At 43.1% G+C, this 72,089-nt stretch overlaps 3 protein-coding genes across 5 annotated transcripts in view; all 3 read left to right on the top strand.

The window, feature by feature from the left end:
• The first annotated feature begins 1,646 nt into the window (after positions 1 to 1,646).
• On the top strand, positions 1,647 to 12,256 carry LOC124012454 (zinc finger protein 813-like). Its single transcript, XM_046326088.1, has 3 exons — positions 1,647 to 2,127; positions 2,523 to 2,653; positions 10,648 to 12,256. The coding sequence occupies exons 1-3, from the start codon at positions 1,851 to 1,853 to the stop codon at positions 11,929 to 11,931; spliced, it is 1,692 nt and encodes a 563-aa protein (XP_046182044.1). The 5' UTR covers positions 1,647 to 1,850; the 3' UTR covers positions 11,932 to 12,256.
• Positions 12,257 to 29,801: 17,545 nt separating this feature from the next.
• On the top strand, positions 29,802 to 63,536 carry LOC124012486. Of its 3 annotated transcripts, none has more exons than XM_046326144.1 (6): positions 29,978 to 30,593; positions 31,045 to 31,175; positions 31,377 to 31,538; positions 34,742 to 34,906; positions 62,323 to 62,434; positions 62,592 to 63,536. In XM_046326144.1, exons 1-6 carry the CDS (start codon positions 30,338 to 30,340, stop codon positions 63,095 to 63,097), a joined length of 1,332 nt encoding a protein of 443 aa, XP_046182100.1. In that variant the 5' UTR covers positions 29,978 to 30,337; the 3' UTR covers positions 63,098 to 63,536. The 3 variants fall into 3 exon arrangements, with proteins under 3 accessions (XP_046182099.1, XP_046182100.1, XP_046182101.1); XM_046326145.1 differs by lacking the exons at positions 62,323 to 62,434; positions 62,592 to 63,536 and adding exons at positions 41,859 to 41,970; positions 42,113 to 43,438 and having other exon boundaries at positions 30,085 to 30,593; XM_046326143.1 differs by lacking the exons at positions 34,742 to 34,906; positions 62,323 to 62,434; positions 62,592 to 63,536 and having other exon boundaries at positions 29,802 to 30,593; positions 31,377 to 34,360.
• Positions 63,537 to 72,086: 8,550 nt separating this feature from the next.
• LOC124012431 overlaps positions 72,087 to 72,089 on the top strand; it is a 16,201-nt gene continuing 16,198 nt past the window's right edge. Inside the window, exon 1 of the mRNA XM_046326040.1 lies at positions 72,087 to 72,089. This exon is cut by the window's right edge and continues 466 nt beyond it. The gene's annotated coding sequence lies outside the window, so the exon portion shown is untranslated.

Here is a 72,089-nt window from a genome sequence, read left to right as displayed (position 1 = left end):
TTCTTGCTCTCTTGAGGATCTCAAAATGGAATCGGTGGGCAGTGGCGATGTAGATCAGGATGAAGTGGGCCTACCTGCGGTGACAGGTGTGGTAGAGGCTTCCAATATTTGCCCTGTGAATCCTACCGGAAACGATTTTGGACCAGTGGGAGTGAGATTTTTGGAAAGAGTGGATTCCTGCTTTTTGTCCGACCCATACATTGTGTCAAGCTGGGTAAAGGACAAACTGGAACGGTTACATCTGTGAAAGTTTCAAGAAGTGGAATTGTTTAGATTTGTTTATGCATCCTCCGCCCAGAGAAAGCGTGTGCTTCGCTGCTCGGGGCTCAACCTGTGCCATGCTTTGCTCTCCGGAACAGGGCACGGCTCAAAGGGGTGATCAGTGGGGTAGTGTTGAGTGTAGAGGTGGATCAAATGAAAAATAATATTCCTGGTGTTTGTGACACCTGCCGTTTGGTGAGACGTACTGTAGACCCGGTGGCAATGGTGAGACTGAGAATACCCTGTCTGTCTTGTTGAGCTTTGACACAGACTTCCTACCTGATAAGGTCAGGTTAGATTTGCTATTCTGTGAGGGCTTATGTTCTGAGCCCGCTACGGTGCTTTAGGTGCTAAAGATTCAGACATGTTGCAGCTAGGTGTAGAAGGGAGATCCCACAATGTGAGAAATGTGTAGGAGGGAATAGTCAAAGGGAGTGTACAGTTGTGATAGAGAAAGCATTGTTTGTCAACTGTGCCCATGCAGCTGGGGATCCGAAGTGCCCTCAGAGACAAATTGAGATTGCCAGAGTTCGATTAGGGAGGAACATTTTCTATGCTGAGGCAGGGAAGAGAGTAGAGGGTGAGTGATTTGACTGGGAGCCCCCTAGTGAGTAGGCCTGAAGAGAGATCCAGAGAAAATTAGATTTTGTCAGGTTGGATGTAATTGCTTTTATAGCCATGGTGATCAACCGCACTGCACTGAAGGAGCAGAAATCACAGAAGATTGATGTGGTAGTTGCAGCAGCAGAAATATTTGGATGTGAGAGATTTTTAGTGCAGAAAATGTCCAGGGGATTTTGAGAGAAGGGGTACCATCCTCCAATGCTGATGGCGTGATGTAGGATCTCTTAGGGCCAAAGTAGTGGGATGGGGTGGTGGGGTTTTGGGGATAGTGTATAGGTGCAGGGTTAAATGGTGGTGTAATTTAGAGGTCCAGAACAGTCATTCTGAAACATACTTTTTTTCTCATGACTAACTACCAGGAAGTTAGAAAAGACAGGTTGGGTGTGTGGGCAGCTTATATTCATTAGCTTGCCTTGACTGGCAATAAGAATGTGTTCTTAACTGACTTGCCTGGTAAAATAAAAATAAAAAGAGAATATCATGAGAAGGTGATTTCACCGTACCCCCTTAATAATGAATCCAACTGTTTGACATGGAGAGGGGACCAATAACGTTATGATACAACTTATCAATGTAGAACCAACGGTGTCTTGTGATTTTCCCATTCCTTTTTCTTTTACCAAAAAGGTTCTATCCGCACTCCGACCTGCAAAAGGCAGCAATAAGCAACACAGCGTCTCGTCTGCTGGAAAGCTGCACGAAGAAGACACCCTAGCTTTGACGCCAACTAATAACGCCCTTTCTCTTCAGTGTATACGGAAGTAAACAATGACCAAGAACAATTGACAAATTAGCGTTTTTTCATTCTTGTTATTTAGACATTTATAAACACCATGGAACTCAAAATATGGCTAATTTAACTGCAAATCATCACATACCCCATGTATTATTTCATTCGTGTTAGAGACAGGACTTGGTTGGTAGATATTATATAGGTTATATAGCAGTTACGCTAGCTGCTAACAATGGCTAACTGTATGGTTTTTCACACTCAAATAGCCTCCATCATGGAGGTTCTAGCGAATGCAGCCGTGGCAGAGATCTGTAAAGTCGTAGACGACGACTATGCAGTGTTTCGTTTGGAAATAACTCAAAGCCGGAAAGAAAACAGAGTATTACGGAGGAAACTACTGGAAATGAAGGTGTCACGGGAGCGCGCAGAGAGGACAATGCGAGAGCGCGTCCTCGCCAGTCGTCCCAGAAGTGTCAAGATCCTCGACCGATACAGAGGAATGGCAAGAGGTACATTTTGCAGAAGGCTGCGGAGAACGTCGCCGTTCATATATATAGCTCAGTGCCTGTCGCCCGGTTCCCTTCTGCACGTGTGTTCAAATATGTTACCCATAATTGGATCTTGGTCAGTGTTTGGATAGAATGCAATAATGTCCTTGATTAATTGGCTATCTTGCACAAAGACACAATATCATATTGTAACCAGATAATTGATTTACTGCTTTTCCTATTATTTACTCATTGAAAACAATGTGATGCATGGAACATAATACATCAAACATTAAATAGTATATCAATAAGTTATAATTAGTGTTACCTTACATCCTTGCCAATTGTAGACAGCTTCAATAGTGTACAATATACTGCTAACCAAACCACCTCTTTTCCTCCAATCACTTTCTCAGGTGAAGGACATCTCACTGGAGGCCACAGGAGCTTTGTTAAACCAGCAGGACACAACACATGGAGAGATGACCAACCTATAGCTATAGATGAGGGGAGTGGAACCTCAACCCAGCATGTTATTGTGATAGAGGTTAGTGTTATAGAGTTACACCAAAAATTACAGTTGCTTTGTAACTCAAATGTGGCCAGTTTATTTCAGAAAGGCTCCCCCTCAGCTTTTCATTAGCTTACATGTACATCCTCATTTATCTGCCATAGGGGAGCTTGTGAGACTTGCCTACGGTTAATATGTGTGTGAATAACTCACGCCGGCGAGTGAGATAAGATGCAAGAATAATCCTTTACTCAGGTATTACATGTTACAGGTCACGACATTCTATCTTGCATTACTCATCTCATATGTGTGTACTGTGTTCTATACTATCCATCTGAGCCTATGCCGCTGTGACATTGCTCATTCATATTTATATATTCTTATTCCATTCCTTACTTAGATTTGTGTGTATTTGGTATTTGTTGTGGAATTGTTAGATATCACTTGTTAGATATTGCTGCACTGTCGGAACTAGAAACACAAGCATTTCGCCACAATCCGCAATAACATATGCTAACCATGTGCATGTGACCAATAAAATGTGATTGATCTATCCTTGATAGGTGCCCCACTAGCACCATCTCTGGGTTGGTATTAATGCCCATTATCTTAACATCTTCCTTTTCATATAGAATTAGCTCGAGCACTTCATACCATTTTAATACCACAGTGAAAATACCTATTTACATTATCAACACCTTTTTAATTTTCTTGTCCTAGTGTGGCGCACTGGTAGCATATTGGCCACTTCTGGGAGCCTCAGGGCCTCTTCTTCATCTTCCACATCCTCCTGAAATTGTGGAGGAATGGTCGGCAGAGATAACGGCCCTGGTGGGTTATTCCCCATCTCCTCATTATGTGTCCTGCCCACACCATCCAGGGGATATTCACAGTCTTCCCATGTGGCCCTCCTGTGCCCTATGCTCTCCTGAACTGGGCGTATGCCCCTCCAGTTCCTTCGATTCTTTCGGCCCTTTACTTCCACTTCATATGACCTTGCGCTGATGTGCCCTATGCATGTGCCAAGACTCCACATGGCATCTCTGGCTTGAGGTGACAGGAGCACTCTGACAGTTTGGCCTTGTTTTATTACAGGCAGATTTTTTTGCATGCTGGTCATAGTGATGTTTTGACTTGTCCTGACGTGCACGCTTGTGTGCCTGAACATTCCTAATGACCTTAGGTGCGAGGAGCTTGGGAGCTGTTGGCAACAGAGAGCGAGTGCGTCTAGACATTAAGCGACGTACAGGACTGCTGCCGAAGACCTCTGTGGGAGTATTTCTCCACGCCTAAATGGCTTGCCACACATCTCTGCCTTTCTGTATAGCCTCTGTGATGAGTCTTTGCTATTTTCACTGCTGACTCAGCCTTACAATTACTCTGACTGTGGTAGGATGAGGAGGACACATGATGGATCTCCCAGGCTTTTGCAAACAAAGCAAAGTTGTGACTCGTGAACTGGGGCTTATTATCCGTAACTACACCTTATCTGATAAACTCCTGCTTACAACAATCGATGATGCAAGCGGCTGTTGTGTCAATCACTTTCTCCACCCCCCAGAAATGGTAATAGTAGTCCACTATAATCAGGAAAGGAACACTCTTACTGTGAACAGATCCATTCCCACTTTAGACCAGGGACATGCTGGTATATCATGTGGCTGCAGGGTTTCCTTTTGCTGCTTAGGTCAATTATCATTCCATATGCTGCACACAGCCACAACATGTTTCAATTTAGAATAGTGAGTCTCTGGCTTTCCTGAGACTGGCTTCGATTCCTGAGTGCCCTGCTTGGATACGAGAGAGAATCATCGGGCGAAGAGTTTCTGGCACTACCACCCTGTCGCCTTTTGTCTACGACCTCTTCCTGCATTGTTTGTCTCTGTATGTCCAGCAGTCCCTTACTAGGATGGGCGTACTCTTTCTTGTGTCCGGCCAGCCTCTTAGGATAGAAGACTGAAGCGTTCGAGAAGTCTTGTCCTCTGCTGAATGAGCTTTGGATAGCATCCCATGTCTATGGGGAGATGTTGTGATCAGTAGCATGGTTCACATCTTCAACCTCAGCCTGTAGAGCATGTACAGTCTCATTTGTCCGTTATTGCCTGTGACTAGCTGTCGGTAGTGCTGCTCAAGACAAGAAAGCTGCAATGTGAAGCTCTACTCCTTTCTTGTATACTACCTGAAGTTGATAACACTGAAGCTTTAGCGTCATCCTTTGTAGTTGCTACGGGGCAGACAGAAGAGGTATTTTGAAGATGACCTCAAAAGGCTTGGGATCAGTGTGCAACGTGATAAAGTCCCCATCATGAAGGTACTGGTCACAGGCGAACAATATGGCCAGGGACTCCTTTTCAATTTGAGCATATCCTATCTCCGTGGGTGCCAATGTCCTCGAAGCAAATGTAATGGGCTGCCCCTTCTGCAGGAGCGCTGCCCCTAGGCCTTTGTCACTTGCCACACATTGTAGGGTCACTTCCTCAGAGAGGTCATGGTACCTCAGTATTGGTTGGTTGCTTACCAATTTCTTGATATGCGCTAATGCAGCATCATGTTGAGGACGCCATGCCCACAGCACATCTTTATTGGTCAGCCGACGCAATGGATCACAAGTGTCAGACAGATGAGGTAAGAATTTTCAAAACCAATCAATCTCTGCATTGCTTTTGCGTCGGTAGGTGGCGGCATTTGCTGTACTGCCTCCGCCTTCTTAGTCTGGCTTCAGGCCTTCAGCTGTCAAAAGATGTCCTATGAATGTAATACTTGTGAGCCTGAGCTTAACGTTGGTCTTTATTCAGCTCTAGATTCATCTCCCTTTCTCTTTGTAAGAGCTGAGTCAGGTTGTGGTCATGGTCCTGCACTGCTTCTTCCATTGTGACACCACAGCCGTGTGCCAGGATGTCATCAGCTGTGACACTTCTTCCTGTCAGTCTCTGAAGTGCATCCCTTTGCCTTCGCTGATATTCCTCTGCAGCTGGTTTCACTCTCCTAAAGGTAACCTTGTCCACCGGTATCTACCATTGAGGGTCCAAAAATGTGGTGAGGTGACTACTCTCTTCATCCAAATGTACCTGCCAGTACCCATTTTTTTGCATCCATAACCGAAAAGATTTTTTTGCTTTTGCCAGGCTTGGCTGTACCTCTTCAATGGTAGGTATTTGGTCATGCTCAGGGTACATGGATCGAGGCAGACTCTTATTTTGCCAGGCTTTTCCGTCACAACCATGTTAATTATCCCCTTAGGGTTTGGTGACCTTTGTAATGACACCCTGTTCCTCCTTTGAATCAACAGCCTTTTAGTATCTTTTCTTTCAGTGGGATGGGGATTCGGCTAGGAAGCTGTTGAACTGGTCTAACACCAGGTGGAGCTCACTTAGCAGAGCCCCCATGGGCCCTTTCAAAAACATCCTCAAACTGTTTCAGTTTTGCCCGCGGAGGTGTTCAAGTCTGATGGGACCTTTTAGTTTTGCTTTAGTGCTGACATGATTAACGACATGTTGGTGGTTGAGCTGTAGCACCTTTTCACACGTTTCTGCTGAAAGGAGAGGCTGCTGCTGCAAGGTTTTCACCACTTGGAACTTTAGCACATTTGTTTCCCCATCATGATTGTCTTGTAGTTCACACTCCACTGCTGGTGTTATAACCGAGCCATCGTACAGCCTTCGCCTTGCTTGGTTGTGGCTTTTCATGTCCATCCTGCTTTACTTGCATAAAGTCTCTTTAGCCGAGTATATTAACAGTGGAGCCACTGTCTAGCTGGCATTTGATCACGCTGCTTGGATCATATTCACAGTTGTTAGTGGGGAAAGCTTTACATAATTGACATCTGTCATGTGTCGCATGTCAGCTTCTTCATCATCATTATGATCACTGCATATATCCTGTTTGAGCAGATTGACATGCTTACTTTGTCTGCACAATTTAGCAAAATTGTAAAAACAATTCCACCGAATTTGCACAGAACCCCCATAAGCTGGACATTTGGCTCTTGCCCGTGTTGATCCACAGCACATGCAGCCATCTTTAGTATTTTTCCGCCTTGCGTCACTTGTCCGACAAATTTTGTTTCCACTTGTCATCGACATGGTTTCTGTATTTGTTCCGAGTGGCATAATTGACAGATTCTGCCTGTTCAGGGACAGTGTTCCTCTTTTTGAATTGGACCGGCGTCTGTTCGCTCGCTTCGCATAGATCTATGGCTTTTTAGTCGGTGTACGTTTGCGCAGCATACTTTCTCTTCCCCTGTTATCTTTACAGCCAGTCACAAGTCTGTCTCTGATCATTTCGTCTCTCATTGCACTGAAATCGCATGAATCAGACAGTCGATGCAGCCTCTCAGCATATTGACCCGACAACTCTGCTTGAGTGTGTTCACATGAATCTTTCGTAAATCCCATCACGAGCAGGTTCATAACGTCTTTGTAATGCGTCAAGGGTTGTCTTTGAATTGTTCCAATCCTCTTCCCACAGACCTAAGGTGACGCTGAAGTATATGACACTGTCTTCCATTAATACTGGGCAGTGTTGCCACTCGCACATGCAGGTCTTCTTATTTATTTATCTAAGCCCGTAGCGATTTCATAATTCTCCCACTGATCACGGGAAAAACAGACGGTTTCGATACAAATTGCCGTTCGTGTCCATGGCGCCAGGCACCCGGGAATTTGACTGAGAGATATTGCAGGCTCTTCTTCCTCGCTCATCTGTTCCACTTGTTTGCGTTCATCCGACAGTGATTACATCGTCCACATACCTTATGTTTTCCGTAGGGCTTGGCTTTGGATTCAACTCTCTGACACTGTGTTAGATAAGGTCCAAGCATAATCCTTTTGGTATTTGTGGTTTTATTAGGATCTCCATTCGCTGTTGCAAAAACAGCAGCTACTCTTCCTGGGGTCCAAAAAAACATGAAACATAATACAGAATGACATAACATCATTAGACAAGAACATCTCAAGGACAGAACTACATACATTTTTCAAAAGGCACTATCTAGGTCAAATAGAGGAGAGGATTTGTGCCGCCAGGTGTTGCTTTATCTGTTTTTTGAAACCAGGTTTGCTGTTTGTTTGAGCAATATGAGATGGAAGGAAGTTCCATGCAATAAGGGCTCTATATAATACTGTACGTTTGATTGAATTTGTTTTGGATTTGGGGACTATGAAAAGACCCCTTGTGACATGTCTGGTGGGATAAGTGTGTGTGTCAGAGCGGTGTGTAATTTGACTATGCTATATTTGGATAGAAAACACTCTAAAGTTTCAAAAACTGTTAAAATAATGTCTGAATATAACAGAACTCATATGGCAGGCAAAAACCTGAGAAAAATCTCACCAGGAAGTGGGAAATCTGAGGTTTGTGGTTTTTCAAGTGATTGCCTATCCAATATCCAGTGTAAATGGGGTCAGATTGCACTTCCTAAGGCTTCCAGTAGATGTCAATAGTCTTTAGAAAGTTGTTTCAGGCTTCTATTGTGAAAGGGGAGAGAATAAGACCACTCAAAGTAGGTGACTCAGCTGAAAGCCATGAGTTGTTTATCGTGCGTGGCCGTGAGCTCCGTTACCTTCCCTTTCCTTTCAAATGACGTTGGAATTGTCCAGTTGGAATATTATTGAAGATTTATGATAAAAACATCCTAAAGATTGATTATATACATCGTTTGACATGTTTGTACGAACTGTATTGGAACTTTTTTTACTTTTCATCTGGACTTAGTGCACGCGCTTTGTGCATTTGGATTAGTGAACTAAACGCACGAACAAAAAGGAGGTATTTGGACATAAAGATTAACTTTATCGAGCAAAACAAACATTTTTTGTGGAACTGGGATTCCTGGGCGTGCATTCCGATGAAGATCATCAAAGGTAAGTGAATATTTAACGCTATTTCTGACTTTTGTTGACTCCACAACTTGACGGGTATCTGTATGGTTGATTTTGGTGGCCGAGCGCTGTACTCAGATTATTGTAGATTATCGCAGATTATCGCATTATTCGCCGTAAAGCTTTTTTGAAATCTGACACAGCGGTTGCATTAAGGAGAAGTTTATCTTTAATCCTATGTAAAACACATGTATCTTTCATCAAAGTTTATGATGAGTATTTCTGTAAATGATGTGGTTCTCTGCAAATTCACCGGATGTTTTGGAGGCAAAACATTACTGAACATAACACACCAATGTAAACAGATTTTTGGATATAAATATGGACTTTATTGAACAGAACATACATGTATTGTGTAACATGAAGTCCTATGAGTGCCATCAGATAAAGATCATCAAAGGTTAGTGATTCATTGAGGTATATTTCTGCTTTTTGTGACTCCTCTCTTTGGCTGGAAAATGACTGTATGTTTTTTGTGACTAGGCGCAGACCTAACATAATCGCATGGTATGCTTTCGTCGTAAAGCCTTTTTGAAATTGGACACTGTGGTTGGATTAACAAGAAGTTTATCTTTAAAATGGTGTATAATACTTGTATTTTTGAGGAATTTTAATTATGAGATTTCTGTTTGAATTTGGTGCCCTGCAATTCACTGGCTGTTGTCAAATCGATCCCGTTAACGGGATTTGAGCCATATGAAGTTAACAGGTGCATGTTTATCAATAATTGGAAGAAGCAGTTTCATGAATTCATCAAGTGCCGCATCTGGAAGCTCCTCATTAACCACATCAGACCAGCAAATATTTTTAACATCATCCACATGAGAGTCACAGCAAAATCTATTGTATGACCAGCTGTTGGAACTTTGTCTTTCCTGGATATAGGCACTATATTGGGATCACTGCAACCAATGGGATCACTGCATCCAATTAGAACAAAGTTCTACAGCATTAATAAAAATGTTATTGATACATGTGGATTTTTTTATTTGACATTTTATTTAACTAGGCAAGTCAGTTAAGAACACATTCTTATTTTCAATGAGGGCCTAGGAACAGTGGGTTAACTGCCTTGTTCAGGTGCAGAACGACAGATTTTTACCTTGTCAGCTCGGGAATTTGATCTTTCAACCTTTCGGTTACTATTCTAACGCTCTAACCACTGGGCTACCTGCCCCGCATCTTGTTCCTGTAGTGGTTGTAAACACCCGGGTAGGTTGATTAATATCCTGAACCAGATTACAGGCACTGGTTACAGTAAGAAGCTTCCTCTTGAGTGGACAGCTTGATGAAAACCAGTCGATATTCAGGTCCCCTAGAAAGTAGACCTCTCTGTTTACATCACATACACTATCAAGCATTTCACATGTATTATTTAGATACTGGCTGTTAGCACTTGGTGGCCTATAGCAACACCCCAAAAAGAAAAGGCTTTAGATGTGCCAAGTGAACCTGCAACCACAACACTTCAATAACACTTGACATAATATCTTCTCTAAGCATTACAGGGATATGGCTCTGAATATATACAGCAACACCTCCCCCAGAAGCATTTCTCGAAATAGTCTGAAGTATCTGTCATTGTTATTATGGATTTACACACAGAACTGATGTCCTCTCTCAATGACCTACAGATTCCTGTCATCTTGCTGTTCTCATGTTTCAACTCGTCGAGCTGATCCTGGGAGAACTGCAAACTGTTCTTCAGGTCCTGGACCTCTGGTCAGGTCATCCATTCTTTTATAAGTAGAATCCACCAGTAGTTGGACAAAACACTTGAAGCTATTTTCTTGTTGTTGTAACAACTGCTTGTTGGTCTCTTTTTGTAGAGACACCACTGGCACTGTCCTTAATGGTACTCCCGCCGGCTTTGGTCTTTGTCAGGGTAGCTAGCAACGTATGTTAGGCTGTTACTCCTCGCAGTTTCAGGCAGAGCAGGTGACAGGGAAAATTGAAAACAACTAACACGTTACACGTTACAGCTCACCACATCCTAATCAGACCCTCCATAATGCACCCGTTTATCTATCCTAAATAGGTGCCCCACTAGCACCATCTCTGGGTTGGTATTATGCCCATTATCTCATCACCTGAGATAATTATCCAATTCAACTCGTGCACCGGTAATAACCTCCTCTCTTCTTGTGTCAGTCTGCAGATGGAGAGGCTGCAGGTCCTGGAGGATCATCTCTGGTCAAGCAGGAGAGGACTGAAGGAGAAGAGGACCCACGGCAAAGCAGAGACATCCAGACTGGAGCCACAGGGGACCAATCCAACACCCCCATGCCCCAGCCCAGGACCAGATGCAGCATCACGGAATTCAGTGGAACGCCAAACGCCGTCCTCAAGTCAGAGACAGACAAAGAGACTTTAACTGTAACAAAAAGGCTTTTACACACAGGATCTGACCACAGGTCAGACCCAGAAAGGCTGGGGCCACTGGGCTGTCCTCCGGCTCCTGGCTCAGAGTACTTACCAGTATTTCATCAGAGCCAGAGGAAGGATCATTCGTGTGGAGATGGTGATCGTGACACGTTAGACAATGGCAGTGATGATCCGTCTTGTTCTTACTCCACAAAGATGGACCCTGACAACATGCTCTTGGGTTTAGAGACACAGGCTGATTTGTCTAGAGGACACTGGAATCAGTACAGTAGTAGTGTATACTCTGAAGGGGGCCTAGATAAGAAAGGGGAGGGTCTGGTCGTAGATGAATTGACTGTGAAAGTGGAGGGCGACGTTCCTCCCACATGGATTGGAGATGGTCACCTTGGAGACGGACACTCACAGGGCAGAGATTTCTTAGATTACAGGGAAAGCTTAGAGACAAATTCACTTGTCGCGACCCACTCCACTTTACACGCATTCAGGGATCGCGACCTAGTGTCCACGTCAATGGGGCCTTCCGATTCACACAGCCGTGTTCTTTTTGATCAGAAATTGAACTTAAACGACAGGGCTAGAGTCCAGGCTCAGGGAGAGGAAGCCACATCAGAAAATAGTAAAGAGAAACGGTTCCTCTGCATGTTCTGTAACAAAGGCTTCAGCTGCCTCCAGAAGGTGGAGATCCACCAGAGGGTCCACACAGGGGAAAAACCTTTCAGCTGTACCCAGTGTCATATGCGCTTTGCCCAGACTGGTGACCTGAAGAGGCACCAGAGGGTCCACACAGGGGAGAAACCATTCGGCTGCCACCTGTGCCGGGCTAGTTTCTCTCACTCCTCCAGCCTGAAAAGGCACCAGAGGGTCCACACAGGGGAGAAACCCTACAGCTGCCCCCAGTGTGAGAAAAGGTTCTCCCACCAGCACCATTTGAAGATGCACCTGAAGGTCCACACGGGAGAGAGGTCGTTTGCCTGTACGCATTGCGGGAAAAGTTTCTCCGAGAGGAGTTACCTCAAAATACACCAGCAGAAAAAACATTCCACTCTATAACGTAGAAAGTAACCATTCTACTCGATAGCTTCTGAAGTTTATGTCAAACTCTGCATTAAAGACAAAGATGCATTTATTGTTGTCAACCGAAAAGACCCACGGGTGCATTTGGTATATGAGAGTTACAGATTTCAGTGTTGAATATTCCTGAGTAGAATATTGCATCCAGACATTGTGTGATATATAAGGCATATACCCTGCTTTTGGAAAGTATTCAGACCCCTTGACTTTTTCCACATTTTGTTTTATTACAGCCTTATTCTATAATCGATTAAATAAATAAAAAATCCTCAGCAAACTACACACAATACCCCATAATGCGAAAACAGAAATACCTTATTTACATAAGTATTCAGACCCTTTGCTATGGGAAATCGAGCTCAGGTGCATCCTGTTTCAATTAATCATCAAATTCTACAACTTGATTGAAGTCCACCTATGGTAAAGTAAATTGATTGGACATGATTTGGCAAGGCCCACACCTGTCTGTATAAGGTCACACAGTTGACAGAGCATGTCAGAGCAAAAACCAAGCCATGAGGTCGAAGGATTTGTCTGTAGAGCTCCAAGACAGGATTATGTTGAGGAGCATATCTGGGGAAGGGTACCAAAACATTTCTGCAGCATTGAAGGTCTCCAAGAATATAGTGGCCTCCATCCTTATTAAATGAAGAAGTTTAGAACCACCAAGACTCTTCCTGTGCTGGCTGCCTGGCCAACCTGAGGAGAAGGGCCTTGGTCTGGGATATGACCAAAAACGTGATGGTCACTGACAGAGCTATAGAGTTCCTTTGTGGAGATGGGAGAACCTTCCAGAAGGACAACCATCTCTGCAGCACTCCACCAATCAGGCCTTTATGGTAGAATGGCCATCAGAAGCCACTCTTCAGCGGAAGGAACTGGGAGACTAGTCAGGATCGAGGCAAAGATGACTGGAGCAAAGTACAGAGAGATCCTTGATGAAAACCTACTCCAAAGTGCTCAGGACCTCAGACTGGGGCAAAGGTTCACCTTCCAACAGGTCAACGACCCTAAGCACACAGCCAAGACAACGTAGGAGTGGCATAGGGACAAGTCTCAATGTCCTTGAGTGGCCCAGCCAGAGCCCGGACTTGAACCCGATGATCGATCATCATAGAGACCTGAAAATAGCTGTGCAGCAACACTCCCCATCCAATCTGACAGAGCTTGAGAGGATCTGCAGAGAAGAATGGGAGAAAATCCCCAAATACGGTGTGCCATGCTTGTAGTGGCATACCCAAGAAGACTCTAGGCTGTAATTGCTGCCAAAAAATGCTTCAACAAAGTACTGAGTAAAGGGTCTGAAGACTTATGTGAATGTGATATTTCAGTTTTTATTTTTAATAAATTAGCAAAAATGTTTTAAAAAAATGTTTTCGCTTTGTCATCATGGGGTCAAGGGGTCTGAATACTTTCCGAAGGCACTGTAAGCCTAAAAGGTATGTTGCATATTGTGTTTGTACTATAAGCTATATGATGTTCACAAATGCCTGTTTCATTACTTCCATTCAACTATTGTTTTGACACTTTTAATAAGAAAAGTAATGCAATTCATGAAGTTCATGCAGATTTTTTGTTCAAAGCATGTTGGTGTGGTGTATTTAAGACTTGTTGATGTGTAATGTTTGGTCATTCGGACTTACACCCAACAGCGCTTTGTAACCATTATAGACTTACTAAATATACCTACACATACACACACATACACAGTAACAAACACCTACGCTTCACTTCAAAATAGTTCAGTCAGGTTTGTCTGATGATGACTTTTGACTTATCATAGTTGACTTATTTTTATCCACAACATCTTTACTGTTCGCTGCTCTGGCCCCCCAATGGTGGAACAAACTCCCTCACGACGCCAGGACAGCGGAGTCAATCACCACCTTCCGGAGACACCTGAAACCCCACCTCTTTAAGGAATACCTAGGATAGGATAAGTAATCCCTCTCACCCCCCCCTTTAAGATTTAGATGCACTATTGTAAAGTGACTGTTCCACTGGATGTCATAAGGTGAATGCACCAATTTGTAAGTCGCTCTGGATAAGAGCGTCTGCTAAATGACTTAAATGTAAATGTTTACAGCGCCTTCAGTAAGTATTCAGACCCCTTTTACTTTTTCCATATTTTGTTGTGTTAAAGGCTGAATTTAAAATGGATTAAATGGAGTTTTCTTGTCACTGGCCTACACACAATACCCCATGATGTCAAAGTGGAATTTTGTTTTTAGAAATTTTTACAAAATGAAAAGTCTTGAGTCAATTAGTATTCAACCCCTTTGTTATGGCAAGCCAAAATAAGTTCAGGAGTAAACATTTGCTTAACAAGTCACATAAGTTGCATGGACTCACTCTATGCAATAATAGCGTTTAACATGATTTTTGAATTAGTACCTCTCTATACCCAACACATACAGTTATCTGTAATGTCCCTCAGTCGGGCAGTGAATTTCAAACACAGATTAAACCACAAAGATTATGGAGGTTTTCCAATGCCTCTGAAAGCAGGGAACCTATTGGTAGATGGGTAAAACATTTAAAAAGCAGACATTGAATATCGCTTTCAGCATGGGGAAGTTATTAATTACACGTTTGATGGTGTATTAATACACCCAGTCTCTACAAAGAAACGGGAAGGAAAATTCTTAATAAATATTTGAATTGGCAACATATACATAACATTTGTATTTTATATGTATACCTTTGCCTATTCTCTCTGGCTTCAAACATACAGTAGGCCACCAAATTATTGTCAAAGAAATCAAATTTTAAAAAATGTATTTTTATAAAGCCCTTCTTACATCTGCTGATATATAAAAGTGCTGTACAGAAACCCAGCCTAAAACCCCAAACAGCAAGCAATGCAGGTGAAGAGGCATGGTGGCTAGGAAAAACTCCCTAGAAAGGCCAGAACCTAGGAAGAAACCTAGAGAGGAACCAGGCTATGGGGGTGGCCGTTCCTCTTCTGGCTGTGTCGGGTGGAGATTATAACAGAACATGGCCAAGATGTTCAAATGTTCATAGATGACCAGCAGGGTCAAATAATAATAATCACAGTGGTTGTCGAGAGTGCAACAGGTCAGCACCTCAGGAGTAAATGTCAGTTGGCTTTTCATAGCATCTCTACCACTCCTGCTGTCTCTAGAGAGTTGAAAACAGCAGGTATGGGACATGTAGCACGTCTGGTAAACAGGTCAGGGTTCCATAGCTGGAGGCAGATCAGTTGAAACTGGAGCAGCAGCACAGCCAGGTGGACTGGGGACAGCAAGGAGTCATTAGGCCAGGTAGTCCTGAGGCATGGTCCTAGGGCTCAGGTCCCCTGAGTGAGTGAGTGAGAAAGAAAGAAAGAAAGAAAGAAAAAGAAAGAGAGAGAATTAGAGAGAGCATACTTAAATGCACACAGGACACTGGATAAGACAGGAGAAATACTCCAGATATAACAGACTGACCCTAGCCCCCCGACACAAACTACTGCAGCATAAATAATGGAGGCTTGGTTGGGAGACACTGTGGCCCCATCCGACGACACCCTTGGACAGGCCCCCACACCACTTGAGGGAAAGCTTCAACCACCAACTTACCATCCTGAGACAAGGCCGAGTATAGCCCACAAAGATCTTCGCCAGGGCACAACCCAAGTGGGGGCGCCAACCCAGACAGGAAGATCACGCCAGTGACTCAACCCACTCAAGTGATGCACCCCTCCTAGGGATGGCATGGAAGAGCACCAGTAAGCCAGTGACTCAGCCCCTGTAATAGGGTTACAGACAGAGAATCCCAGTGAAGAGAGGGGAACCGGCCAGGCAGAGACAGCAAGGGTGGATCGTTGCTCCAGTGCCTTTCCGTTTACCTTCACACTCCTGGGCCAGACTACACTCAATCATAGGACTTACTGAAGAGATGAGTCTTCAATAAAGACTAAGGTTGAGCCCGAGTCTGCGTCTCTCACATGGGTAGGCAGACCATTCAATAAAAAATGGAGCTCTATAGGAGAAAGCCCTGCCTCTAGCTGTTTGCTTAGAAATTATAGGGACAGTTAGGAGGCCTGCGTCTTGTGACCATAGTGTACGTGTAGGTATGTACGGCAGGACCAAATCAGAGAGATAGGTAGGAGCAAGCCCATGTAATGCTTTGTAGGTTAGCAGTAAAACCTTGAAATCAGCCCTTGCCTTAACAGGAAGCCAGTGTAGAGAGGCTAGCACTGGAGTAATATGATCAAATTTTTTGGTTCTTGTCAAGATTCTAGCAGCCATGTTTAGCACTACCTGAAGTTTATTTTGTGCTTTATACGGGTAACCGGAAAGTAGAGCATTGCAGTAGTCTAACCTATAAGTGACAAAAGCATGGATTAGTTATTCTGCATCATTTTTGGACAGAAAGTTTCAGATTTTTGCAATGTTACGTAGATGGAAAAAAGCTGTCCTTGAAACAGTCTTGATATGTTCGCCAAAAGAGAGATCAGGGTTCAGTGTAACGCCGAGGTCCTTCACAGTTTTATTTGAGACGACTGTACAACCTCCAAGATTAATTGTCAGATTCAACAGAAGATCTCTTTGTTTCTTGGGACCTAGAACAATCATCTAAGTTTTGTCCGAGTTTAAAAGTCGGAAATTTGCAGCCATCCACTTCCTTATGTCTGAAACACAGGCTTCCAGCGAGGGCAATTTTGGGGCTTCACCATGTTTCATTGAAATGTACAGCTGTGTGTCATCCGCATAGCAGTGAATGTTAACATTATGTTTCAGAATGACACCACCAAGAGGTAAAATATATAGTGAAAACAATAGTGGTCCTAAAACGGAACCTTGGGGAACACCGAAATTTACAGTTGATTTGTCAGAGGACAAACCATCCACAGAGACAAACATATCTTTCCGACAGATAAGATCTAAACCAGGCCAGAACTTGTCCGTGTAGATCCAATTTGGGTTTTCAAAAGAATGTGGTGATCGATGGTATCAAAAGCAGCACTAAGGTCTACGAGTACGAGGACAGATGCAGAGCCTCAATGCTAATCAATGCTTCAGAACCAAAATGTTGCATGGCTTGATTGTTGTCCAATGACCAGTCATCAGCATTAGTGCTCAAAGGCGGGCAGCATATCCAGATTAGTCTCAAGAGAGCACTTTAGAGAGCACTATTTTCTCAGGTTTTGCATGGTAAAAACAGAGTAGGCCAGACCTATGTTTAAATTATCCATATAAAAGTTATGCATATATACAGTTTAGCAATCTATTAACATACTACGGACGTATCTTTGTCAGAACAATAGGGTAAAGCCGCATGGTGTTCAGATAGTCCTAGTTTGGTTGGCCACTGGATATATGTCTGAAGATAGCTGTAACTTCGCACTGACTTAAATATTGTGTGATGAAAATGTAACATATTCTCGTGAATTTATTAAGATATTTGTGAGGAAGAAAGGGGCTACCCAGTGGTCAACATGCACTCCTGCAGGAAGCCCGCCAAAGTGATAGCTCGCGGTGCAGACAGACCATGCTTTCCATCAGTCTCCTGCAACCTCTGCTGCATACAGGTAGGGTAAGCAGGGACGTTGCCAGAATTTTGGGGCACCATGGAGAAAAAAAACTACTGACCCCTAACATAGTGATCAGAATGTTTCAGATTAAAATAACATACTGAACAATATGTGTTATTAGATGTACTAATTATGAGCTTCTGCTGCTCCATACTACAATTATGCAGATTCTTGTTTCCGCCTTCATCCTTTGCCAATATTAACACTATTGCAAACATTTCTGGTTCTTAAAGTTAACAAAAGCTGTCTGTGTCATGAGATTTTTATGATACATTATTATAAATAACTACACAATTGGTGACTTTTTGTATATGGTATTGTCCGTTTCAATGAAAAAAATACCAATGATCCATGTTTCAGATTAAAGAATTTATTACCAATTCTTATAAACAAGGCTAACCCTCTTCTGCCCTATGCATAATTCCTAAATATATGTCTAAATAACATACCCAAAATAAAAATAAATCCTGAACTACCTGGACTGCAGGCATAAATGTGGTGCCTACAGAGAACATGCATCTGTGAAACGGCAACTATATTGTCAAGACATTATGTGGGCATTCCTGAGTAAGTTCAACAGGAGATAAACCATAGCAGAACATACTCTGAAACAGTATTTTGCCCATCCCCGGGCAGGCTTGGGTCGAACAGGTTAAGGTATTTGCCCTTGTGTTTGTTCCCTGTAAACAGGGAGGTTACACTGCACCAAGAGCCCAGCATCAAGACTTCTTGTGAGCAAACTCATTCATAATGTCTTTAAAGATTTTTTTTTCTAGCCAACTGGTTTTCAATTGAAAGGATGGCAAGGCTGTTCAACCTGTCTTGGCACATTGTAGATCTTAGATAGTTCTTTATAAGTTTCAGCTTACTGAAGGCACGTTCACCTCCAGCAACTGTTACTGGCATTGTCAGTTAGGATCACCACTTTATTTTAATGTGAAATTCCAGAATAACAGTAGAGAGAATGATTTATTTTTAAGCTTTCATTTCTTTCATCACATTCCCAGTCGGTCAGAAGTTTACATACAGTCAATTAGTATTTGGTAGCATTGCCTTTAAATTGTTTAACTTGGGTCAAACGTTTTGGGTAGCCTTCCACAAGCTTCCCACAATAAGTTGGGTGAATTTTGGCCCATTCCTCCTGACAGAGCTGGTGTAACTGAGTCAGGTTTGTAGGCCTCCTTGCTCGCACATGCTTTTTCAGTTCTGTCCACAAATTTTCTATGGGATTGAGGTCAAGGCTTTGTGATGGCCACTCCAATACCTTGACTTTGTTGTCCTTAAGCCATTTTGCCACAACTTTGGAAGTATGCTTGGGGTCATTGTCCAGTTGGAATACCCATTTGTGACCAAGCTTTAACTTCCTGACTGATGTCTTGAGATGTTGCTTCAATATATCCACATCCACAATATATCCATTTTCTTCCTCATGATGCCATCTATTTTGTGAAGTGCACCAGTCCCTCCTGCAGCAAAGCATCACCACAACATGATGCTGCCACCCCTGTGCTTCACGGTTGGGATGGTGTTCTTCGGCTTGCAATCCTCCCCCTTTTCTCTCCAAACATAACAATGGTCATTATGGCCAAACAGTTTTATTTTTGTTTCATCAGACCAGAGGTAATTTCCCCAAAAAGTACAATCTTTGTCCCCATGTGTAGTTGAAAACCGTAGTCTGGCTTTTTTTTATGGTGGTTTTGGAGCAGTGGCTTCTTCATAGCTGAACGGCCTTTCAGGTTATGTCGATATAGGACTTGTTTTATTGTGGATATAGATACTTTGTACCTGTTTCCTCCAGCATCGTCACAAGGTCCTTTGCTGTTGTTCTGGGATTGATTTGCACTTTTCGCACCAAAGTACGTTCATCTCTCGGAGACAGAACGCGTCTCCTTTCTGAGCGGTATGACGGACGCAATTTATACTCGCATACTATTGTTTGTACAGATGAATGTGGTACCTTCAGGCATTTGGAAATTGCTCCCAAGGATAAACCAGACTTGTGGGAGTTTCCAAATTTTTTCTGAGGTCTTGGCTGATTTCTTTTGATTTTCCCATGATGTCAAGCAAAGAGGCACTGAGTTTGAAGGTAGGCCTTGAAATACATTCACAGGTACACCTCCAATTGACTCAAACGATGTCAATTAGTCTATCAGAAGCTTCTAAAGCCATGAAATCATTTTCTGGAATTTTGCAAGCTGTTTAAAGGCATAGTCAACTGAGTATATATAAACTACTAACCCACTGGAATTGTGATATAGTGAAATATAAATTAAATAATCTGTCTGTAAACAGTTGTTGGAAAAATTACTTGTCATGTCCAAAGTAAATGTCCTAACTGACTAGCCAAAACTATAGTTTGTTAACAAGAAATTTGTGGAGTAGTTGAAAAACTAGTTTTAATGACTCTAACCTAAGTGTATGTAAACTTCCGACTTCAACTGTATCTCACCAATAATACATTTTGCTCAGTATGGGAAATGTCTGGAGTTACATCACATATAACCAAGTAATAGATTGCATCTTCTCTTTCATAGAGTATTGTTTTCAAAACCCTTTGACCACATATTCCTATGAACTGGTTTTGGCTCTCAGGGCTGAGGTAATGAGTCAGTCGTTCTCTTTTCTTTTTGCTCATGTAATAGCGGGTCATAATTTGACAACAGTTCCAGTAAGCCTAGGTAATGTCCATTATGCACATCATCAAGACTGAGTGATTTCCCCCAGAAGGGCAGATTCCTAGATGCTAAGTACAGTGTCACATCCAAAATCCTTTCTACAAGTGCTCTGTTTTTATACATTTCTGTCTGGATTTGTTTCTGCAGCTGGCTGTCTATACCTGTAGCTGTTGTTACGGTATGCTGAAGATTTTTCCATGCATGATTTTATACAGTTCAGTTTTTTTTTCTGGGGGGGGGTGTACAAAAGGGATGGTTGTGTAGAGATGCCTGATCTGATTATGTTCATACGTTTTTAATTTTCATCATAGATTATTTTTTGTCTAACATTTTTACCAGGCTAGGGCCCCATGAATCATTCATGCTGGAAGCCACTATAGAATTGAAAGGATCACCACACACTTTCCTTCTTTCTCACTTTTTCAATACAGTGGATAAAAAGGGGTATGCCAGGTGTACTCTGCCTGAAAGAGATCAATTATTATATTTCTACTTTAAGATGTTTTTTTTCTCACAAATGCAATATTTAGATGTGTGTGGTCACACGCGTTCTATTATGAAGGCTGTCATGGCTAACTGCAATATTAGTGTATGTTTTTTTCCCTCAAGACGTGAGTGTCATTTGCAGTAAAGTCTAGGCAACACATAACATTGGATTGCTTTCTTTACATTTTTTAGCTGTGAGTTAGGTTCACATTAACCACTTTTTATTTTACACACAGACTGATCATGATAATTCATTGTTGTTAAATGAGTTAAAACCTGCATTTCCCCCTTGCAGGGATTTTTTTTTTTGCATGTTTCAGTGCAAAAAAAAACTGTCACCTTTTTTTTGGCCCTCACCAGTTTGCATCCCTGAGCGAGTGAGGATTTCCATAAATATATATGCAGCTCCAAATAAATGAGGAGAGAGAGAGAGGGATGTTTATTTCATTTAAGGTACAGTTGAAGTCGGAAGTTTAACATACACTTAGGTTGGAGTCGTTAAAACTCATTTTTTCAACCACACTACACAAATTCCTTGTTAACATACAAATGTGATCATTCATCCTGATGATAATGTTGTCTATTGACCTCTGGTACCTTAGCATTAGGTTCCCAAAGTGGGGTTTGCATGCAAAAGTTAGATCATTGAGTTGTTGAAAATAAATTATGCAGCTATTGATGTATAGCCTACCTGCCACTTATGAAACATGGTAAAATTAGTTATGTTTATTTTGAAAAGAAACACTGTCAAGACTTCAACTGACAGAGCCATTGCAATTTTGAATTTTCTTCAGATGATATCCATATGGCTGACTCCAATAATCTTCCTCATGGATATTTGATTTTATATTCATAACATTGATTTAAAATATTTTTCACCTGGCGAGCCAGCTCCTACTTTACCTTGCTACCACAATGTGCACTGTGACTGACAAAGGTAAGCATTGTTGTGGATATTAAAGTTCTGAGTTTATATGTCATGTGTTAGATATGATTTAATTACCACAGGTTCTAGGAAAAGTGGTATATTTCTGAGTCAATATTCCACAACACTACCTCTCTCAAAGAGTGCAGTGTATAAAGTCATAACATCTGCTGTCTCAGCCACTGCCTGTCACCAAGGGAGTACCCTAAGGCTCGATCCTAGGCGCCACGCCCTTCTCAATTTACATTAACAACATTGCTCAAGCAGTAGGAAGCGCTCTCATCTGTTTATATGCAGATGATACAGTCTTATACTCTCTACCCTTAACCTTGTTCTGAACACCTCCAAAACAAAGGTCATGTGGTTTGGTAAGAACAATGCACCTCTCCCCACCAGTGTGATTACTACCTCTGAGGGTTTAGAGCTTGAGGTTTAGACCTCATAGAGCTGAGGGTTTAGACCTCATACAAGTACTTGGAAGTATGGCTAGATGGTACACTGTCCTTCTCTCAGAATATATCAAAGTTGCAGGCTAAGGTTAAATCTAGACTTAGTTTCCTCTATCGTAATTGCTCCTCTTTCACCCCAGCTGCCAAATGATTAACCCTGATTCAGATGACCATCCTATCCATGCTAGACTTCGGAGACGTAATTTATAGATTGGCAGGTACAGTAAGGGTGCTTGAACGGCTAGATGTTCTTTACCATTTTGCCATCAGATTTGCCACCAATGCTCCTTATTGGACACATCACTGTACTCTATACTACTCTGTAAACTGTTCATCTCTGTATAGCCATTGCAAGACCTACTGGTTGGTGCTTTTTTATAAAACCCTCTTAGGCCTCACTCCCCCCTTTCTGAGATACCTACAGCAGCCCTCATCCTCCACATACAACACCCGTTCTGCCTGTCACATTCTATTAAAGGTCCCCAAAGCACACACATCCCTGGGTCGCTTCTCTTTTCAGTTCGCTGCAGCCAGCAACTGGAATGAGCTGCAACAAACACTCAAACTGGACCGTTTTATCTCCATCTCTTCATTCAAAGACTCAATCATGGACACTCTTACTGACATTTGTGGCTGCTTTGTGTGTATTGTTGTCTCTAACTTATTGCCCTTTGTGCTGTTGTCTGTGCCCATTAATGTTTGTACCATGTTTTGTGCTGCTATTATGTTGTGTTTTCATGTGTTGCTGCCAGGCTATCAAATCAAACCAAATCAAATGTATTTATATAGCCCTTCGTACATCAGCTGATATCTCAAAGTGCTGTACAGAAACCCAGCCTAAAACCCCAAACAGCAAGCAATGCAGGTGTAGAAGCACGGAGGCTAGGAAAAACTCCCTAGAAAGGCAGAAACCTAGAGAGGAACCAGGCTATGTGGGGTGGCCAGTCCTCTTCTGGCTGTGCCGGGTGGAGATTATAACAGAACATGGCCAAGATGTTCAAATGTTCATAAATGACCAGCATGGTCGAATAATAATAAGGCAGAACAGTTGAAACTGGAGCAGCAGCACAGTCAGGTGGACTGGGGACAGCAAGGAGTCATCATGTCAGGTAGTCCTGGGGCACGGTCCTAGGGCTCAGGTCCTCCGAGAGAGAGAAAGAAAGAGAGAATTAGGGAGAGCATATATGGGGTGGCCAGTCCTCTTCTGGCCGTGCCGGGTGGAGATTATAACAGAACATGGCCAAGATGTTCAAATGTTCATAAATGACCAGCATGGTCGAATAATAGTAAGGCAGAACAGTTGAAACTGGAGCAGCAGCATGGCCAGGTGGACTGGGGACAGCAAGGAGTCATCATGTCAGGCAGTCCTGGGGCAGTCCTGGGGCATGGTCCTAGGGCTCAGGTTGGTGTCTTATGTCTCTCTTTATGTAGTGTGTGGAGTCTCTCTTGTCGTGATGTGTGTTGTGTACTATATTTATTTTTAATCCCATTCCCATCACCACAGGAGGCCTTTTGATAGGTGTCATTGTAAATGTCATGCAGGTGAATGAGGACCCAAAAGCGACTTGGCGAAAACAGAGTATTTAATCCAGAATAAACTTTACAAAACAAAAAGCATAACACTACACGTAAAGACGAGAACAGACTGGAGACTTGATCGAGAACTGCAGGTTGCCTCGGGAAGGCACTTGAACCTAGCAGACTCAGACACCTGCTCACCACGCAGCATCTGAGGGAAACACGACACGACAGGGCAAAACATAGACACAGCACGGTGAATTATAGATGAGGATCCGACAGGGCAGGTACGGGAAACGAAAGGAGAGAAATAGGGACTCTAATCAGGGAAAAGGATCGGGAACAGGTGTGGGAAGACTAAATGATGATTAGGGGAATAGGAACAGCTGGGAGCAGGAACGGAACGATAGAGAGAAGAGAGAGCGAGAGAGTGAGAGAGGGGGGGGGAGAGAGAGGGATAGAAAGAGGGAAAGAACCTAATAAGACCAGCAGAGGGAAACTAATAGAATGGGAAGCACAGGGACAAGACATGATAATTAATGACAAAACATGACAGTACCCCCCACTCACCGAGCGCCTCCTGGCGCACTCGAGGAGGAATCCTGGCGGCAACGGAGGAAATCATCAATGAGTGAACGGTCCAGCACGTGCCGAGACGGAACCCAACTCCTCTCCTCAGGACCGTAACCCTCCCAATCCACTAAGTATTGGTGACCCCGTCCCGAGAACGCATGTCCATGATCTTATGTACCTTGTAAATAGGTGCGCTCTCGACAAGGACGGGAGGGGGGGGAAGTTCTGCCCAAGACGAACGGGGTGCGAAGAAAGGGCTTAACACAGGAGACATGGAAGACAGGATGGACGCGACGAAGATGTCGCTGAAGAAGCCCTCTCTGCACAGCGACAGGATTGACGACCTGGGAGACACGGAACGGACCAATGAACCGCAGAGTCAACTTACGAGAAGCTGTCGTAAGAGGAAGGTTGCGAGTGGAAAGCCACACTCTCTGGCCGCAACAATACCTTGGACTCTTAATCCTGCGTTTATTGGCGGCTCTCACAGTCTTCCCCGCAGACAAAGGCAGACCGGTAATGAAGTCTAGGGCGATGTGAGACCATGGTCGAGAAGGAATGGGAGCGGTCTGAGACGACCGGCAGGAGGAGAGTTACCCGACTTAGTCTGCGCGCAGTCCGAACAAGCAGCCACGAAACGGCGCGTGTCACGCTCCTGAGTCGGCCACCAAAAGCGCTGGCGAATAGACGCAAGAGTGCCTCGAACACCGGGATGACCAGCTAACTTGGCAGAGTGAGCCCACTGAAGAACAGCCAGACGAGTGGAAACAGGAACGAAAAGGAGGTTACTAGGACAAGCGCGCGGCGACGCAGTGTGCGTGAGTGCTTGCTTAACCTGTCTTTCAATTCCCCAGACTGTCAACCCGACAACACGCCCATAAGGAAGAATCCCCTCGGGATCAGTAGAAGCCACAGAAGAACTAAACAGACGGGATAAGGCATCAGGCTTGGTGTTCTTGCTACCCGGACGGTAAGAAATCACAAACTCGAAACGAGCGAAAAACAACGCCCAACGAGCTTGACGGGCATTAAGTCGTTTGGCAGAACGGATGTACTCAAGGTTCTTATGGTCTGTCCAAACGACAAAAGGAACGGTCGCCCCCTCCAACCACTGTCGCCATTCGCCTAGGGCTAAGCGGATGGCGAGCAGTTCACGGTTACCCACATCATAGTTGCGCTCAGATGGCGACAGGCGATGAGAAAAATAAGCGCAAGGATGAACCTTATCGTCAGACTGGAAGCGCTGGGATAGAATGGCTCCCACGCCTACCTCTGAAGCGTCAACCTCGACAATGAATTGTCTAGTGACGTCAGGAGTAACGAGGATAGGAGCGGACGTAAAACGTTCTTTTAGAAGATCAAAAGCTCCCTGGGCGGAACCGGACCACTTAAAACACGTCTTGACAGAAGTAAGAGCTGTGAGAGGGGCAGCAACTTGACCGAAATTACGAATGAAACGCCGATAGAAATTAGCAAAACCTAAAAAGCGCTGCAACTCGACACGTGACCTTGGAACGGGCCAATCACTGACAGCTTGGACCTTAGCGGAATCCATCTGAATGCCTTCAGCGGAAATAACGGAACCGAGAAAAGTAACGGAGGAGACATGAAAAGAGCACTTCTCAGCCTTTACGTAGAGACAATTCTCTAAAAGGCGCTGTAGAACACGTCGAACGTGCTGAACATGAATCTCGAGTGACGGTGAAAAAATCAGGATATCGTCAAGATAGACAAAAACAAAGATGTTCAGCATGTCTCTCAGAACATCATTAACTAATGCCTGAAAAACAGCTGGCGCATTGGCGAGACCAAACGGCAGAACCCGGTACTCAAAATGCCCTAACGGAGTGTTAAACGCCGTTTTCCACTCGTCCCCCTCTCTGATGCGCACGAGATGGTAAGCGTTACGAAGGTCCAACTTAGTAAAGCACCTGGCTCCCTGCAGAATCTCGAAGGCTGATGACATAAGGGGAAGCGGATAACGATTCTTAACCGTTATGTCATTCAGCCCTCGATAATCCACGCAGGGGCGCAGAGTACCGTCCTTCTTCTTAACAAAAAGAACCCCGCCCGGCCGGAGAGGAAGAAGGCACTATGGTACCGGCGTCAAGAGACACAGATAAATAATCCTCGAGAGCCTTACGTTCGGGAGCCGACAGAGAGTATAGTCTACCCCGAGGAGGAGTGGTCCCCGGAAGGAGATCAATACTACAATCATACGACCGGTGAGGAGGAAGGGAGTTGGCTCGGGACCGACTGAAGACCGTGCGCAGATCATGATATTCCTCCGGCACTCCTGTCAAATCGCCAGGTTCCTCCTGAGAAGTGGGGACAGAAGAAATGGGAGGGATGGCAGACATTAAGCACTTCACATGACAAGATACGTTCCAGGATAGGATAGAATTACAAGACCAATTAATAGAAGGATTATGACATACTAGCCAGGGATGACCCAAAACAACAGGTGTGAAAGGTGAACGAAAAATCAAAAAAGAAATAGTCTCACTGTGGTTACCAGATACTGTGAGAGTTAAAGGTAGTGTCTCAAATCTGATACTGGGAAGATGACTACCATCTAAGGCAAACATGGGCGTAGGCTTGTCTAACTGTCTGAAAGGAATGTTATGTTTCCGAACCCATGCTTCGTCCATGAAACAACCCTCAGCCCCAGAGTCAATCAAGGCACTGCATGTAGCACCCGAACCGGTCCAGCGTAGATGGACCGACATAGTAGTACAAGATCTAGATGAAGAGACCTGAGTAGTAGCGCTCACCAGTAGCCCTCCGCTTACTGATGGGCTCTGGCCTCTTACTGGACATGAATTAACAAAATGTCCATCAAATCCGCAATAGAGGCACAGGCGGTTGGTGATCCTCCGTTCCCTCTCCTTAGTCGAGATGCGAATCCCTCCCAGCTGCATGGGCTCAGTCTCAGAGCCAGAGGAGGGAGATGGTTGCGATGCGGAGCAGGGAAACACCGTTGATGCGAGCTCTCTTCCACGAGCCTGGTGACGAAGATCTACCCGTCGTTCTATGCGGATGGCGAGAGCAATCAAAGAGTCCACACTGGAAGGAACCTCCCGAGAGAGAATCTCATCTTTGACCACTGTGTGGAGTCCCTCCAGAAAACGAGCGAGCAGCGCCGGCTCGTTCCAGTCACTAGAGGCAGCAAGAGTACGAAACTCTATAGAGTAATCCGTTATGGATCGATCACCTTGGCATAGGGAAGCCAGGACCCTAGAAGCCTCCCCACCAAAAACTGAACGGTCAAAAACCCGAATCATCTCCTCTTTAAAGTTCTGGTAATTGTTAGAACAATCAGCCCTTGCCTCCCAGATAGCTGTGCCCCACTCTCGGGCCCGGCCAGTAAGGAGTGAAATGACGTAAGCAACCCGAGCTCTCTCTCTAGAGTATGTGTTGGGTTGGAGAGAGAACACAATCTCACACTGGGTGAGAAAGGAGCGGCACTCAGTGGGCTGCCCGGAGTAGCAAGGTGGGTTATTAACCCTAGGTTCTGGAGGCTCGGCAGGCCAGGAAGTAACAGGTGGCACGAGACGAAGACTCTGGAACTGTCCAGAGAGGTCGGAAACCTGAGCGGCCAGGCTCTCCACGGCATGGCGAGCAGCAGACAATTCCTGCTCGTGTCTGCCGAGCATGGCTCCTTGGATCTCGACGGCAGTGTTACGAGCGTCTGTAGTCGCTGGGTCCATTCCTGGGTCGGATCCTTCTGTCATGCAGGTGAATGAGGACCCAAAAGCGACTTGGCGAAAACAGAGTATTTAATCCAGAATAAACTTTACAAAACAAAAAGCATAACACTACACGTAAAGACGAGAACAGACTGGAGACTTGATCGAGAACTGCAGGTTGCCTCGGGAAGGCACTTGAACCTAGCAGACTCAGACACCTGCTCACCACGCAGCATCTGAGGGAAACACGACACGACAGGGCAAAACATAGACACAGCACGGTGAATTATAGATGAGGATCCGACAGGGCAGGTACGGGAAACAAGGAGAGAAATAGGGACTCTAATCAGGGAAAAGGATCGGGAACAGGTGTGGGAAGACTAAATGATGATTAGGGGAATAGGAACAGCTGGGAGCAGGAACGGAACGATAGAGAGAAGAGAGAGCGAGAGAGTGAGAGAGGGAGGGGGAGAGAGAGGGATAGAAAGAGGGAAAGAACCTAATAAGACCAGCAGAGGGAAACTAATAGAATGGGAAGCACAGGGACAAGACATGATAATTAATGACAAAACATGACAGTAAATAAGAATTTGTTCTTAACTGACTTGCCTAGTTAAATAAAGGTTCAATAAAAATAATAATAAACACGGAGGTATTTATTAAGGAGTATTGGAGGATTTGGCTATACTGACAAATATCATAATTGCATCTTTCATACAGGTAGGCCCACCTAAGAAATGGGCACCAATAAAGCCTTCTTGTAGTTGGTGAAATCAAATCAAAATGAAGACAATTGTTGAACTGAATTACTTTCAGCACCAATGGTTGTCCACTTCTTTTTCATGATGCCTTAGCCATTCCAAAGCTGTCTGCCCCTGTGTCATTTTAGTTTACTTTCTCAGCCACTCTCTCCTGGTTAATAAGTTAATGATTTAAAAGTGTCTTTCTCATGACATTGTAATACATTTGATATCCATGCTATTGTATAGGCTACAGAAAAACCACATAGGCTACTACTCTTTCAACCGTAGGCTACATAATTTATGTTCAATTCATTTGATGGGGCGTTGGTGGAGAGGCGTGCTGGGCATTGACAAGCTAAATAATATATTGCACCCCTGCCTTTGGCAAAGTGGACACTGCTTATCATGGGGCGGCATCAGCGCTCACCTAAATAGGCCGCATGCCACTGGTTGAGAGAAGTTATCACTGTTTTGGGGCGGAATAATGTGAGGTGTTATGTGTTGTTGGAGTTGCGTCTTGGTCAGTTTAGCACTGAAAATGTGGCCTTTAAACTGCCGCTCTAGGCGGCTGCCTAATGAGCGGGCCTGTGTTGTGCAGAAAATCTCCCAATGACAGAATCCCCCCCACCCCTCACTCAATAATTCATTGCTGCGACTTGCTTGCTCGTTGAAATTTCTGCACTTCACTCCGTTGTCAGTTTAGCCTACATTTCACTGATCTTAGTAGCAGAAAGCATTTTTTACGTGTGTCTTTCAAGGCAGCTATCAATGATCATGTCAGGTTGCGTTTAATTAAAAAAATATTTTTTTATGGCGGTTTACTCGCGGTGGAGGCACGAGTAATGTCTGCAGTTTTCAGTTTGGCTATTTGTTTCAAGTGTATTCTTCTGTGAATAAATCTCTTTGCCAAAATTCGTCATCTCTCCCATGTTTTATTCGACTAGTCGTTGTTCTGAAATGTTTATTGCTTGTCTACATTTTACTCCTTCCTCTATGTTTAATATAACACACATACATCAATTATTAATTTCCGCTGCCTATCCTGATGTGGAGTTTGTTCTATAGAAAGTATATCTCTGATGTGTGCCACGGAAAGTATTTGACTCTAGTGACAAAATTAAGGAAATTAGAAGGGGGGTAAGACATTTAACTCGTTTTTGGATAGTCCGTTTGTAACTCCACACATTACTTGTAGCTTTATAGTTTGTTGTTGGTCTTGGCTAGTTTAATGTTAAGGTTGGTAACTAGCTAGCACTCCCGTGGCTAACGTTAGCGCCTTCATGAAAAGGGGCTTGAGTGAAGAACAATATTACGTTTTTTAAAATAGTGAGAATGCTTGGGAGCTGGCAATGTAATCTTTAGACATGTTGTAGTTTTCTTAAATTTAGTTTTGTAATGGACTAAAACAAGCAGACAACAAAATTTCCGTGTGAAAAATGTCAAGTTTTTGCTGTGAGGCATTTAGGTAACCAAGGTAACCACAGGTTGTTTTCACCATAGGCGGGCGGTGCCCACAACGTTCTATTTAAAACCGACTGGCACTATACCAAAGAAGAAGAAGTAAACGGAAGTGAACAGTGACCATGAACAATTTACACGTTAGAGGTTTTATTGTTGTTATGAATACGTTTGTTAACATCATGGAACCCAAAATGTCACTAATTTAACTGCACAGCATCACATACGTACCCCATCTAGTGTTTAATTTGCGTTGAAGACAGGACTTGGTTGATGGATGCTATCTATGTAACGCGAACTAGTTGCTAAGTAACGTTACGCTAGCTAACAATGGCTAACTGTATGGTTTTTCACACACAAATAGCCTCCATTATGGAGGTGCTAGCAAACGCAGCTGTGGTAGAGATCTGTAAACTCGTAGATGACGACTATGCAGTGTTTCGTTTGGAAATGACTCAAAGCCAGAAAGAAAACAGGTCATTGCAAAGGAAACTACAGCTTCTGGAACTGAAGGTGGCACGGGAGCGCGCCGTTGCTAGTCCCAGTAGTGTCAAGATCCATGACCGACACAGAAGAATGGCAAGAGGTACATCATTTTGCAGAAGGGCAAAGCTGAGCAGCCTGTCACGGTTCATATAACTCAGTGACTGTCGTTGTTAATATATAGCTCATTGACTGTCTGTTCATATATAACTCACTGACTGTCGCCCCATTCCGCTCTGTGTTCAGATGTATTATCCAGAATTGGGTCTTGGTCAGTTGTTGGATGGTGTGAAATAATTCCCCTGCTTAGTAAGCTATCTTGTGCAAAGACATAATATCATATTCTAAACAGATTCTTGATTTACTGCGTTTTCTATTTACTAAATGAAAACAATGTTATGCATGGAATATAATACACCGATCAATAAATATTATATCAATGAGGGATACCTTACATCCTTGCCAATTCTAGACGACAGTGTCAATAGTGTACAATATACTGTTGACCATTGACGGTACAAAAACCTCTTCTTTTCCCCCAATCATTCTCTCAGGTGAAAGATATCTCACTGGAGGCCACAAGAGCTTTGTGAAGCCAGCGGGACACAATACATGCAGAGATGACCAACCAATCACTGTTGATGAGGGGAGTGGAACCTCAATCCAGAACGTTATCGTGATCGAGGTTAGTGTAATAGTGTTACATTAAATTACAGTGCATCATATGTGATCAGTTTATTCCAGAAAGGCTCCACTCATCTATTCACTTGCTTACATGTACATCCTCATTTATCTGCCATAGGGGAGCTTGTGAGACTTCCTTATGACATGACGTTATCCAACTTAACTCATGTACCGTTTTTAACCTCCAATCTTCTGGTGTCAGTCTACAGAGGCTGCAGGTCCTGGGGTCAAGCAGGAGAGGTCTGAAGGAAAGCAGGACCCATGGCACAGTAGAGACATCCAGAATGGAGTGGCTGGACCGCCCCCTGTAGCCACAGAAAACCCCACCACTACGCAGTCCAGGACCCGACACAGCATCACGGAGGTCAGTGGAATGCCGAGCGACATCCTCAAGTCAAAGACAGAAACCGAGACTTTAACTGTAACACAAATACAATTACACAGAGGATCTGACCACAGATCAGACCCAGAGAGACTGGGCCTGGGGAGACTGGGCTGTCCTCCTGACTCAGAGTATTTACCTGTATTTCACCAGAGCCAGAGGACTGTTCATTCCCATGGTGATGGTGACTCGTTAGACACTGGAGGTGATGGTCCGTCTTGTTCTTATGCTACAGAGATGGACCCTAACAACATGCCCTTGGATTTAGAGAGACAGACTAATCTGTCTAGAGGGGACTGGAACCGGTACAGTAGTAGTGTATACTCTGAAGGGTGCCTAGATGAGAAAGGGGAGGTTATAGTGGTAGATGAAGTGACTGTGAAAGTGGAGGGCGACGTTCCTCCCACATGGAATGCAGATAGTCACCTTGGAGATGGACTCACACAGGACAGAGACTTCTTAGATTACAGGGAAAGCTTAGAGACAAGTGCAAATGTCGCTACCCACTCCCCTTTACATACGTTCAGGGATTGCAACCCAGTGTCCAGATCGATAGGGCCTACTGATCCACACCGCCTCGTCCTTTTCGATAAGGGATTGAACTCAAATTACAGAGCTAGAGACCAGGCTCGGGGTGGGGGAGCAACATTAGGCAAAAGTAAAGAGAAACGTTTCCTCTGCATGTTCTGTAACAAAGGCTTCAGCTGCCCCCAGAAGGTGGAGATCCACCAGAGAGTCCACACAGGGGTGAAACCCTTCAGCTGTACCCAGTGCCCCATGGCCTTCGCTCAAGCTGGTGACCTGAAGAGGCATCAGAGGGTCCACACGGGGGAGAAACCCTTCAGCTGTACCCAGTGTCACATGGCCTTTGCTCAGGCTGGTCACCTGAAGAGACACCAGAGGGTCCACACAGGGGAGAAATAATACAGCTGACCCCATTGTCAGAAGAATTCTTACGCCAGCTGAAGATGCACCTGAAGGTCTACATGGGAGAAAGGCCATTCGCCTGTACTCACTGCGGGGAGAGGTTCTCCGAGAGGAGCTACCTCAGGATACACCAGCAGAAAAAACATTCCACTCTATAACATAGAAAGCAACCATTCCACTCAATAGCTTCTGACGGTTGTATCAAACCCTGCATTAAAGACAAAGATGAACTGTCATTGTTGTCGTCATGAAAAATATCCACAGACGCATTTGGTATTACGAGAGTTACAGATTTCAGTGTAGAATATTTTGCATCCAGACATTGTGTGATATATAAGGCATATATATGGCTGGGAGATTCAAATTCATGTTTTAACGCAATGTTTCAAATGCATGTATCGCAAAAATGTTGTTTTTATTTTTAGATATTTTTTGCGTTCTACAGTGCCTTCAGAAAGTATTCATACCCATTAACTTATTCCATATTTTGTTACAACCTGATTTAAAATAATAAATATCAACCATCTACACAACACCCCATAATGAAAAAGTGAAAATATGTTTTTAGAAATTTTTGACATTATGGGTTATTGCGTGTAGGCCAGTGACACACAGTCTTAACATTCAGGCTGTAACACAACAAAATGTGGAAAAAGTCAAGCGGTGTGAATACTTTCTGAAGGCACTGTCTTTTTGGTCTCGCGTCCTTCGCTCCTTCTGGCTGTGTGCACTGTGCACCTTCCCACTCCTACACAGACACCAAGTCCCTCCGATGCCACTCACAACAACGATGATAGATAACTTAACCTTTCTGACTATACCCATTTTTTTCTCACAAAATTGTAGACAGAGCAGATCCTACTAAAACGAGAGTATCAATGAACATGATTGTGGAAGATTCAGTTCTGTCGTGTGCTCGGCATTGTGTTACCATGTACCGCTAGCAGTATTTTAGCCACAGTGTGTTTTATAAATGTGCAATGAGCATTAAAAAAGGAATTGGCAATTTGTTCTCATTCTGAGAAATAAGCATCTTCTTATGCAGGTAACCCACTTGATTTCAACATCTAATCAAAGTGAACAGGCTGTTGTTCAAACAGTTGGAGATGGACAGGAGGGTGCCATCACAACAGTTCAACCTTGGTAGCAAGCAAATAGATCCAAGTTAACCAATAAACTTGGATTTGAAGTTGGCTAGACTTTAAATCTAAATATTAGCTGGCTACTCACTAGAACGTGGGCTTGTGCTTGAGAGATTGTTTATGAGACCTGTGTTCATTTTCTATAATGCCTGCTACAAGAGGCTAGTCATTATTAGTGAATGTGGATAGTTCTGGTAAAAGGTTATCAAAAATGGTATTTTCATGGACTTGAAAGCTAGATCAGTGATTATTGCAAAAAAAGCAGTTTAAACTATTTTGATAAAATAATTACATTATTAGTGGGTCTTATGGTTGTGGAAGGCATGTAATTTAGCCTACAGTAGGTATAATTTTACAAGCCCTGATTTATTTATGACTGTTTGAAATTAATTGTATTAAACTTTAATTGTGCAACAAAGATTATTTAAAGAGAACTTTAGAAAATTGAGATCAATGAACCAAAGGTTTGAAAGATTCGAGCTGATTTTTAAGCCATATTGCCCAGCCCTAGGCATATATAAGCCTAAAAAGTATGTTATGTATTGTGTTTGTACTGTGTGTTCACAAATGCCTATTACATTACTTCCATTCAACTCCTTAATTTCTTTCCCAAGACACTTTTAATTAGGAAATGGAGTTTATCATTCAGATTTCTAGTTGAGACGTGTGTATGTGTGGTTTTCATATGGTGTATTTAAAACTTGTGTGTTTTAATAAACACAAAATGGGACTTTTCATGCAGACTTTCATTGAGATTCTCTTTAGTATGAATCACATCTGATCTCACCCTATTCTGCATACACTGACAGCGCTTTATAACCATTATACACTTACTAAATATACCTACACACTAACAAACACCTACTATACACATCAAAATAGTTTAGGCAGGTTTGTCTGTTGGCTACTTTTGACTTATAGCTGACTTGTTTTTACCCACAACATATTTATGTCCACCATGATGGTTTTAACAATAATTAAGTAATTCTGTAACTACAGTATAGGACTCAAACGTAGAGGGGATGGGTGAACACTCCATGTTGAAAGTGTGTTTTATCTGTGTGTACATACCTGAGGGAGTGTATGTCTGTAATCTGTATCACCTGTCTCTTCCAGGAAGAGGAGGGTCCAGAGGTGCTGCTGGGGAAGGAGGAGGGGTGTGAGGAGGGTCTGGGGAACCCTGAGGGGACCATGGTCATGGAGGACAACCAGACTACACCTCCTCCTGAACCCACAGAGGAACCAGCTGAGCAGCACAGGACCACACACAGTCTCAATGAGGTGAGCCCTCTGTAAACTTCTGTCTGCATGTTTATGTCATGGTTCGTATCCACAAAGCCCCTCAGAGCAGGATAGCTAGGATCAGTTTAGCCTTTTAGATTAGAATGAATAAAGCTATGTAGACAGAGTGGCACCAGAACATCCAATTGTAATATATTTTGTCGTTGGTTCAAGTTTCATTAAAACAAAAAGTGGATTTACCTAGTTCGAGGGAGACCAAAGGAACCTCAAGAGTTACTCAAACCCATTCACAGGGTTGGTTATCTCATGTTTTTATACTTTAACAACAAAGTTAGTTAAGTTGGAAGTTTGTGTAGTTGAGCTTTGTAAACAAAAATGAGTAATGAAGTGATCCATGAGACTTTAATGAGGACCAGCCAATTTGATACAGGATGCAGAGGTGTATATTAAAACTGTCACCTGTGATAAAACGAATGGAACTATAGTAGACAGCATCTGAAGGTTTAAAACTGCTGCAATCTTGTAAATGGTGGCACCAAAGCTATTTAGGGAAAGGAAAGATCTATTTCTAAAAAAAGAATCCCACTTTCAATCTTATCTTTTTAACTAGCTCATCTATAACTTTCTTTAAACGTTCAATCTCTGTCAATCAAAATGCCCAGATATTTATAGGCGGGAACCCAATGAAATGTAGTCCATCTGAAAAATTGTGAGAATTAGAGAACATGTATTTAGTCTTGCCCACAATTAATTACACATTTTAAATCAACCAGGTCTCTCTGTAGGCATCAAGGTCAGATTGCAGCTCTAACAGCCTGGTCAACAGTTGTGGCAATGGCACACCCCTGAGTGACGTCATCAGTGCGCAATGCATGCGGAACGAGAGTGCGCTAATTTTTTTTTTTGTAACCTCTTCCTGCAGGCTTAAATTTTCCTTTTGACTTTTTTTACTAGCCTATGTTGATAATGGGATATGTAGAAGGGTGAGCCGGTCAAGGATCGATTCAGACAAAGTGGTAAAATTGTACGACAAGCGACAGTTTATTCAGAGTAAAGATATCTGGTACAGCGTAATTACGGCCCTTCCGTTAGCCCATGAGGAACCAGCAGACAAAGAGACCGCTAACCGTTAGCACATGCATTTTAAACAGAACAGAAAGTAGGTTGATTCTAGAAGATCGGGTCTTCGGATTGGTTCAGGCTGGGGGTAGTCTTCTTGCATTGGCTCAGCTGGGCCGTCCGTCATTCTAGAATCCCGCCGTCACACAATGTTCAGCTAAAGAAGGAGATTTGGTGTGTGTGCTGTCCTCAGTCACACAATGTTCGGCTAGAAAGGAGATTAGGTGTGTGTGCTGTGTGAAAGCTATCCTGTATGGGACCTAACATGTTTCACTGTGAAAATACGTTGTCTCAGTTATAGCAATGTAATAGCAGTAAGCTGGTCATTTGCATAAGAAATAGCACTTCCTTACACCTACCTCTTTAATTTGGATCCTGCGATGTGCTGGGGGCCGCTACTATCTGTCCCGGGACACTGCCAAACCCTCAAGTCTGAAGAGCTGCTGCTTGGCGACGCAGCTAACCTAGCTGCTAGCTGTTAAGCTAGCCAGGTTTCTTTGACAGGAACACAGCCTGCAACGCAGTTAGCCCGTGGCTGGGACTTTGGATAGTCCTGGACTTGTGGCTGTTTAAATCTCTGCTGTTTCCATCGGTCATGCGAGCTGTGCTGGCTGGAATTGCGTGGAGTAAGTTACCAGCGTTAGCCTACGTTGCTACTATTATCTCGTCCAAAGTCAAAGAAGGTTGTAAACAGTGTAAATCAACAAAAATGTCTACAAGCAATTGTTACAGCAACATAAAAATGGCTTCAAGAGATTTGTCCTAATACTGGTGGACTCCACTAACAAAAGAATGAGCGATCTGACCAGGGAGAGGTGAATGTCATGGAAGAGATTCTCAGCAAGATTATAACAATTTGTAAGTCGCTCTGGATAAGAGCGTCTGCTAAATGACTTAAATGTAAATGTAAATAACAAACTGTAAATCCACTCGAGATGACATCAAAAGTGTTTGTGAATCACTATTACAGATGACTGGGAAACCGACTATCTAGAGGGACAATCCAGGAGGAATAACATTGTTGTGGCTGGCATAGAGTACACAAAGTGAGCAAATTATCACTGAAAATCTGCAGATGGATCAAAAGAAGATTGATGTGGAGCCACGCCCACAGTTCTGGAAAACCTGTAACCAGCCTAGGTGACAGACCCAGGCTGATAGTGGTCAAGTTCCTAAGGTTCAAGGACATGATGGCTGTTCTGGAGAGAGCCAGGAACTTGAGAGGAACCAACATCTTCCTCAATGAGGACTGTGCGCCAGAGGCAGAATTAACTTATCCCAGCTATGAAAGCTGCAAGATAGCATGGGGACATTGCTTACATCTGCTACGAGAAGCTCATTGTCCACCCTCTGTCACAAACACTTGGGAGGAGTGAGAGCCAAGCTTCCGGGTCAGTAGCTTCAGCCCCACATCACACACACATGCCCACACCAACTGTCACTCACAAGTGCCTGATTGACTGACTCTTAGTTAAACAATGTTATTATTTTTCTCTCCATATTATGTCCATCTCAGCTAAGCTACCCAGGAAAGGGCTAAGGATAGCCCATATTAATTACAGTGCCTCCAGACAGTATTAATACCTATTGACCTATTCCACATTTTGTTGTTACACCCTGAATTCAAAATGGATTAAATATTTTTTTTCTCACCCATGTACGCACACTATAATGACAAATAGAAAACACGTTTTTAGACATTTTTTGCAAATGTATTGAAGATGAAATACGGAAATAACTAATTTACAGCACTATTCACACCCCTGAGTCAATACTTTGTAGAAGCACTTTTGGCAGAGATTATAGCTGTGCGTCTTTCTGGATAAGCCTCTAAGAGTATTTATTTAGTGCTTTGTTTCAAACAGGATGCATGTTTTGGAATATTTTTTATTCTGTACATGCTTCTTTCTTTTCACTGTCAATTAGGTTAGTATTGTGGAGTAACTACAATGTTGTTGTTTTAAAGTCACCGTGGCCTCATGGTTACATACCTGAATCGTTTCCTTCTTCTCCGGCAACTGAGTTAGGAAGAACATATGTATCTTGTAGTGACTGGGTGTATTGATACACCATCTAAAGTGTAATTAATAACTTCCCCATGCTCAAAGGGATATTCAATGTTTGCTTTAAAAAATATATATACCCATCTATCAACAGGTTCTTTGTGAGGCATTGGAATATCTCCCTGGTCTTTGTGGTTGAATCTGTTTGAAATTCACTGCTTGACTGAGGGACCTTACAGATAATTGTATGTGTGGGGTACAGAGATGACACGGTCATTAAAAAAATCATGTGAAACACTATTATTGCACACAGTGTCTTGCATAAGCAGTTCCAATAATGTCCACTTCACTTTCATGGGCATATCACATCAGCCAGCCTCCTCCCCTACCAGCCCTCACTCACCTGCTTCTCTCTGTCCGCTCTTCCTGTGTGTCTGTTCCTCTGTATGTACAGTGTATTCCTTCCTCCCATTCCTCCAGCTAAATCACAGGTAGGCCTTTGCAAATATGAGCAAATCAGCCATTCTATGCAGTAGTCTATTATACACTGTGAGGTTAAGTTCAATGTGTTGTATTGAATTATGAATTTCAGTGACATGTTTTGAGATATTTTTGAAAAATGTGAACCGATGCACAGGATGCTAAGCCACTGATTTTTTTCCCCCTTCCCCATCATGGTATTGCGATACTTGGCCTGGTAATGTATCGTTAGTAAAATGTTGGTATAGTGACAACACTAGTTCAAATAAATTATGCAAAAAAGGTGGCAAAGAAAAGGCCCCTCAGATGATTGGTTGACATACTGTAAATGTAGATATATATTTTTTTACAAAACTTAACAAAAAATGAAATTGTTACCAAACCTAGATAAATGACATGAAACGCAATGGGAAAAAAACTTGAGTACCTTAAATGATATCAAGGGCAGAAATCTCAAATTCTTACATTTACATTTAAGTCATTTAGCTGACGCTGACCTTATGACATCCAGTGGAACAGTCACTTTACAATAGTGCATCTAAATCTTAAAGGGGGGTGAGAAGGATTACTTATCCTATCCTAGGTATTCCTTAAAGAGGTGGGGTTTCAGGTGTCTCCGGAAGGTGGTGATTGACTCCGCTGTCCTGGCGTCGTGAGGGAGTTTGTTCCACCATTGGGGGGCCAGAGCAGCGAACAGTTTTGACTGGGCTGAGCGGGAACTGTACTTCCTCAGTGGTAGGGAGGCGAGCAGGCCAGAGGTGGATGAACGCAGTGCCCTTGTTTGGGTGTAGGGCCTGATCAGAGCCTGGAGGTACTGAGGTGCCGTTCCCCTCACAGCTCCGTAGGCAAGCACCATGGTCTTGTAGCGGATGCGAGCTTCAACTGGAAGCCAGTGGAGAGAGCGGAGGAGCGGGGTGACGTGAGAGAACTTGGAAAGGTTGAACACCAGACGGGCTGCGGCGTTCTGGATGAGTTGTAGGGGTTTAATGGCACAGGCAGGGAGCCCAGCCAACAGCGAGTTGCAGTAATCCAGACGGGAGATGACAAGTGCCTGGATTAGGACCTGTGCCGCTTCATGTGTGAGGCAGGGTCGTACTCTGCGGATGTTGTAGAGCATGAACCTACAGGAACGGGCCACCGCCTTGATGTTAGTTGAGAACGACAGGGTGTTGTCCAGGATCACGCCAAGGTTCTTAGCACTCTGGGAGGAGGACACAATGGAGTTGTCAACCGTGATGGCGAGATCATGGAACGGGCAGTCCTTCCCCGGGAGGAAGAGCAGCTCCGTCTTGCCGAGGTTCAGCTTGAGGTGGTGATCCGTCATCCACACTGATATGTCTGCCAGACATGCAGAGATGCGATTCGCCACCTGGTCATCAGAAGGGGGAAAGGAGAAGATTAATTGTGTGTCGTCTGCATAGCAATGATAGGAGAGACCATGTGAGGTTATGACAGAGCCAAGTGACTTGGTGTATAGCGAGAATAGGAGAGGGCCTAGAACAGAGCCCTGGGGGACACCAGTGGTGAGAGCGCGTGGTGAGGAGACAGATTCTCGCCACGCCACCTGGACCCATCGTTCATTTTGATGGGTCATTTATAACAAAACCTTTCGATATTGCCAATCATTTCAATGACTAATCAGGGCATACAAACTACAATCTGTCTCCTTAATTAGCCTAGTGTGCATGTGGGCCCAGATGGTGCACATGCGCACTAGGCCCGAGCTCATTATCCCTGGCTAAACCATTCTTATACCTCAGTGGGCTAGATTAGCTGGCTAGCTGAACTATGCCATTCTTCATAAATACTAAACCCTCAACTTCAAAACTCCTTTGCTAGTGATACAATCATGTAACTAAGAAATTAGCTGGGGAAAAACTTAAATGATGTATTGTTTTGTTGAATAGTGTGGTGGTTTTATTTCTGTATTATCAAATTAGGAGAGACAAACTTATCCCACAAGTCAGAGTTATACTTAAACTACATATTTAATATTAAGAGCTTTGCAATAGCAATGACTTTCAACAATTCACCATTTTCTAATGATCCGTTGAGAGTGACAACACAGCACGATGGTAAAGGATATCATTGCTACTTAACGTGGAAGCAAGTTCAGTTTTGAGATCAACCGGCATCATCAGCTGGATGTTTCTGACTGGTCTTGGAACTGTGACAACGGGCAGCCTCCCCCCTGCTCGGCTCGACGGGATATGTAGTGATTTTGCCAACACAGCCAGATATTAACAGTCCTGCACTCAACATTTTTTCAACTGACTATTGCATTTCTTGATTAAATCTGACTATATTGGTATAATAAGTAATCCAGGAATGTCACAAGTTAATTGACACATGAAAACTTGCGTAAATAGCAACTCTACAGATCGCTATGACTACAATGAATGGCTAAATTACTTTCGGACACTCTTATGGTCAAGTCATGATGACAGAGTTGTTGTGAAGATGGGGAGGGGTATGTCTGTTGTGTTTTTGACACAACTCAACTGTACTGTAAAATCAACTGTTACGGTTCTGATTACTGTCTGGTAATATGGTCAAGTGCAGCAAAGAAAGACCTAGCAAAGCTGTAGCTGGCTCAAAACAGAGCAGCACACCTCGCCCTTAACTGCACGTACAGAACTAACGTCAACAACATGCATGGTTAAATGTTATTTAACCTTTATTTAACTAGATAAGTCAGTTAAGAACTAATTCTTATTTACAATGACGGCCAAACCCTCCCAACCCGGATGACGATGGGCCAATTGTGCGCCGTCCCTATGGGACTCCCGATCACGGCCGGTTGTGATACAGCCCGGGATTGGACCAGGGCCTGTAGTGACGCCTCTAGCACTGAGATGCAATGCCTTAGACCGCTGCGCCACTCGGGAGCCCTAAAGGGTTGACGAGAGAGAATATTACTGTGATGAAAATTCCAGATTGCATAATCAAATAACATTCAGCTCACACACCCATACATACCCCACAAGGCATGCCACCACAGGTCTCTTCAGTCCAAGTGCAAAACTAATTCACGGCAATCCGCAGTATTATACTGAGCCATGATCACATGGTACTCCCACCTCCAATTACTCAAGCATCTCATTGACCGGCGCATGGACAGTGGCGACACACATACAGACACACACCATTTTTTTGTTGTATTGTTTGTATATCGAATTTTACATTTGTGTGACTGTCCTTGTCTATCACTATATAAGTGTTTTGTTACTTGTCTTCCTTTGTGTTTTTTATGGACCCCAGGAAGAGTAGCTGCTGCTTCTGCAAAAACTGATGGGGATCCAAATACATAAGTTTCGTCTGCATACATGCCTTTCAATGCTACACCCAATCCAAATAGTGCCAACTAAAGCCAACCTTTACTATTGCAGTCAGTAGACATGGAGGATGGGAAGCCTGATCTGCTGCTGGTCAAACAGGAGATGATAGAAGACGGACCAGAGAGCATTGATCTGCTGAGTGGACTAAAGATGGGGGAGCAAGGTAAGGGAGAAATACATATAGCCTACATACAGTAATAATCTTCAATGGGAATAGTGATGCACCTGGCTATTATTTTGTCCATAGAACTCTATATGTGGGTTTCCTTATTTTTGAAAAACTATTTTGTAACCTCTTCCTGCAGGTGGTTGGCTGGAGGCTAACAAAGGAGACTGGGTGGCCATCTTGGATTCCCAGACCAGTGCAGACAATGTCCCAGATGATGACATCAGTGGATGGGACAGCGTCCTCAACTCTGGGCTGGGGAACAACACTGTTAACCACAACCGGAAACGGACAGTCAAACACAAAATAAAATCCAGATTTAGTCTCCATGACAACAGATTGGCTGCGACCAGGACGAAGCATAGATTTGGTCTGCGGGGATGAGGAGGTGTCAGTATGCAGCTGGAGAGAACAGACTCTGCTAGCGATGCTCCATCCTGCTCCTATAGTTGTGATTCAGAGATACTGATTGTGACCTCAGGTTAACCCCCTAACAGGTGATGCCTTCAGCCTGCCTTCTATAGGATCTATCAACTGGAACATGGACCCTGCAACAACACAGACACTCCCTGGCCTTCATCCTCCTCACACTCCTCTAATAAACCAGATCTCAGACAATGCCAGTGCCTCAACACTAAATGGCTACACAAACCCATTAACAATTGACCGTAGTGGAGACGGCATCAGTAAAGGTGGCGGTGCCAAAGGGAAGCGCTTCCCGTGTTCATTCTGTGGGAAAGCCTTCAGTTTCCCCCAACAGGTGGCAATCCACCAGAGGTTGCACATGGGGGAGAAACCGTTCGGCTGCCACCTGTGCCGGGCCAGTTTCTCCCACTTGTCCAACCTAAAGAGGCACCAGAGGGTCCACACAGGGGAGAAATCCTACAGCTGCTACAGCTGCCCCAGTGTGAGAATAAGTTCTCCCACCAGCACCAGATGCATCTGAAGTTCCACAAGGGAGAGAGGCCGTTTGCCTGTATGCACTGAAGGAAGAGGTTCTCAGAGAGGAGCTACCTCAGGATACACCAACAGGAAATGCACACGGCCCATGAATAGAGTATAGTGACATGTATTAGTACTCGTTAGTAGTGACATGTATTAGTACTAGTTAGTTTGTAGTTCATTCTGTTGGTTTTGGATGTAGTAGGGACCTGGATGAGGTGAACTGAGGAAATAATGAGTATGATGAAGCAGAATAGATGATATGGTGATGGTGTCTGTAAAAATGCTTCACCGATGAAGTGTCAACTTTGTCCTGTTTGATACTGGTGTTTTATAGTGAGATGATGATAGTGCCTTAATTCATGTTTACTTGACATGAAGTAGTGAAAATGTATGTAGTGTGCAATTCCATTGTAACAGAGTGACGCTGGGTGTAACTGATTCCATGTGTTATTTCATAGTTTTTGATGTCTTCACTATTACTCTACGATGTAAAAAATAGTAAAACTAAAGAAAAACTCTGGAATGAGTAGGTGTGTCCAAACTTTTGACTGGTACTGTATGTTGTTAGTGGCCGGTGACATAGGGTTCAGCCAGTAGTTGGACAGTCGAGGAGGGAGGGCTGGGGGCTAGGGAGAAGAGGGGACTGGGGGCAATGTGTTGGTTTCCCTGTGAGGCCTGCGTTTTATTTTACATCCATGAGCTTATCAGTAGAAAAGATAATGACATTTTACAAAAACAATGGCAACACTTGCTATTCTCTCATGGAACGTGAAAGTCCTTAATAGTTTGATCAAACGTTCCAGCTATCCTAGCAAAAAAAACATATTGATATTGCAATGCTCCAAGAAATACACCTGCACCAAAAAGACACGCGTATTAATAGAGAACCATTTGGCTGCTTTTTCATTGGCCCCAAACAAAACTAAGGGTGTAATCATATTGTTTCAAACTCAAAATCACCATCCTTGCTAAAGGAGAAGACCAAGAAGTTTCAGAATCACTTTCCTTAAATGTATGCATAACGGTAAGAAAATGTAATTTATTAATGTGTATGCTCCAAATTCATATGATCCTAAGTGTTTTTAAATTCTCTGAACAGCATTTTTAGAATCAACTTAATTCCAACTGGTTATAGGGACAGACATGAATGCAATACTTGGACATGCAGGGAAAATCTAATAAGACTACAATCCACAGGCAACCAAGGTTTTCCAACATATACTCTCTGATTACCACCTCATTGATGCCTGCCGAGCTCATAACCATAAGGGAAAATAGTACACTTTCTATTCAAACAGGCAGAAAACATTCTCCTGAATTGATTTTGTACTGTTATCTACTCTTATTTTCTTTAACTTCTTATGGCTGGCGGTGCTATTTTCACATTCGGATGAAAAGCGTGCCCAGCGTAAACTGCCTGCTACTCAGGCCCAGAAGGTAAGATATGTATATTATTAGTATTTGGATAGAAAACACTCTGAAAACACTCTGAAGTTTCTAAAACTGTTTGAATGATGTCTGTGAGTATAACAGAACTCATATGGCAGGCAAAAACCTGAGAAAAAAATCAAACCAGGAAGTGGGAAATCTGAGGTTTGTAGGTTTAATTCTTTGCCTATCCAAGATAGTGTACATTTGGTCCGATTGCACTTCCTAAGGCTTCCACTAGATGTCAAGTCTTTAGGACCTTGTTTCAGGCTTCTACTGTGAAGGGGGAGAGAATAAGAGTTGTTTGACTAAGGAGTCTGGCAGAATGCCATGAGCTAAGTCAGGCAATTTCTAAAGACAAAGGAATTGTCCGGTTGAAACATTATTGAAGATTTATGATAAAAACATCCTAAAGATTGATTCTATACACCGTTTGACATGTTTCCACGAACTGTAATGGAACTGTTGACTTTTCGTCTGGACCTAGTGTTCGCTTGGACAAAAAGGAGACATTTGGACATAAATTATGGACTTTATCGACCAAAACAAACATTTATTGTGGAACTGGGATTCCTGTGAGTGCATTCCGATGAAGATCATCAAATGTAAGTGAATATTTATAATGCTATTTCTGACTTCTGTTGACTACACAACATGGCGGGTATCTGTATGGCTTGTTTTGGTCTCTGAGCACTTTACTCAGATTATTCCACGGTGTGCTTTCGCTGTAAAGCTTTTTTGAAATCTGACACAGTGGTTGCATTAAGGAGTAGTATATCTTTAATTCCATGCATAACACTTTTATTTTCATCAACATTTATGATGAGTATTTCTGATAAATTGATATGGCTCTCTGCAAAATCACCGGATGTTTTGGAGGCAAAACATTACTGAACATAACGCGCCAATGTAAACTGAGATATTTGGATATAAATATTAACTTTATCAAACAAAACATACATGTATTGTGTAACATGAAGTTTTATGAGTGCCATCTGATGAATATCATCAAAGGTTAGTGATTAATTTTCTCTATTTCTGATTTTTGTGACTCCTCTCTTTGGCTGGAAAATGGCTGTGTTTTTCTGTGACTAGGCGCTGACATAAAAGTCAGATGTCCGGGGTAGGCCGTCATTGTAAATAAGAATTTGTTCTTATCCGACTTGCCTAGTTAAGTAAAGGCAAAATAAAAAAATCTCTCCACGAACTCAAAAGGGCATTGGATAACATGAAGAAAGCCAAATCACCTGGTTGGGACGGTATTCCTCCTGAGGTCTATTAATTTTGTAACCAATTAGGTCCACTGTTACTTGAAATGATTAACACAGCCGTTCACAATGGGTCATTTGGAAGGGATGTAAATGCAACGCTAATTGAGCTTTTATTGGGGAAAAAAAGGTAAGGACGTCACAAAATGTTCTTACCATCGCCACCATCTTTGATACACACAGACAAACATTTTTTTTTGAAAATTCTGTCATACAGTCTCAACTTTCTTATCCAAATTCATACATCCGGACCAAAGCAGGTTTAAAAAAAACTATTATACTCATAACCGCCGTCATCCATCACATATCTTAAATGATTTATCAGAAAGCAAAGCTCCTTGGGCAGTTCTATTTTTCGACACAGAAAAAGCTTTTGATAGAATAGAATGGTCATATCTTGGGTCGGTTTTGGAACATATGGGACTTTGGTCCAATTTCATTAATATGATTAAAATACTATATGACAATCCCTCAGCCATAGTAATAACAGGCAATACCTGCTCTGTTCCATTCAGAAAAGCTAGAAGTAGCATACAAGGTGATCCCATCTCACCTCTGCTATTTTCTTCTATGGAGCTTCTGGCTCGGGCAATTTTAAATTCTATGTATCACATAATTGCATATGCCAATGATATCTTACTTAATCTAGACAATGTATCTCAATCCCTCCCAAATGCTTTGAAGATCATAGACAAATTCAGCTCCATCTAAAGGTATACAGTGCATTCGGAAAATATTCAGACCCCTTCCCTTTTCCTCATTTTGTTACAGCCATATTCTAAAATTGATTAAATTATTCTTTTACTCAATCTACACACAATTCCCCATAATGACAAGGCAAAAACAGGTTTTTAGAAATGTTTTTTACATTTTATTCTTCAAAACATAGTATTCAGACCCTTTGTAATTAGACTCAAAATTGAGTTCAGGTGCATCCTGTTTCCATTGATCATCCTTACTATTTTTCTACAACTTGATTGGAGTCCACCTATTGTAAATTCAATTGATTGGACATGATTTGGAAAGGCACACACCTGTCTATATAAAGGTCCCAGTGTGACAGTGTGGATGCCAGAGCCAAAACCAAGCCATGAGGTTATAGGAATTGTCCATAGAGCTCCGGGACAAGATTGTGTCAAGGCACAGATCTGGGGAAGGTCCCCAATGACGGCCTACCCCGGCCACCTAAAGGACTCTCAGACACAAGATTCTCTGGTCTGATGAAACTCTTTGGCCTGATTGAACTCTTTGGCCTGAATGCCAAGTGTCACGTCTGGAGGAAACCTGGCACCACCCCTACAGTGAAGCATTGTGGTGGCAGCATCATGCTGTGGGGTTGTTTTTCAGGATCAAGTGAAAGATGAACGGAGCAAAGTACAGAGATATCCTTGATGAAAACCTGCTCCAGCGCACTCAGGACCTCAGACTGGGGCGAAGGCATGAGTGGCTTCGGGACAATTCTCTGAATGTCCTTGAGGGCCCCGGACTTGAACCCGATCGAACATCTCTGGAGAGACCTGAAAATAGCTGTGCAGCGACGCTCCCCATCAAACCTGACAGAAATTGAGAGGATCTGCAGAGAAAAATGGGAGAAACTCCCCAAAAATAGTGGGCCAAGCTTTATGCATACCTAAGAAGACTTGAGGCTGTAATCACAGCCAAAGGTCCATCAATAAAGTACTGAGTAAAGGGTATGAATACTTACGTAAAGGTGAAAATGTATAAAAATGTAGGCTGTAACATAACAAAATGCGGAAAAAGTGAATACTTTCCGAATGCACTGTAAGCATATTTTTATTTCACCTTTATTAAACCAGGTAGGCCAGTTGAGAACAAGTTCCCATTTCCATCTGCAACCTGGCCAAGATAAAGCAAAGCAGTGCGACAAAAACCACAACACAGAGTAACACATGGGATAAACAAACGTACAGTCAATAACACAATATAAAAATCTGTAAACGATGTGTCCAAATGAAGTAAGGAGGTATGGCAATAAATAGGCCAATAGTGCTTCATTTGAGTCTGGAAGGAGTTTATATAGTCTAGCCAGACACCTAGGTATTTATAGTTGTCCACATATTCTAGGTCAGAACCTTCCAGAGTAGTGATGCTAGCCGGGCGGGAGGGTGCGGGCAGCGATCGGTTGAAGAGCATGCATTTAATTTTACTAGCCTTTAAGAGCAGTTGGAGGCCACGGAAGGAGTGTTGTATGACGTTGAAGCTTGTTTGGAGGTTTGTTAATAACACAGTGTCCAAAGAAGTGCCAGATGTATACAGAATGGTGTTGTCTGCATAGAGGTGGATCAAAGAATCACCCACAGCAAGAGCGACATCATTGATCTATACAGAGAAAAGAGTCGGCCCGAGAATTTAACCCTGTGGCACCCCCATAGAGACTGCCAGAGGTCCGGACAACAGGCCCTCCGATTTGACACACTGAACTCTATCTGAGAAATAGTTAGTGAACCAGGCGAAGCAGTCATTAGAGAAACCAAGGCCGTTGAGTCTGACGATAAGAATACGGTGATTGACAGAGTCGAAAGCCTTGTCCAGGTCAATGAAGATGGTTGCACAGTACTGTCTCTTATCGATGGCGGTTATGATATCGATTGAGCGTGGCTGAGGTGCACCCGTGACCAGCTCGGAAACCTGATTGCAAAGCAGAGAAGGTACGGCGGGTTTTGAAATTGTCGGTGATCTTTTAGTTCACTTGGCTTTCCAAAGACTAAAAAAGGCAGGGCAGGATGGATATAGGTCTGTAACAGTTTGGGTCTAGAGTGTCTCCCCCTTTCCAATCTTTAGGAATCTCAGACGATACAAAAGAGAGGTTGAACAGAGTATTAATAGGGGTTGCAACAATGGCGGACAGATCATTTTTTGGAAAAGAGGGTCCAGATTGTCTAGCCCAGCTGATTCGTAGGGATCCAGATTTTGCAGCTCTTTCAGAACAACAGTTGTCAGGATTTGGATAAAGGAGAAGGGGCGGGCCTTGGACCAGTTGCTGCAGGATGCAGAGTTGTTGGCCAGGGTGGGGATAGCCTCAGTGCAGTGCGCAGCTGGGAGGAGGTACTCTTATTCTCCATGGACTTTAGTGTTCCAAAACATTTGGGAATTATTGCTGCAAAGATGCACATTTCTGTTTGAAAATGCTAGCCTTAGCTTTCCTAACTGACTGTGTGTATTGGTTTCTGACTTCCTCAAAGTTGAATATGGCGGAGGCTATTCAATGCTAGTGCAGTACGCCACAGGGTGTTTTTGTGCTGGTCAAGGGCAGTCATATCTGGAGTGAACGAAGGGCTATACCAAACATGAGAAAAAGAAGAAACCCACACACTGCTCTTGAAAGTAAACACTGCTCTTTAATAAGCTTTAAGTGTCGCCCTCACTGCCTTCAGAGCTTTTGTGAGTTGTTTAAATTAGCACCCTTATGTAGACACAGCCCCACCCACATCCGTTTCACGCATCTAATAGGTTTGGAGTCGAGGGAAAACAAATTAGTGATACCAAATATAACAATGTGCATTTCATAAATATTCAAATAAAGTGTGAAAATAAAACATATTAAACACGTCTGTAAAACCACAATAAGGACTTCGACCTACCAAGCAAGCTTTCATAAATCATTGGGTACAGCGAAAGAAAAACGTAAAACGAGTAATCTGAAATGGGGGCATAATTCATATTCACATTTACACGTTAACATACATCATTAAGACCTCTAAGAAATAATGTCTGGGGGTGAAAATACAAAAATACGGTCGGAAAAGAGTGAATTCTACTAAATCAAATGCCGAAATTAGTATGCAGTTTAATTAAGTATATAGTACGCTTGTGTTGGTATTCGGACATAACCACTGATCATATAACCACTGATCATAGGAGAGTTGATGTGTAATGTAATAAGTAGTACCGTATTTCAGAGAACAGTGCGCATGGATGTTACATTTAACCACGCCTTTAGAGCTATGACGACAACCAATAATATAATTGATCTTCTGTGTAAAGGGAAGTTAAGTGATAACAATTTCCACGTTAGCGTGTTTGTTGTTGTTTGGACGTTTATTAACACCCTGGAACTCAAACTCGTTTAACTGCACAGCGTCACATATTTACCTCAGGGAGTCTTTAATTCACGTTGGAGACAGTACTCGATGTTATTTTTCTAGGTAACGCTAGCTGGCTAACTTCGTAGTTACCGTTAGCTAACATGGCTAACTGTGTAGTTTTTCACACTCAAATAGCCTCCATTATGGAGGTGCTAGCGAATGCAGCCGTGGCAGAGATCTGTAAACTCGTAGACGACGACTATGCAGTGTTTCGTTTGGAAATGTCTCAAAGCCAAAAAGAAAACCGGGGATTGCGGAGGAAACTACAGCTACTGGAACTGAAGGTGTCACGGGAGCGCGGCCTCGCCAGTCGTCCCAGTAGTGTCAAGATCCTCGATCGATACAGAGGAATGACAAGAGGTATATTTTGCAGAAGGCAGAGGCTGCGGGGCCCATCGCCCCGTTCCCCTCTGCGCATGTGTTCAGATGTGTGACCCACAATTGTGTCTTGGTCCTAGAGAATGATAGTGGACTCAAAAGCTTGTTAGCGTGAGCAGCGCTATTGAGTACTTTCACCGTTTTGAAGCAGTAAACTGGGTGGGACTTCATGAGTTAAGGAAGGATCACATTATTCCATTCAGGTATCTTTGACTAGCCAATGAATTATACTCATGAGTAAAAATTACATAACTGCAGGTGCCAGTAAATCGCCAACTTTGGCTTTATACCTATTCAAACAACACAATACAGGTGGCAGTATGCACACTTTCAGTTTGTTTGCCAATTCATAGAAGTAGTAGAAAGAAAAAAAATGGACTACTTCAAAATGGAGATGGCCTTCAATCAAATTGTATTTGTCACATGCACCGAATACAACAGGTGTAGACTTTACTGTGAAATACATGCTTACAAGTGCTTCCCAATGACAGAGTAAAAAAAAAGAAGCAAAATACAAATTGTAACACGAGGAATAAAATACAAGATTGACGCTATGTACATAGAGTATCAGTACCATATCACCAAACATATTTATAACTAACCAAAGATAAGATGTCGTTTTACAGTGGGAACAAGTGAAGCATAGTGGGCAGAACAAGCAAGGAGGTGAACCAAGCAATACCTAGCAAGATACTATTGGCACGTTGTAGTATGTATATTTTTAGTTTTTATTTAACCTTTATTTAACTAGGCAAGCCAGTTAAGAACACATTCTTATTTACAGTGACGGCCAAACCCGGACGACGCTGGGCCAATTGTGCCTTAGACCGCTGCGCCTCCTAAAATGTGCGTGTGCACAAACTCAATGACGTTGCACTCCTTCTAAACAATGCTTTTTTTTTTTTTTACTTTAGCAAAGTATCAAGTCTATAAAACTTGGTGCACTGTGTTCGTAAAATATTGTAGTTTTGGGTACAGAAAATTGAGAGAAGACGTTTCATCTATGAGAAAATGTGCAGAATGTCAGCCCAGTTTCACCTAGTTTAATCCTTTCCCACTACCCGTGACTGGACTTCCTCTCACTACCATATTTGGTGGTGGGAAAACGTTCTAAACGGATGCTTCAGCTTTATAGCCCCTGTAACCTGTCTGGGTTACCCCTTCTGTCTGGGTATCACTGTGCAGGGGTACGAGGTATTTGAGGTAGTTATGTACATAAAGGCAGGGTAATGTGACTAGGTATCAGGATAGATAATAAGCGTAAAATAAATGACAGATTAGCAGCAGTATATAATGTGTGGGTTTGTAGTGTATGTGAATGTGTGCGAGGTCTTTGATCTCCACCCTGTAAGCTGTCTCATCGCCGGCCTACCACGGTCGCGTCGTCAGCAAATGTGAAGTTGGTATTGGAGTTGTGCGTGGCCGTGCAGTTGTACGTGAACATGGTTTAAAGGAAGGGACTAAGCACACACACCTGGGTGGCCTCCATGTTGAGGGTCAGTGTGGCGAAGGTGTTGTTGCCTACCCTCACCACCAAGGGCCGGCCAGGCAGTCTAGGATCCAGTTTCAGAGAGGGGTGTTCAGTCGCAGGGTCCCGAGCTTGGAGAGGACTTTGTCATTGAACACTGAGCTGTAGTCTATGAACAGCATTCTCACATAGTTATTTCCCTTCTTGGGAGAGAGCAGTGTAAAGTGCAATTGAGATTGCGTCATCTGTGGATCTGTTGGGGCGGTATGCGAATTGGAGTGTGTCCAGGGTATCTGGGTTGATGGTGTTGATCTGTCATGTCCAGCCTTTCAAAGCACTCATAATTACAGATGTGAGTGCCGCGGGACCATAGTCATTTAGGCAGGTTACCTTGGAGTTCTTGGGAACAGGGACAATTGTGGTCAGTTTGAAACGTTGAGATCAAATCTTATTGATCACATACACAGGTTTAGCAGATGTTATTGCAGGCTTGTATTCCTAGCTCCAACAGTAATATCTAACAATACATACTAATCTAAAAGTAAAATAATGGAATTAAGAAATACACTGCTCAAAAAAATTAAGGGAACACTAAAATAACACATCCTAGATCTGAATGAAGGAAGTATTCTTATTGAATACTTTTTTCATTACATAGTTTGTGTGATTTTGTTGTCAGCACATTTAACTATCAATGGAAATCAAATTTATCAACCCATGGAGGTCTGGATTTGGAGTCACACGCAAAATTAAAGTGGAAAACCACACTACAGGCTGATCCAACTTTGATGTAATGTCCTTAAAACAAGTCAAAATGAGGCTCAGTAGTGTGTGTGGCCTCCACGTGCCTGTATGACCTCCCTACAACGCCTGGGCATGCTCCTGATGAGGTGGCGGATGGTCTCCCGAGGGATCTCCTCCCAGACCTGGACTAAAGCATCCGCCAACTCCTGGACAGTCTGTGGTGCAACGTGGCGTTGGTGGATGGGGCGAGACATGATGTCCCAGATGTGCTCAATTGGATTCAGGTCTGGGGAACGGGCGGACCAGTCCATAGCATCAATGCCTTCCTCTTGCAGGAGCTGCTGACACACTCCAGCCACATGAGGTCTAGCATTGTCTTGCATTAGGAGGAACCCAGGGCCAACCGCACAAGCATATGGTCTCACAAGGGGTCTGAGGATCTCATCCCTGTACCTAATGGCAGTCAGGCTACCTCTGGCGAGCACATGGAGGGCTGTGCGGCCCCCAAAAGAAATGCAACCCCACACCATGACTGACCCACCGCCAAACCGGTCATGCTGGAGGATGTTGCAGGCAGCAGAACATTCTCCACGGCGTCTCCAGACTCACGTGCTCAGTGTGAACCTGCTTTCATCTGTGAAGAGCACAGGGCGCCAGTGGTGAATTTGCCAGTCTTGGTGTTCTCTGGCAAATGTCAAACGTCCTGCACGGTGTTGGGCTGTAAGCACAACCCCCACCTGTGGATGTTGGCCCTTATACCACCCTCATGGAGTCTGTTTCTGACCGTTTGAGCAGACACATGCACATTTGTGGCCTGCTGGAGGTCATTTTGCAGGGCTCTGGCAGTGCTCCTCCTTGCACAAAGGCGGAGGTAGCGGTCCTGCGGCTGGGTTGTTGCCCTCCTATGGCCTCCTCCACGTCTCCTGATGTACTGGCCTGTCTTCTGGTAGCGCCTCCATGCTCTGGACACTACCCTGACAGACACAGCAAACCTTCTTGCCACAGCTCGCATTGATGTGCCGTCCTGGATGAGCTGCACTACCTGAGCCACTTGTGTGGGTTGTAGACTCCGTCTCATGCTACCACTAGAGTGAAAGCACCGCCAGCATTCAAAAGTGACCAAAACATCAGCCAGGAAGCATAGGAACTGAGAAGTGGTCTGTGGTTGCCACCTGCAGAACCACTCCTTTATTGGGGGTGTCTTGCTAATTGCCTATAATTTCCACCTGTTGTCTATTCCATTTGCACAACAGCATGTGACATTTGTCAATCAGTGTTGCTTCCTAAGTGGACAGTTTGATTTCACAGAAGTGTGATTGACTTGTAGTTACATTGTGTTGTTTAAGTGTTCCCTTTTATTTTTTTGAGCAGTGTATAAGGACGTGCAATGTCGGAGTCCGGAGTATGAATATATATACCGGGGGCAAACTACCTGCCCTCCAGGACACCTACACCACCCGATGTCACAGGAAGGCCATAAAGATCATCAAGGACAACAACCACCCGAGCCACTGCCTGTTCACCCCGCTATCATCCAGAAGGCGAGGTCAGTACAGGGGCATCAAAGCTGGGACCGAGAGACTGAAAAACGGCTTCTATCTCAAGGCCATCAGAGTGTTAAACAGCCACCACTAACATTGAGTGGCTGCTGCCAACACACTGACTCAACTCCAGCCACTTTAATAATGGGAATTGATGGGAAATTATGTAAAATATATCACTAGCCACTTTAAACAATGCTACCTAATATAATGTTTACATACCCTACATTATTCATCTCATATGTATATGTATATACTGTACTCTATATCATCTACTACATCTTTATGTAATACTTGTATCACTGGCCACTTTAACTATGCCACTTTGTTTACATACTCATCTCATATGTATATACTGCACTCAATACCGTCTACTGTATCTTGCCTATGCCGCTCTGTACCATCACTCACTCGTATATCTTTATGTACATATTCTTATCCCCTTACACTTGTGTCTATAAGGTAGTAGCTTTGGAATTGTTAGCTAGATTACTTGTTGGTTATTACTGCATTGTCGGAACTAGAAGCACAAGCATTTCGCTACACTCGCATTAACATCTGCTAACCATGTGTATGTGACAAATACAATTTGATTTGATTTATACAGTACCAGTAAAAATGTTGGACACCTCATTCCAGGGTTTTTCTTTATTTGTACTATTTTCTACATTGTAGAATAACAGTGAAGACATCAAAACTCTGAAATAACGCATTGAATCATGTAGTAACCAAAAAAGTTAAATCAAAATATTTTAATTTGATTTTCTTCAAAGTAGCCACTTTTTTTGCCTTGACAGCTTTTCACACTCTTGGCATTCTCTCAACCAGCTTCATGAGGTAGTCACCTCGAATGCATTTCAATTAACAGGTGTTTCTTTGTTAAGTTAATTTTTGAATTTTTTTTGCTTCTTAATGTGTTTTGAGCCAATCAGATGTGTTGTGACAAGGTAGGTGTGGTATACAGAAAATAGCCCTATTTGGTCAAATACCAAGTCCATATTGTGGCAAGAACAGCTCAAATAAGCAAATAGAAACAGTCCATTATTACGTTGACATGAAGGTCAGCCAATACGTAAAATGTAGAACTTAAGGTTTATTCAAATGCAGTCACAAAAAGCATCAAGCACTATGATGAAACTGGCTCTCATGAGGACCGCCACAGGAAAGAAAGACCCAGAGTTACTTTGCTGCAGAGGATAAGCTCATTAGAGTTACCAGCCTCAGAAATTGCAGCCCAAATAAATGCTTCAGAGTTCAAGTAACAGACACATCTCAACATCAACTGTTCAGAGGAGACACTGAATCCGGCCTTCGTGGTCACATTTCTGCAAAGACGCCATTACTAGAGGACACCAATAACAGGAAGAGACTTGCTTGGCCCAAGGAAAACACCAGCAATGGACATTATACCTGAAGAAAGCTGTCCTTTAGTCTGAGTCCAAATTAGATTTTTTTGTTCCAACCTAAGTGTCTTTGTGATGCGGAGAGTAGGTGAACAGATTCTCATCATGTGTGGTTCCCACCGTGAAGCAAGGAGGAGGTGGTGTGGGGGTGCTTTGCTGGTGACGGTCTGATTTTTTTTTTTTTACATTTAGAATTTAAGGCACATTTAACCAGCATGGCTACTATAGCATTCTGCAGTGATACACCATCCCACCTGATTTGCGCTTAGTGGGACTATCATTTTGCTTTTCAACAGGACAATGATCCAAAACACACCTCCAGGCTGTGAAAGCACTATTTGACCAAGAAGGAGAGTGATGGAGTGCTGCATCAGATGACCTGGCCTCCACAATCACCCGACCTCAACCCAATTGAAATGTTTACGGAGTTATACCGCAGAGTGAAGGAAAAGTAGCCAACAAGTGCTCAGCATATGTGGGAACTCCTTCAAGACTGTTGGAAAAGCATTCCAGGTGAAGCTGATTTGAGAAAATGCCAAGAGTGCAAAGCTGTCATCAAGGCAAGGGTTTCGTCAGCTGTCCGGGTAAAGAGGCCGGATGTGGAATCCTGGGCTGGGTTCAAAACTGCACATTTTAGAGGGCCTTTTCATTGTCCCCAGCACAAGGTGCACCTGTGTAATCATGCTGTTTCATCAGCTTCTTGATTTGCCACACCTGTCAGGTGGATGGATTGTTTTGGCAAAAGAGATAGTAACAAGGATGTAAACAGCATTGAGAGAAATATGCTTTTGGTGTGTATGGAACATTTGTTTTAGTTTTTTTCAGCTCATGAAACATGACCAACACTTTCATATGTTGTGTTTTTATATTTTTGTTCAGTGTATATATGTATGTATGTGATGGGATGTATAGATATTATGGACAGTATGTGGATAGAATATCTGAAGAATACGTGGCTAGAATAGTACATGTACAGCAATAGTTGAATAGGAGGAACTTGACTAGAATACACTATACATATGAAAAACAGTATGTAAACATTTAAAGTGACCAGTGTTCCATGTCTGTGTACATAGGGCAGCAGCCTCTAAGATGTAGGGATGAGTAACCGGGTGGTAGCCGGCTAGTGACCGTGACTAAGTTCAGGGCAGGGTACGACATGGAGGCCGGCTAGTGATGGCTATTTAGTAGTCTGATGGCCTTGAGATTGAAACTGCTTCTGTCTCTCGGTCCAAGCTTTGATGCACCTGTACTGACCTCGCAGTCTGAATGATAGTGGGTGAACAAGCCGTTGTTTGAGTGGCTGATGTCCTTGATGAAATTCTTGGCCTTCTGACACCGGGTGCTGTAGATGTCGTGAAGGGCAGGCAGTGTGCTACCGGTGATACGTTGGGCTGACCACACCATCCTCTGGAGAGCCCTGCGGTTGCGGGCAGTGCAGTTGCCGTACCAGGCTGTGATACACCCCAACAGGATGCTTTCAATTGTGCTTTGGTAAAAGTTTGAGGATCTTAGCCAAGCCAAATTTCTTCAGCCTCCTGAGGTTGAAGAGGCGCTGGTTGCACCTTCTTCACCACACTGTCTGTGTGGGTGGACCATTTCAGTTTGTCAGTGACATGTAAGCTGAGGAACTTTAAGCTTTTCACCTTCTCCACTGCGGCCCCATGGATGTGGATGGGGGCATGCTCCCTCTGCTGTCTCCTGAAGTCCACGATAAGGTCCTTCGTTTTGTTGAGGGAGAGGTTATTTTCTTGGCACTTCTACGCCAGGGCCCTCACCTCCTCCCTGTAGGCTGTCTCGTTGTTGTTGGTGATCAGGCCTACTGCTGGTTTGTCATCTGCAAACTTGATGATTGAGTTGGAGGCTTGAGTGGCCACGCAGTTATGGGTAAACAGGGAGTACAGGAGGGGGCACAGCATGCACCCTTGTGGGGCCCCTCTGTTGAGGATCAGCGAAGTGGTGGTGTTGTTGCCTACCTACACCACCTGGGGGCAGCCCATCTAACACTATGACCCAGTTACACAGGGCGGGTTTCAGATCCAGGGCCCTGAGCTACATGATGAGCTTGGAGGGTACTATGGTGTTGAAGGCTGAGCTGTAGTCAATGAACAGCATTCTTACATACAGTTGAAGTTGGAAGTTCATACGCCTTAGCCAAATACTCAGTTTCACAATTCCTGATATTTAATTCCAGTAAAAATACCCTGTATTAGGCCAGTTAGGATCACCACTTTATATTAAGAATCTGAAATGTCAGAATAATAGTAGATTGATTTCAGCTTTTATTTCTTTCATCGCATTCCCAGGGGGTCAGAAGTTTACATACATTCAATTAGTATTTGGTAGCATTGCCTTTAAATTGTTTAACTTGGGTCAAATGTTCTGGGTAGCCTTCCACAAGCTTCCTCAAGCCATTTTGCCACAACTTTGGAGTATTCTTGGGGTCATAATCCATTTGGAAGACCCATTTGCGACCAAGCTTTAATTTCCTAACTGACGTCTTGAGATGCTACTTCAATATATCCACACAATTTTCTTACCTCATGATGCCATCTATTTTGTGAGTGCACCAGTCCCTCCTGCAGCAAAGCACCCCCACAACATGCTGCCACCCCCGTGCTTCACGGTTGGGATGGTGTTCTTTTGCTTGCAACCCTCCCCCTTTTCCTCCAAACATAACAATGGTCAATATAGCCAAACAGTTATATTTTTGTTTAATAAGAAAAAAGTACCATCTTTGTCCCCATGTGCAGTTGCAAACCGTAGTCTGACATTTTATGACGGTTCTGGAGCAGCGGCCTCTTCCGTGCTGAGCGGCCTTTCAGGTTATGCCAATATAGGACTCGTTTTACTGTGGATATAGATACTTTAGCTCTAACTTGAGCCCAGTGCTGCTATTGCTGGAAATCCATTGGTTTTGGTTTGGATACGTTCATATGGTCACTTTGGGGACGACGTCATATATGCACTTATTGGTAATCTCCTCAATGCTATTGGATGAATCTGGGAACATATCTCAGTCTGTACTACAATGGCGTTGCCCATCACTGACCCATAATGGGACGTCTATCTAAGTCTATGGTTAATGTTTGGATAGTGTGCAATACTTACCCTGATTACTTAGCTATCTTGCACAATTTGTTTTATTTTATTAGGCAGGTCAATTAAGACAATTCTTATTCCACAAAGACAGTATCCTATTCTAACCACATTTCCTATTGTCATACTTTTAAAATAATATGATGCATGGAACATAATCAATAGGGTATGAAGTGCTACCTTACATCCTTGCCAAATGTATACTGTCATCAGTGTACAATATACTGTTGAGCATTGAGAGTAGCTAACCTAACCACTTTTCCCTCAATCATTGTCTCAGGTGAAGGACATCTCACTGGAGGCCACAGGAGCTTTGTGAAGCCAGTGGGACACAATACATGGAGAGATGACCAACCAATCACTATTGATGAGGGGAGTGGAACCTCAACCCAGCACGTTATCGTGATAGAGGTTAGTGTAATAGTATTACATCAAAATTACAGTAATTAAATGTGGCCAGTTTATTTCAGAAAGGCTCTCCTCAGCTATTCATGTTCATCCTTATTTATCTGTCATAAGAGCTTGTGAGTTCACTACGACATTAACTAATTCAACTCATGTGCCGGCAATAAATCTCTCTTGTCAGGCTGCAGAGGCTAGAGGTCCTGGGGTCAAGCAGGAGAGGTCTGAAGGAGTGGAGGACCCACGACACAGCAGAGACATCCAGACAGTAGAAACCACTGGAGTAGCACCCCCTGTAGCCACGGAAGACCTACACACCGCTGCTGCGCCCAAGTCTAGGACACGACGCAGCATCATGGAGGTCAGTGGACCGGCAAACGCCGTCCTCAAGTCAGAGACAGACACCGAGACTTTAACTGTAACACAAAGGCTTTCACACACAGACAGACTGGAGCCACTGGGCTGTTCCCCTGCTCCCAGTTCAGAGTATTTACTTTATGGTAACCCAAGTCCGAGGATGGTTCATTCCCATCGGGACTCCGGTGGCGCATTAGAGATTGGCAGTGATCCGTCTTGTTCTTACGCTACAGAGATGGACCCTGACAACATGACCTTGGGTTTAGAGACACACACTGATCTGTCTAGAGGGGACTGGAACCAGTACAGTAGTAGTGTATACTCGGAAGGGTGTCTAGATAAGAAAGGGGAAGTTGTTGTCAATGATGTGAAAGTGGAGGGCAACGCTCATCTGACATGGAATGTAGACAACACTCATTTAGGAGAAGGACACTCACAAGGCAAAGATTTCTTAGATTACAGGGGAAGCTTAAAGACAAATGTCGCCACCCACTCCCCTTTACAGACGTTCAGGGATCACAACCCAGTATCCACGTCAATGTCACCTTCGGATTCACACGGCCGCGTCCTTTTCGATCAGGTATTGAATTCAAAGGACCAAAGGGCCAAGGCTCGGGGAGCAACATCAGGCAATCGTAAAGAGAAACGGTTCCTCTGCATGTTCTGTAACAAAGGCTTCAGCTGCCTCCAGAATGTAGAGATCCACCAGAGGGTCCACACAGGGGAGAAACCCTTCAGCTGCCCCCAGTGTGAGAAGAGGTTTTCCCAGGCTGGTGACCTGAAGAGGCACCAGAGGGTCCACACAGGGGAGAAACCATACAGCTGCCCCCAGTGTGAGAAGAGGTTTTCCCAGGCTGGTGACCTGAAGAGGCACCAGAGGGTCCACACAGGGGAGAAACCATTCTGCTGTAACCAATGTGACATGCGCTTTGCCCTGGCTGGCAACCTGAAGATGCACCTGAAGGTCCACATGGGAGATTCTCAGAGGAGCCTCAGAATACACCAGCAGAAAAACCATTCCACTCTAACATAGAAAGTAACCATTCTACTCGATAGCTTCTGCTGTTTAGATCAAACACTGCATTAAATATAAAGATTAATTTATTGACAGCAGAAAATATCCAGACGCATTTGCAATAATGAGTGTAACATTTCAGTGGTGAATATTCCTGAATATAATATTGCAACCCGATATGATATATAAGCCTAAAAAGTATGTTACCTAGTGATTCTACTGTGTAGGCTATTTGATTCACAAATGCCTATTTCATTACTTCCATTCAACTACTTTCTTTTTTCCTAAGACACTTTTAATGAGAAAATGAATGCTGTTTATCAAGTTCATGCAGATTTTACATTAAGTTATTTAGCAGATCTTATCCAGAGCGACTTAAAAGCAGTGCATTCATCTTAAGATCGCTGAGTGAGACAACCACATATCATAGTTGCAGCAGGTCCCTGCCTTGATGTTCTTTGCACTCCATGGAGTTGTCAATCAACCGTGATGTGGTCTTGGAGCTGGCAGGTCTTCCCTGGGAGGAAGAGCAGCTCCATCTTGTTGAGCTTGAGGTGGTGGCCTGACATCCAAGCTGAGATGTCTGCCAGGTATGCAGGGAGACCCTTGTGTGTGTGTACCCGTGTATTTAAAACTTGTTTATGTTGAATAAACACAAAATGGGACTTTTTCAGTGAGATTGTTTAGTATACATCACATCTGCTCTCACCCTATTCTGCATACACACAAACACACTTTATACCCAATTAGGGCTGGGAATAGCCAGGGACCTCATGATACAATGTGCCGATATGATTAAATATCGATTTTTATTGCGATTCCATGGTCCAATTAACAGTAGCTTTTAGTGAAAAAATACCATGGTATTTTTTGAGGCGAGTGCACAACAAAACACTTGTCATGGTAACTGGTTTGATATTCACCTATGAAGGTAATTACATTTTGTAATCTTGCTCTGATTTTTCATCCCGAGGGTCCCAGAGAAAATGTAGCATAGTTTTGTTTGATAAAATTCATTTTTATGTTAACGTAGGAACTTGGTCTACAGTTTGACCCAACTGCTGTCTCTGGCTCCACCCCCACCCTGCCCGGTCATCTAGATGAGTGAAAGTTAATGATCCATCATTTATGACATTCCTGTGTAAACATACTTTTTGCATTTTGTATGTTCTCTATAGTGATGTACTTAAATGTATCAATTTACCTATTTGGTACATTTGGACAAACTCCTGGCAGACCTGGTGCGGTAATTCAATTCTTCACTGGATCAGTCTGAAACATTGTACATACTGCTGTCATCTGGTGACCAAAATCTAAATTACACCTAGACTCCTAACTGAAAGTATGGACGTTCGCTTGCATTTCAAAGATGGAACAAAAACATTTTTTTACTAGATCTAATATGTTATGTTCTCCTACATTAATTTCACATTTCCACAAACTTCAGTGTTTCCTTTCAAATGGTATCAACAATATGCATGTCCTGAGCTACAGGCAGCTAGATTTTGTTATGTCATTTAAGGAAAATAGATATATTTTTAAAAAGGGTACGAACCCTTAACAACAATGAAGTAATTCTGTAACTACAGTATAGGACTCAAACATAGTGGAGATGGGTAAACACTCCATGTTGAAAGTGTGTTTATCTGTGTGTACATACCTGAGGGAGTGTATGTCCGTCTGTGTTATCTGTATTACCTGTCTCTTTCAGGAGGAGGGTCCAGAGGTGCTGCTGGTGAAGGGGGAGGGGTGTGAGGAGGGTCTGGGGAACCCTGAGGGGACCATGGTCATGGAGGACAACCAGACTACACCACCTCCTGAACCCACAGAGAAACTAGCTGAGCAGCACAGGACCACCACACACACAGTCTCACTGAGGTGAGCCCACTGAACTACTGTCTGAATGGTATTAGGTCGGGGCACGTATCCACAAAGCCTCTCAGAGCAGGAGAGCTGATCTAGGAGCATTTTTATTATAATGAATAAAGCTATGTAGACAGATGGGGACCTGATATTAGATCAGCACTCTTACGCTGAGACGCTTTGTGGATATGGTCTTGTGTCAAGTAATCAAATTAACACATTTGCATAGTACTCATGGAAATCCCTCGTTGCCCAATCAGAAGATGCTCCATAGCAGGGTGCTCATATCAGATTTCTTGATCCAACATCCTCTCACTCTGTATCTCTTACAGTCAGTAGACATGGAGGATGGGAAGCCTGATCTGCTACTGGTCAAAGAGGAGACAATAGAAGATGAACCAGAGATCATTGATCTGCTGAGTGGACTAAAGATGGGGGAGCAAGGTAAGGGAGAAATACATATAACCTACATACAGTAATAGATCTTCAATGGGAATAGTGATGCACCTGGATATCATTTGAAACGCATAAACTGAACATCTCCAAAATGTTGACTTCTCTGCCATGTTTGTAAAGTCTGTTTTCTAACCTCTTCTAACAGGTGGTTGGCTGGAGGCTAACAGAGGAGACTGGGTGGCCATCTTGGATTCCCAGACTCAGATGGGTGCAGCCAAGGATCCAGGGGACAACATCACCGAGCAGGCCAGGACCAGAGACAACATAGTGGAGGTCAGTGGATTGGACAACGTCCTCAACTCTGGGCTGAGGAACAACACTGTAAACCACAACCAGAAACAGGCAGTCGAACACAAAACAACATCCGAACTTTGTCTCCGTGACAACAGACTGGCTGAGACCAGGGTGAGGCGTAGATTTGGTCCGCGGGGACGAGGAAGTGTCCGTATGCGGCAGGAGAGAACAGACACAGACTCTGCTAGCGATGCTCCGTCCTGCTCCTATAGTTGTGATTCAGAGAGACTGATGGTGTCTCAGATTAACCCCTTAACAGGTGCTGCCTTCAGCCTGCCTTCTATAGGATCTATCAACTGGAACATGCCACAACACAGACACTACCTGGCCTTCATCCTCCTCACACTCTCCTGTTAAACCAGACCTCAGACAATGCCAGTGGCTCAACACTAAATGGCTACAGAAGCCCATTGACAAATTACAGTAGTTGTAACTCTATCAGTAGATCTAGTGGCAAAGAGAAGCGCTTCCCGTGTTTGTTCTGTGGGAAAGCCTTCAGTTTCCCCAAACAGGTGGAGATCCACCAGAGGATTCACACGGGAGAGAAACTGTTTGGCTGCCACCAGTGCCGGGCCAGTTTTTCACATTTGTCCAGCCTGAAGAGGCACCAGAGGGTCCACACAGGGGAGAAGCCATTTGGCTGCCACATGTGCCGGGCCAGTTTTTCACACTCGTCCAACCTGAAGAGACACCAGAGAGTCCACAGAGGGGAGAAATCCTACAGCTTCCCCAGTGTGAGAAGAGGTTCTCCCACCAGCATCAGCTGAAGATTCATCTGAAGATCCACACGAGAGAGAGGCCATTCACCTGTACGCACTGTGGGAAGGAAGAAGTTCTCAGAGAGAAGGTACTTCAGGATACACCAGCAGAAAATGCACACGGCCCATGTATAGTGTATATCCCTCAAACTCAACTCTTGACCTGGAACCCAGTTCCATTGCATTTTTTACTTGTTCTCCTCTAATCAGGCACTGATTTAGACCTGGGACACCAGGTGGGTGTAGGGCTGTTAGTTGCAGTCACGAGTCATTACAGCAGTCAAATTCCAAGTGACCATTTTGTCATGGTAATTTGGCTTCTGATCATTAGTAGCCTACCAAACTTGCTAAACTGCCTGGTGCTCAGCATTCGATTGTCCCTCTTATCACTCGGACAGCAATGCGAATGTCATTGAAAGTCGAATCAAACACTTCATGAGCTTATGTTGCGCAACATTTCTATAAGCTATGCAATTGCTTGAGAGTGTGATGGCCTCTATTAAAAAGAGGATCCCATAAGCGTTCGATAGGCCAACTATATTTCTTAACTTTCCTAATATTGCTTCTCTTTACAACAGGAGTATAGCCTACCTGGCTGGCATGAAAATGAACCACGGGAAAAGCAGCTACCATTAGCTATTCTTTTCCTCCTGCTCCTGTTTTAAGACAGGTGCATGATAATGGTCCATTCCAAATCAAAACTAATTTCACACACATTATTTAGCATATGTAAAAATCAGATTAAATCAAGAATAGACTGATGGATAGTGTTTGACTTGTGAATGATGCGTATTCCTTTTTTTTGCGACTTTTTCGAATCATAGTCCCACCTCATGTAGCCTAGCCCATAGGCTTGGATAAGGTTTGATTCACAACTAAAGTGGCAAAATAACATCTTAAAATGATGCATATTAATCCACGTTACAAGGGGTGTAGAGCCTAACTGGCATACATACACAGCGCGTGTGTCAAGATTCTAAAATGCACTTTTAATAAAAGCATTACATGCATAATCGCATTTGCTATGAGAATGTTTTCCTGCTAATGGAGTATTCACACTTAGCCAACTGCTGTGTGCGCATTTCTGCGCTTATAATGTGAAGAAAAAGCCTTAGGTAATCAACATTTTAAGCTAATTGTTCTGATCTTTTTTGTCAGCCACATTGCTTAAAAAAAATAAAATTGACACTAGTAGATATATTAATTTGGGATCTATTGCAACCCACAACTGTCCCAGACTGTTTGGAATATTTATTTTTTGCAGAATAGAATGGGTCAACTTTTGTACTATGGGGGAATAGTAGATTTACATAGGCCAGTGCTTTTGCTGTTCGTTGGCTGACAAAGTAAATGTAGACAGTTCTTCCAATATCTTCAATATGCGCCTCGAAATTGAATAAGGACATGCACAGTTGCGTCCCCGATGTGTCGGTCTCCACTTGTAGCCTGTGAGAAAGACCTGATCACGTGACTGAGAGCCGCTTCAGAGCACTGTGGTTGTTAATTTCTGTATTACCAAATGAGGAGAAACAAACTTCACACAGAGTTATACTTAAACTACATCTTTAATAATAAGAGTTTTGCAATAGCATTGACTTTCAATGAATCCCTATTTCTAATGAACCATTGAGTGACAACACAAAAGTACAAAGATCTTTTATAGCCAAGATACACCCCTCTCGACCTACATGACGCACAACCGATACATAGAATGGTCACAAGGTTAAGATTTATGTGAAAGGTATCTATAATATACATAGCAGACAGCAACTGCTGTTCAACAGTTTATTGTACAGACCAGTGTCTGGCCCTCCTACTCCAAACTGGAACGGTATCTTCCTGGTACGGTATAGAACAAAAACACCAACTCATCCAATGAAAAGTAAGTAAAACCCCTTGACACCACTCCTGGACAAGCTCACTGAGGGGAGTGAATCTCTAGGTCATATACTACCCCAGGATAAGTTCAACATCAGAGAGAACATACAATGGTTCCATACACCTCCCCCCAATGCCAAAGGAGGGCGCACAGACATTGGAGACAAGTAATTGGTACCCCATTAATCACGCCATCCCTTCACATGGTTTAAGAATAGGAAGACACATTCACATATGAAGACAATGTTCCATCCTGTCCTCTTCCCTTTCTGATATTCTGCATAGCACCAGAAACGTGTAAAAGACAAGCCTGACCTCTCCCCTCTCTGGGCCCCAAGTGACTGAGCCCCAGCTGAGGTAAGAAGTGCAACTGCCAACACCAGAGTCCAAAGGGATACATTCTGATTCATCCGCCACAGCACCCAACCAGGAGAAGGGAATTATTTCCAGGCATGTTTTTCAGGAGGAATTACAGCAACACAAAGGGTATGCCCCTGGGAAATTCGAGGCATTATCAAGTGCTTGCCAAATTGTAATTGAGGCAGCTAAAATGTGTACATCCTGCACACAAAAAAAATTAAAGCAGAGCTCATGCCTTTCATGCACATTCCTTTTCAAACCCTCATTAGTTGCACCATGCAGCCTTAATGTATATCACATTTACTTAAATAACTCTAAATTAAGCATATGAGTACCTGTTTCTTTAGGTTGGTGTTTTATAGTGAGATAATGCCTTAATTTACTTGACAAAGTAGTGAAGATGTAAGAATTTCCTAGGTATTCTAAAATTCATTTTATCCAAGCGAGGGTACCATATTATAGAAAAGGTAGGGTTTAGTTAGAAAGTAATTCTACTTACATTTGTCATTTTGCAGACACTCTTATCCAGAGTTACTTACAATTATTGTATTCATCTTAAACGGCTGCATTGGGCCTTTATCTCAATGTCAAGTACCTAAGTGTAGGCTTGGGCGGTATACTGGGGCATTTGGAAATGGGCATGGAATGTTTTTTTTTCAATACCATTAACTATTTTATGCAATTAAAGTACTGTACTTCACGCTGACTGACTTGGTTATTGTTTTGTAATCATCTTTCTATTAGAATGTTATTTTCTTTTAACAGGGGTTACACAGACAAGAGTGCACCACACAGACTAAGTACAATAACATGAATAAAGAGCAAAATCTTATACAAAAAGGCAGAAATGTATCTCGTATGCTTATGGAGGTGCATTCGGGGTAAACCCTTTCGCAGATAGAAGCCCATTCTTCCTCACCAAATGCATGTCCAATGTCTCTCCCAAACATGTCTCAATGAGGCACTTCTGTTCGATAAAATAGAATGTCAGAGATTAAACCTCTCCGAACAGTAGGATTTGTTAATAGTTTTTCAACTTCACAGTCATTTGAAAACGTAGTTCGACTTTCTTCTGACCCTCTGAAGTGTCTCAGTTGTAGGTACTTAAAAAAATATTTGTTGTGTAAGTCAAACTCAGTTTTTATTGGTGGGAACAATTTAAGAGTGTCCTGAGTAAATAAAAAGGCATGAGGTCAGCAATACTCTTCAACTTCCAGTCCAGAAGTCCAATACTCCTTATCTGACAATTTTACAATGCACTCTTAACTTAGAAGGATGCAAGGAGGTACCTGCAGATTCCAAACATCACTCTGGTCACCGATTGCCCTGTATCCAGATTCTCCTGAAAAAAGGACATAGACGGCAGGGGATATTTTGGAATAAATAATTTAGCCGAGGAAGCACATTAATCCTGCCAAAAAGAGTTTGGTAGGGTAGACCAGTTAATCCAATCCTGTTTTATCTTTGTGAGCAAAGGTATATAATTTGGAGTCACATATGTCCAAGTATATTAAGCCTGTTTCAGTCAATTGGAATGGATATATTGTTTCTAAGTTGATTGTAGAGGGGATATTCAAAGGTAATGCCATGGATTTATCCACATAAAACTTTGTTCCCTGACAGGTTACCATATTCAGGTATGATGTCCATTACTGCAGTGACCGAGGTCTCTGGTTTAGACATGTATAAAAGCACATCAGCAAATAATGAAATTCTATGCTCTTCAATCACCCATAAAGATGCCCCTGATGTTATTGCTAGACCTTATTGCCTCCGCCAGTGGTTCTATGACTAACGAGAACAGAGCAGGAGAAAAAGGACAGCCCCTATTGATAGGAAATCTCTAATTTACCACTTGTGTTAACTGCCGCTGATGGGTCGGAACAAAGTCATTTTACTAAATTAATAAAATGGTCACCCAGATAAACTTTTTCTAATACAGCATGGGGCGGCAGGGTAGCCTAGTGGTTAGAGCGTTGGACGAGTAACCAGAAGGTTGCAAGTTCAAACCCCCGAGCTGACAAGGTGTCGTTCTGTCATTCTGCCCCTGAACTGGCAGTTAACCCACTGTTCCTAGGCCGTCATTGAAAATAAGATTTTTTTCTTAACTGACTTGCCTAGTTAAATAAAGGTTAAAAAAATACAAGAATTTTCACTCAACTCAATCAAAGGCCTTTTCGGCATCGAGAGAGACAATGAGTGCATGGTCTTTAATTCTGCCACGGTGGTTTATGATATTCAGAGCATGTCTCACATTGTCTGTTCCAAATCTGGCTTTGACAAACCTGCGAGCAAGTGTCTTGGTGACTATTTTAACATCAACTCCTAGCAAACTGATACTGTTGAAATCAGAGGTTTACATACACTTAGGTTGGAGTCATTAAAACTTGTTCTTCAACCACTCCCCAAATTTCTTGATAACAAACTAGTTTTGGCAATTCGGTTAGGATATCTACTTTATGCATGACGCAAGTCATTTTTACAATTGTTTAAGGCATTGCCTTAATAGTTTCCCTAACTAGTTTCCCTCATCTGATCTAGTGGGCAAGGTTAGCTTATTCAGCCATTTTGTTGTTCGATCTTGTACATTGTGAAGTATAAAGAGATTTATAGAAGTCGCAAAACGTATTCTTGATAAGAAATAGAGCCATTTGCCATTCTTAGAGTTAATAGAGCTTTCATTTTGTTAATTTTTAAGTTGGTGTGCAAGTAGATGGCTCGGACGGTTACCAAACTCATATTTTTGCTTGGTAAATTTTTATTTTATTTATTTGACATGTTTTGTATGCTCTACATAGTTTGGCCTCAGCTAGTGAATTCTAGTTTGCCTGGGTTGGTTGTTAATGAAGAAGTTCTAAATGCTTTACTTCAGCCTTCATTTTTTTCCCTATTTTCAATTCTAAGCTTCTTGATCAGAGAGGCTTGGGAAATGATATGACCCATTTTGGTTGCTTTTAACAGCATCCAAGATAGTTGCAGTTGAGACAGGAGAGAGTTGGAGATAATGTGAGAATTTATCACAGAGCAGAATCCTTCATTGTTAAACAGAGACGTATTAAGTCTCCAATATCTCATTTTGGGAATTGTTTTGCCAATTTCAATATCTATATACACTGGGGCATGGTCGGAAATTACTATAGAATCAATAGCACATGACTGGACAACAAGAGGGCATGAAAAATTGTCCAATCTAGAATATGAATGATGGGGTCTCGAGTAGATAGTATAGTCTCTGACATTAGGATTTAGCTCTCTCCATACGTCTACTAAACCACATAAATCACAAATGTATGGAGATTGGAGCAGTTGATGATTTATCCAATTTACCCAAAGTACAATTAAAATCTCCTGAAATAAACCATAGTCCCTTGCATTGTTGGTTAAATAATAAAATCATGTCAGACAAATTTGTAGGAGTATGTTTGGGGCATATACATTTAGTATAGTAATATATAGTAATACCAAGTGTATTACCTGTAATCAAAATAAATCATCCTTCAGGATCTGTATCTTGGTGCTGAAATATAAAATGGGACATTTGAGGATGGCAGTGCCTCTTTTGTTTGAACTAGAAGAAAAGTACACCTGGCCCACCCAGTCCCTCTTCAGTTTAGCATGTTCTGTTGAAGATAAATGGGTCTCCTGTAGCATAGCAATTGAAACCCTTTCCTTTTTTTAAGAATGTTAGAATTTTCTTCCTCTTGACCACATAGCCACTGCCCGGTACATTCCAGGAGACTGCTTTAAATTAACTATTTATGTTACAGTAGTATTAAAGAATAACTTAACCCAGACTGAGTAGTGCATCACAGAAAATAAACAATTAAGACGTTTGTGTAACCCTAAACCAAAATATAAAAAAGAACGTTTAGAAAAAACCCACTGCCGAGTCCAAATGAAACGACAGACCCCACAAACAGTACTTACTCTGTTTGTCACTTTTCTAACAGGAAGCCCTCTAAGGGTTTTTAAGAAGAAAATAAAAAAAGTTTCACTATGTTGACATAAATTAACAATGTGGATGAAAAGGAATAACCTAAAATCTTAAATTGTCATAAGCATTATTGCACTCGTATGCACGTGCCCGGATAGACACACCATACAATCACATGTTGCCTAGCCTATATAATAAAAAAAAGATATACAAAATTGCAGGCCTAAAGTAAATGAATATAGCCTAGTAAATACGCCCCTTTGCTTACCTTGAGGCCCGACTAAATGAGCAAATTAACAGGAACGTCATTGGGATTTGGCTTATTCCTTCATAAAAAAGAAAAGAAAAAGAACCTCACTAGTTCTATAAATGAAAAGCTTCGTTATATTACACCATAACACTTAACAATGACTTTGAATAACATGGCATGGTAGACCGGTAGGTTCCGTCCCGAGGTATTCAGCCATCTATATGTGGTGCATTATTTTTGCTAGGGAAAAGAAGTTACTCACGTCCATGTCTATACACTGACCATGGGTGCACCCTAATAACACAACTAGCAACCTTTTACGGCTCTGGGTTCTGTGCTGCCGTAGAGTGGATATTGTCCCGGTAGAAGGTGAGCGTAGACTGGGGCATCTTCAATGTGTGGCTTGCCCCCCCCCCCCCCCCAATGGAAAGTAATCCTCAGTTTAGCTGGGTGTATCAGGCCAAATCTGACTCCTGCCTTGTGAAGGTGGGCTTTCACATCATTGTATGCAGCTCTGCATCTTGCCAGATCTGCAGAGTAATCTGGGAAGATATGGATCCGCTTGCCATTGTAGTTCAGTTGTCCTCTTTTGCGTGAGGTCCGAATAATTTTCTCTTTGGTCTGGAAGTAATGTAGGCGGACCCGCATTGCTCTGGAAGGGCAACCGGGCTGTGGTTTTACCGCTAGAGGGTGATGCGCCCTGTCGATGACTGAGGGCCGGTTAAACGTCTCTCCACCGAGGACGTCTTGCAGGAAAATGGCCATAAAGTCAGTAGGATTGCGCCCTTCAGGCCCTTCTGTGATTTCGATCACGCGTGTGTTCCGTCTTCGGAAAATGTTTCCTGTTCATCTAGACTAACCTTTTAACTTCACGTTCTCGGGGGTAAGCTCGTCATTTTTGGATTCCAATTTGGTAAGCTGTTTATCTGTCGATCAACGACATTTCCATATCCTTTATTTTTTGTGTCGCAAAAGTTATTTGTTGTTGACTGGACTTCGGTCATAATTTCTGCTCGTAGACTTGACACAGAGGAATGAAGTTCAGTCATGAAATCAAAGCGTAGTGTAGCCATTTCTGCACGGATGGTGACTAGCATCTCCATAACATCCGCCATCATGTTGCTAGTGTTCATCGTGTCTTGTTTTCCCGGGTCCAGACGTATCCAACAATGTCACCTGAATGCTGCTAGAGTCAGTAGGAGTGCAAAACTTGTTCTCGTTTTGATACATACATTTTTTATTTAACTAGGCAAGTCAGTTAAGAACAAATTCTTATTTTCAATGATGGCCTAGGAACAGTGGGTTAACTGCCTGTTCAGGGGCAGAACGACAGATTTGTACCTTGTCAACTCGGGGATTTGAACTTGCAACCTTTCGGTTACTAGTCCAACACTCTAACCACTAGGCTACCCTGCCGCCCAAATATTGGCCCTTAGTGGAGAGGCCTCGGAACACGTCTTTACTTAGCCACAACGCAGGAGTGGTTCGGAACAAGTCTCGATGTCCTTGAGTGGCCCAGCCGGACTTGAACCAGATAGAACATTGCAGTTGGATACCAATTAGTTGCTGGCGGTTAAGTTGCTTTCACTGGTGCAGCTGTAGAACTTTGAGAATCTGCCAAATCTATTCAGGTTCCTGAGGGGGAAGAGGCGTTGTATTGTCAACACCACTGTTGGTGTGTGTGGACCATGTTAATTCCTTATGTAACAGTATAACCTGGGCTGAACCAGCCACCCTCGAAGCATCGTTACCCATCGCTCCACAAAAGCAGGGGCCCTTGCAGAGCAAGGGGAACGACTACTTCACGGTCTCAGAGCAAGTGACGTCACCGATTGAAACGCAATTAGCGCGCACCACCGCTAACTAGCTAGCCATTTCACTTACGCTACACTTAGTGATGTGATATTTGACTAACGGTATGTAAAAATGGATGTACTTATTTTGATAGGTTCACCCCTTTGCCACTAAGCAGCCAATCTTTGGGAGCCGGTTTTGGTCAAAACGCTGTGTTTGCGCCAGCTGAAAATAAAGCCCTGAATGTGTAGCTAACTTAATAAAACAGTACAGCATTTCAAAGAACAGCGCGCTGCCATCATACCCGTTTCATTTAACCACTCCCTTTGAGCTATGACCCACGCCAATAAGATCCTTTCTCTTCAATGTAAACGG

The sequence above is a fragment of the Oncorhynchus gorbuscha genome, linkage group LG24 (assembly GCF_021184085.1).
Source record: "Oncorhynchus gorbuscha isolate QuinsamMale2020 ecotype Even-year linkage group LG24, OgorEven_v1.0, whole genome shotgun sequence".
Classification (NCBI taxonomy): domain Eukaryota; kingdom Metazoa; phylum Chordata; class Actinopteri; order Salmoniformes; family Salmonidae; genus Oncorhynchus; species Oncorhynchus gorbuscha.
Note: the sequence above shows the minus strand (reverse complement) of the source record. Positions and strands in the feature narration are given on the sequence as shown.

Bases quoted from the DNA above. Each gene is read 5' to 3' on its own strand.
- LOC124012454 (XM_046326088.1), top strand. From the start codon at position 1,851: ATGGCTAACTGTATGGTTTTTCACACTCAAATAGCCTCCATCATGGAG. The intron at 2,128-2,522 runs GTACATTTTGCA...TCACTTTCTCAG, and splicing joins ATACAGAGGAATGGCAAGAG to GTGAAGGACATCTCACTGGA. The intron at 2,654-10,647 runs GTTAGTGTTATA...TTCTTGTGTCAG, and splicing joins AGCATGTTATTGTGATAGAG to TCTGCAGATGGAGAGGCTGC.
- LOC124012486 (XM_046326143.1), top strand. From the start codon at position 30,338: ATGGCTAACTGTATGGTTTTTCACACACAAATAGCCTCCATTATGGAG. The intron at 30,594-31,044 runs GTACATCATTTT...TCATTCTCTCAG, and splicing joins ACACAGAAGAATGGCAAGAG to GTGAAAGATATCTCACTGGA. The intron at 31,176-31,376 runs GTTAGTGTAATA...TTCTGGTGTCAG, and splicing joins AGAACGTTATCGTGATCGAG to TCTACAGAGGCTGCAGGTCC.